Here is a 72,089-nt window from a genome sequence, read left to right as displayed (position 1 = left end):
TAATGTAATGTTTGAAATTGTTTTTTATTTTTAATTTTTTTTTGTTGGAACAGCGATTTTTTTCCCTTGGAAAAAAATCGCTGTTCAGACACTTCAACATTGTAAGCTTTCGCTTACATATGGTCGATTAATCACTGTTCACGTTTTTAAGCATTTGGTGATCTAATATAGACCCTAACAACCTCCTGCATGGCACCTCTGCCACACTTTGGCTATGGCTACAGTCAACAGGCAGTGAAGTTGCAGTAACCACATTACTCTGATCAAGTATTTCACTCTCCACTTGTCCAATATTTGATGGCTCACTCGAATGGGTTTGATTAGGCCTACTGGCTGTGTCCACTGGAATTACAAGGGATGGCTGAATGTCAGCCTCATTGTCAGATTCAACCTCTGCACCCCCTGGCTGTGACTGTTTCACCACTATCTTCATCAGAGTCTGCCGATACTCTGACATCAAGTGGTAAGTGTTCTACACTTCCACAGTCAGGATCACCCATGGTAATAAGCAGAAAACACAGGAAAGAAATTAATAGCTACACTACTACAGTTTAATATATGCTAACAACCAACACTGGTGCCACTATCAAAGACAGTACAGCAACACACAAACAGCTCTGATACCAACTTCACATGTATTGAAATAAAAATGTTTGGTTCACCATGTGCAGATGACTCCACATTTGCTAGGAAGGATGGTCCTGCAAGATTTTTCTGTTTTTCTTCTTTTTCAAATCTTTTTCAAATCAATATTGTATAGATAATTTGAGTACTTGTCATTTTATGTACTGTAAACTGTAGTCTGAATGTAACTGGAGCTTTTCTCCTCAGGTCTCCACTGAAAACGGGCCTTTGGTGCAGCTGGACCAACCCGGTTAACAAATGTTAATACATAAATAATGTTACTCAAAATTTAAGGACGTCGTCATCACAACAATAATAACACAAGGGGAATTTTTTTCTCCTTTATATGTCCATTAACAAGACATTTAACTGAAACTTGGATGGCACGTTCACCCTAAGCTCATGTGTAATGAAACAGAATGTGTTGTTAACTGTATCAATCTATGAATACCCCCCTTAAACCAACTTAACTATTGCTTTCAAATATTTTACTATACAAGTAATCATTAACAATTGACACATGTAAGCCTATCTGGAAGCTCCTGTTGGGACATTCTTGTCCTCCATGAAATCACATGCTGTTGGGCACTTTCCACTCTGCTCTTGGGATCCCTGACAGTGGACAGAAACTTTTCATTTGGTGTCAGTGGTGGCTCTGTAGCAGCCCCCCCCCCAGTAGCCAACTGTCCACAGGCCACTGCACCTGCTCTCCTCCAAGCTGAGTCAGTTGCCCTATAATGCAGCTGATCATATGCCCTGCTGTACCCTCCAACAATATTGATGTCATTCCTTATCTTGTTCCAGATTTGCATTCTTCCAGATATATCCCCATGTCCTCTCTCAAGCAGAAAGGCACCATGTTGTCGAAAGGCTTGTAAAATGATGTCATGCTCACAGTCACTGAAGGAAGGTTTGTGAGGACTGGGATGCTTGAGTGCCATAGTCCTAAGTGACATAAAGCACAAAAGGATACTACACATAAATATAACATAAATAAAAGTCCTGCATGGATATAATACATATTATTAGTTTTAAATGTTACCCACTAAACAAAAAAACTTCTGTTATTCAAATATAAAAAAGGGTTATGTAGTTGTAACATCTCACAGTCATAAACAAACCAAGGTTTGTTCCAAAACAAGGACCAACAATAGCAAAGCAAACCTCAGTGAAAACATTTTGTATTGTGGAAACACAGAAATGGAACTTGGCTCCTCCACTCCCAAAGCAGAAAACAAATGACATTTTGTACCAAACAAGGAATAACACAGTCAATTGATGTAAGCACTTTCAAATAAACTGTCCCAAAACCATGTGTACACATTTACAACAAGGAATAACACAATCAATTGATGTAAGCACTTTCAAATAAACTGTCCCAAAACCATGTGTACACATTTACTACAGAACATTTTTATGCAATTGTCAGTCACCTCTACCTGTGCTAAGCACTCCCCTAGTGGTGTCTATGGGTCATACTAGAAGGATAACACCCCCGTGCCACTGGCAAGTTAGAACATTTACATTTCACTGAGATAATAAAGAAGAGTGTAAAGAGAAACAGTTGTAACAGTAACACTTGTGATGAAAATGAATAAGGCTGTGTATCTGAGAAAGTAAAATGCTCTGAAAAAATCCCTATGCCATTAGTAAACTTCTTAGAAATGTGTACAGGTAAAAGATCCATTTGCTAATGTATCTCTCTCTCTCTGTGTATATATATATATATATATATATATATATATATATATATATATATATATATATATATATATATATATATATATATATATATATATATATATATATATATATATATATATATATATATATATATATATATATATATATATATATATATATATATATATATATATATATATATATATATATATATATATATAGATTCACTTTAGAATCTCTAAATACTACAGAATAACCAGAAGAACGTGAGCACTCCAAAGGACACCAACTTTATTCACAAACAGTTAAGTGCTTTCCTCTCCACTACAGAGACTTCCTCAGAAGAAAAATCACAACCTTACCCAACCAAGTTAAATATACCCATAAATTATTCAATTAAGCAACAATTAAAATACTTAAAGCAATATCAAACTTCCAATGTTAACATGATTCACCACATTGTTTTAAAATTTCTAAAAACAAGATTTAAACAAAATGTTACACTGTTTTATGTTAAAAATGTGTTTACATGAAATAACAAACCAAAACAAAAAAAATATTTAAAAACCTAGGTTCTCCAATGAACTAACCTGAAATTTGATCAAGTTTAAGAATGCTGGCAATACTAATGGTTTCATTGATGCCTGGAAATCTAGAGGCATCCATAAACAATTGCCATTTTAATTCCATTACATCCAAATGCACATCCAAAATACCCCCTTTTTCATCCTCATTGAGGTGTTGCAAGACCAAAAATTTAAAGCAATATGTGGTATGTTCGCTTATATGCCTATATAGTGCACTGGTTACCCTCCCATGCTTGATGTCACCTAAATGTTCTCCCATTCTAATTTTCAATTTCCAGCTAGTTTTACCTATGTAGAAAATGGGACATTTCTGACATTTAGCCATATAAATCGCCCTTTTACTATTACAATTGTAATGGCCCCCAATATGCAACCTATGTCCATTAATTTTCACATAATCCCTAGTTTCATATATGTGTGGACAAAAAGAACAAGCATTACATTTAAAATTACCCACTCTTCTATTTGTCTTGTGTGTAGATCTCACCCCCTCAAGAATGTTCTTAATATATTTATCTCTTCTAAAAATGTACTTGGGGTGTTTCCGAACTTTAGAACCTATACCTGCATCAATCACACTTCAAAATATCCCAGTGGTCATTTAACACCTCATTGATGGAATTAGCCATCCCATTATATGTTAGCACTAAAGACATATTAAAATCATCCTTTACTTTCCTACAACTATTATTTCTAACGAATCCAAAGCCCAAAATTGTTTTGTATACCCCATGCCTGCGCTTAAAAATAACCTCTTTAGTTAAATTTTCTATAAGCCAGACAGGATATCCCCTTTGCTTGAACATTTTGCAAATAAAATCCAACTCAATCAAAAAATCAACTTCTGAACTAACCATCCTAGCTGCCCTTATCAATTGGCCTTTTACCACCCCTTTTTTCTGATATTCAGGGTGGCAGCTCCTATAATCTAAATACGAATTCGAAAAAGTTTTTTTCTTATGTATTTTAGTTAAAAAAATTTTCCGGGCATAATCAATGGTTAAATCAACATCTAAGTAAATAATGTGCTCATTGTTGTATTCAAAGGTGAATTTAAAAAACTCTACAGTTCAGTTAATATACACTAAAAAAATTCATTAAGACTGTCCTCGGTCCCTTTCCAAATCAGGAATAAATCATCCAGGAATCTGGTGTAGTGTGTGTTATGGTCCTTGCACTGACTATTGAAGAAGTACTCCTGTTCCCAGTATGACATTATCAGATTGGCAAAAATGGGGGCACAAGCTGCCCCCATTACTACTCCTTTAACTTGCTTATAATATATCCCTTCAAACCATAGGTAATTGTTTAACACTAAATCCATTAAAACAATTATTTTGTTGATCTCATCTTGATCAAACATTTTGGTTTTATGAAGCTGTTGTTCCAACCAAATAATCCCTGTATCTTGGGGAATGACTGAAAACAAGTTTACTACATCAATAGTAACCAGAAAAACCTCATTTGTTAGATCAAAACCATTTAACTTGTTAATGAAATGCCAGGAATCCTTACTAATATAATCAAAGAAAGACAAAGCTTTTTGCATCAAGCCATCCAAGTACTTAGAAATAAAACGAGTTTTACTTCTTTTACCGTTCACTATGGGTCGAAATTTCATGTTAACCAAGCCTTTGTGTATCTTAGGAATGCCAAATATCTTTAGTACCCTAGGATACTCATTTTTGAGGTAATGGTACTCATCTTCATCAATCTGGCCCTGGAAGACCATGTCATCCAAAGCCAAATCGATCTTTCTGCATGCCACCATAATTTTGTTAAAAGAACTTTCATAGTATGAATCCTCCATTAATATATTACTCATGCCATCCAAATAATCACCTCTCTCCATGACCACCACCCCACTGCCCTTGTCAGACTTCATAAATCTAATGGTTAGGTCTTTGACTAAATGGAGCATGAGTTACTTTTCTTCTGTTAAATTTGAATAATCAACCTGTGTATTGTACCTATACCTTTTCCTTATTTCTTTTTCACAACTTTTTTCAAACAATTCCACCATTTTATTTAAAGGCGGATTAAAAATACTAGGCTTTTTACATTTTCCTTTTAATTGTCCCCCCATGTTTGTGTCATGCTCTAACCAAATTTTTAAGTTTAATTTTCTTGTGTATTTCTTTAAATCAATAAGGGATTCCACAAGATTTCCTTTTCTACAGGGGACAAATGAGAATCCTTTTACTAAAAAATCTGCATGCTCCACTTTAAATTCCATTTTTGAATAATTGTAAATTTTAAAATCCCCTTTGGTATTAATCACTATCTCGGGGCCCACCATGTTGAATTCAAGTTGTTTATCCAAACAGTCCACCAATATATTTAACATTTCGTCACCCTGATTGTTGGTGCTTTTAGTTAATGCCATATGATACCCACTTGTTTCATCGCCAGTTGCCAAACCGGGCTCGTTAAAAACATGTTCTATAACATTTAAATTGTTTCCAATGGCAATGTTGGACAAAACCCCCTGGCTAGTGTCAGAATAAACAGATAATTCCATAAGTGTGTTGTTAATCTCCTGACAACCACCCTTATGTTTTTCTTCACCAGCATTATGTCCAACCCCCCAACCCTCTATGTCAGGGTCCATTAGCATGGGACTGCCATCGCTCCCATTCTTACTCTCTAATTTTTCTTTCACAATGCCATAGGTATCACAATCAATTCTGTTACAACAATCAACAAAAGTCTCACACTCCATAACCCCCCTCTCAAAGGTAACATTGGGTAAATCACTGTACATTTAGACATTAGCATTTACTATTACATTTGTTTCAAAATTGTGTATGTCAGGATTTTTGGTCACTTCGTAACGAGTACATTCCCACCCATTTAATGGATAAATCAGCACACAATTCAACATGTCAAATTCTCTACCCATATTGTTTACGGTGTTATTAGCAGCAATATTCATATCAAAAACAGTACCTTCAAGTTTGACAAATTTCTCATTTATGTGACCAACTCCATCTGTGTTGAATCCTTTGTTGATGTCCACAGTTGGAGCCACATGCTTACCATTACCACCACTGCAACTCAAAAAAAAACAAAGGTGGTGGCACCGGATTTTTGCCGTGTTTTAGTAGTTTTTTGTCCTTGGGCCCTTAGGCCTTGCCCTCTGTGTCAACTCTTGTTGCTGACCCCTACCAGAATTTGAAAAAGAAGATGAAGAAGCATTCATTGCGCTTCCCTTATCTCCAAGGCGATCCAGTCGCCTTACTTCTTCTTGGGTAACTGCTGAATACGTACATTGCAATCTCCCCCGCTGGCGGTTAGATTCTTCACTCGTCACTTCCTCTTCGTTACCGGCATCCAGACTCCGCCCTTGCTGATCAAACCCTCTGGAAAAGGGATACACACGATCCTGGTGATATTCTTTTTAAATCTCTTTTTAACTTGTTCTCCTTTCGTGCATGAATTGTCTTACAAATGGAATTGATTTGAACATGAATGTTTTGATATAAAGGAAGATTTTTTCCATTGTTCCAAAACAAGGACCAGAAATAGCAAAGCAAACCTCAGTGAAAGCATTTGTGGAAACACAGAAATGAAACTTGGCTCCTCCACTCCCAAAGCAGAAAAAAATGGCATTTTGTACCAAACAAGGAATAACACAGTCAATTGATGTAAGCACTTTCAAATAAACTGTCCCAAAACCATGTGTGCACATTTACTACAGAACATTTTTATTCAATTGCCAGTCACCTCTACCTGTGCTAAGCACTCCCCTAGTGGTGTCTATGGATCATCCTAGCCCTAGTGGTGTCTATGGGTCATCCTAGAAGGATAACACCCCTGTGCCATTGGCAAGTTAGGACATTTACATTCCACTGCGATAATATAGAAGAGCGTAAAGAGAAACAGTTGTAACAGTAACACTTGTGATGAAAATGAATAAGGCTGTGTATCTGAGAAAGTAAAATGCTCTGAAAAAATGCCTATGCCATTAGTAAACTTCTAAGAAATGTGTACAGGTAAAAGATCCATTTGCTAATGTATCTCTCTCTGTGTATATATATACATATATATATATATATATATATATATATATATATATATATATATATATATATATATATATATATATATATATATATATATATATATATATATTCACTTTGTAAGGGTATTTGGTAGGGATTTTAGTGTGTGTGAGTGTGTGTGGTGGTGGGTTTTATGTGTTCATATGTTTAGTGCAACCTCAGAGTTAATATATATATATAAGTAGGGGGGTGCAGGGATGCTTGACCCACTGCTTATAGGTAAGGTAGGTGTATTTTTTGTTATGTTGTGTTTGTGTGTGCTGTTTTGTTTGTTGTAGTGTAGTTAGGAAGGTGTGTTTGTGCTTGTTTGTGTGGTGGTGTGTGTATGTGTATGATTGCAATTTTGAATTTCGCGGTTGTGGGCTGTCGTTTTTTTTTTTTAATTTTCAGCTTTATAGTCCCTTGACACTAAAATTCAGTATTTTAGTATTTCAAGATTATAAAGTGAATATATATATATATATATATATATATATATATATATATATATTTATAAAATATATATAATATTTATCTATATATATATATATATATATATATATATATATATATATATATATATATATATATATATTTATATATATATGTGTTTTCCTAGCTACATGTGAGAAACACCACTATATAATTGAAAAATGTAATCATACCTTATCAAAATCAGTATTCTTCTGTGCAGATAAATCCAAAATAATAGCAATCTTCTTATGTGTTATCAACATACACAACTGTCCTCACTTAGAGGTTCCCTAGCTACACTGTTACCTTTTTGTAGTGCAGGCTCAAGCCTTTGAGCATGGTGAAGATGGAAATGAGGTGTGAACTCATTAGAATTGCTGAATCCCAAATTCTTGGCTCTGTGTCGCAGGTGTAAACATAATGCAGGAACTCCTTTAGTGTTTGTTGCTAATGGATTACAGATGTTAATAATTATTGATAACAAGAAGTAAAACACAACAGCAATTCTAACCCCCTTACCTCCAGTGGATGTTGACCAGGTTACACTTACAAAGTGTAGAAGTAATTGTATAAAGGTTTTAAATGTAAGTGATTTGAACACATTTCTTAGTTTCTGTTCAGTAATATCCAAACTCCCCTGTCTTTGTTGAAAAATATACATTATTGCCATTTAATATTCTCATGCGGTTTTGGAACAATGATACAAAATGCCTTACCGACTACATGTCTCAGATTACTGCTCAGATAAGAAAAGAATGAACACAATATAAAGATAAGAACGACTTGCGTTACTGTAAACAGTAGTCATACATTGTTGTTTGATCACTTATTGAACTACATATGAAATTAACACATATGCAAACAACTCAGAAGTGTACATGTGTCATATGTCTTGTTAATACTGTGGATGATTTGGGACTTGCCTGTACCACAATGATTTTCATTCTTCCTGCAAAGCTGTTTCTGTGGCAAAGAGAGATAAGACACAATTACTGTGTTTTACAGGTTCATTGGTGTGGCAGTTCAAATCCAGACATGTGTAAAAATCATTCATTTGTACTAACATTTATTTTCTAATGTTGTTTATTTTATATATCTTCTAATACCACTATTTGCATGGTGTGCGACTTAGCACAAATACAGGAAATGGATAAATAGAATAAATGTTATGTAATGTACTTCTGTGATAAACAATACATAAACTGCATCTATGAATCATGTGTGCATAGCAGTTCTGTTAAACACAGTGATCCACACAGTATATACTATCTGTAGACTGCAGTTCAAGTCCTACATTTATCTTTTAATGCTAAAACCTAACAAACACTACTCAAAAAGATAAAACAAGGGTGCGCTTTTCTTGTCACATTTGTGTATCACTTAACTTCACACAAACCTAGACTAATGGCCCATGCACAAAGCAGACATAACAGACAGGATGCAGACATTCTCGATTTCAAAAGGATACACTGTTGCATCTTTTGTTTTCCACCACTCAAATCCACTAAGTGGCATTGTGCAGCAGTTAGCAACCTCTCCCAAGACTTACAGGTCTAGAACACCTACAAACAGAAAGCAGACAGCAGACAATTTCAAAATGGATGTATGGTATCATCTGTGGTTAGTCACTATGCAAATATGCTAGAAGTGAACAATAGACAATTTCAAACTGGATACATTGTATTGTCTGTGGTTAACCATTGCGTAAACATGCTAAGTGGTGTTGCATGGCAGTTAACACACACACTTAATGAATATGAAGACAACAGCCATTTCTTAACTGTTCCTGTGGCAACAAGTGTAAGACTGGGGCTGCAATACAGGTGAGCCTCAGTTCTAATCTAGCACACTCCCAATTTTATTAATGCTTATCCACTCAATTCTAAAAAACAAATGCAACAATTTCAAATATAATTGTGAATAACAATAAGTATGTATAGCAGTGGAGCTCATACGAATTATATGTGTAATGTATGGTATACTGAATATTATCTTTTTGTAATTATAAGTGTTTTCTCTGGTGTTATCAGGTCACAAACATACCTGGTTAAGCCCTCTGTCTGTAATGTGTTTAGATACATAGATAGATAGACAGATAGATAAGCAGTAGATAACATGACCATGTTCAACAAGCACTTCTTCTGAGACAAGGATGAGAAATCACCTGTATGGAAGAATATGTTTTATTTCTAATACATTGGCTTGAATTCCACATTGTACAAAAGTAATTTTATCAGTGTGAAAGCCACACCAAAAATGTGTCAGGTTATATAATTTATACCCCCAATGCATGTCCACAAACTTAAATCAAATAACAGGTACAGCAACATCCAAATCAAAAGTTAATGCCAATTGTCACATTACCCTTCTTAGTTCATAAACTGTTTTCCTCCTGTTTGGCACTGTTGATTTCTGCTTAATGTTGAGTAAACTCTGTTGGCATGGTTGTTTGCATTTGCACCGCAGCAGTAAACATGATAACATTCACTGGCAGGAAATCATTCTTAACTATTTCTGTTTTCCCTTTTCAGACATGTCTGGTAGTAGAAGAGAACATGCCCAATTTAGGGAGCACAGGTGGGGTGTTGAGGAGTCCAGAATCTTCAACGGACTCCTTGTAAAGTGCCACAGCCAAAGGCTCTTTCAGGGGGAGTATACAGGCTCCCCATACAAGGATAAGTCATAGAATAGTCTGGCCAAGGCTGTCTCCATTGCAGCTGACATTCCATGCAGTGGAAGACAGTGTAGCCATCACTATAATGATCTCAAATAATCTCCAGTCCTTGGAGTTTTACACATAATTGTAAAAAATGCTGTGCACAAGTGAAAAAATAAAACTAATTGAGTAATACAACACAATTATATATAAAATGTATGAAGGTGAAAACAAGGATGTGCTCTGTGTAGAACAATATCACCATTGGCAGAGACAACATACAAACATAAATAGTGGAATGGCCATAGCACGGTGACAAAAGAATGTACAAAAGAGTGCAACTCTACACACATCCTGGAAGTAGCACTGATGTTTCTGCAGCAAAAAGTGCTGGGTACAGAACCACAACCAGAGCACAGATACAGATGGATGGCAAATGCAGTGGTAGCAGAACTGTAAGGATGTATTTACATATGTCTGAATAGCTGTCCTTGGCACAGCACAAAACAAGGAAATGTCTTCTTCATATCTGCATTATAGTAATTAGCTGCATAGTATGATGCCATGATGAACATATGATTCAGCCAAAAGAATGTCAGAGAACTGTGAACATTAAAAATAATGGCAAAAATAAGACAAATGGACTAATGTCACTTAAAAGCTGTACTGATTAAAGTGCACTTACAAAAGGCAGGTATGCACCCATACACAGAATGCAATACGCAATACCAAGTGTTCTGCTATTGTTTCACCCTACTTCCTGTGTACTTTCATTTTCTCTACCCCTGCCCCCCTACACCACCTGTCCCTTTTCCCTCACTTGCATTTATTTTTATTTTTTCTAATTGTCCAATGTCTGTTGGTGCATTACTCCATTCTCCTTCCCTGAGATTTCTAATACTATGCTATGTCATCCACATGCCCTCGGCTTTACTTCTATACTGTTTTCTCTCAAGTGGCAGTGTCCTTTGGTAGTAATGTAATAACTGCTAACAAACTCCCCACCATAATTTTTTCCTCATTCATATTAATATTTCCCAATACCTACCTATCAATCACATCTATCATCTTACCTTACTCCTAACATTAATTTCTACTACCTGTAACTTCATCCTACCACACTCCTCCAGCCACATACTATCACCTATCCATACATCCTTTTATATCCCAAATATGCCAAATATGCCATGACTTCGCCTTCTATCACTAACATTTCTCATTATATTCAAACTCTTAACCAGGTTTCATAAGTCTCTCTATCACTGTTATTTACTCACACCTACCACAAAATGCTTAAAGAAGAATACAACATCAAATTTCTCTTATATCTACTACGGCATACTCAGCATTAATTACATTAGCATCCTGAAATACAAGCAAGCAACATGTGCTCCACCATTATCCAAAATTGTCTATAAACTCAAGCTAGCTACCTATCCAACCACCTGGACAAAAAAGCTTATAATTGCATCACCGAAAATTCATCATTAAACAATCCAAAAAACATCTGGAAATTATAAAATATTTTACGCAGCCCTGGGAAGTCAACCAAACCGAGCTCATTCTCATCCAATAACTCCAAAAAAATTACTCCACAGTTTAACTCACAAAACAAACTTCTTCTAATCCAGCCATTCCATTCCCATTCCAGTCACTGAAGTCACAACAGACCTTCACACGGAATATAGTGTTGGTCCACTCATCTCTTGTTATAGTGCTGACATCCACAATTGAAAATACATTAACAAACTTAAGTCACTAACCACTACCCCTGACTAAATTTGATCTGAATACCTCTATCTTGATTCTAAAAAATCACTCTCCAAGAAAAGTATGTCCCCACCTAATGGTGGAAAAATATCTTATATAATATCCCTCTATTAGTCAGCTCATCAGCTGAGTTCACAGACCATATACATATCATTTTCTCTCACACTTATCTAAAATCTTGTAAAGGTATACACACTAACAACTCATTCCCTCCAGTAGAGCTCTTTTGAGTGTGTACCTTTAACTCCCAGTGGGCGTGGCTTCAGCATTTAAAAAATAAAGTTTTCACCTTGTATTTTTAACAAATACCCATTGACAGAGAAGATATATCAATACAATTGTGTTTGGCATCATGTATGCTTCAAGATAAAATTTTCTGATACCTTGTTTGTAACATAGTTTTGGAATTATTAATGCAAATATGAACAGGCAATATTTGACGCCTAGAGACACAGTAGGAGGTAACTGTAGAAATGTCTGGAGACGTCACTCAGCTGTAATGAGTTAAAGTCCCAAAGAAGAAACACAGCACAGCAAATAAAAGCAAGCTGAACCAAACAAAAACATACAATACAGTAAGAAGAACCCAAGTCACCACAAGGAGAAAATATATATATTTCCAAGTCTGTATATACCAATACAGTGGTATATATATTGCAAAATAACAAACACAGTACACTTTCACCAAAGCTTCATCAGGTTTATAGAAATTAATCAATAATCTCAATTAAATACACAGTTATCACATGATACCAAGTAGGCAGATCCCATTGGTTAAACTTAATTGAAATGCATTAATAGCTACTAGACTACTTGGTCCACATTTAAAGTAATACATATGAATACAAGCAAATGTAAAAGTAAAACTAACAAAAACTGGATGACATAATACATAAAAATATAAAATATATAAAAATGACTATATAAGAATGTTATCTATACATAAATTAATAATAAAATATATCAATTTCAAAATTTATATCAATTTCCTGATCTTTAAAACTGTTTTCAGGCTCATTGCATCATTCAATCCTGGATACATACCAGCTCTTAAAGATAAAGGGCCGGATTCACGATGGCTTGCACGGAGTCTAAGAGTAGAGTAAGACTCCATGCAGTCATCATGTCCAATGAGCGATCCAGGAACAGCCTGTAGGGGCATGTAAGAGAGCTCCTAAAACGGCTCTTACACGGACAGGGCTGGGACATGCAAATCACCTCAATTGCAGGCGAAAGGCATGCAAATGAGGTAGATTTGCAATTCAGGAAACCCAAACCTGTCCGAGTAACAGCAGTGTTATTTGCAGAAATGTACTCAGTTGACAACTGAGTACCATTCTGCAAATAGCAAAACGGAGCCGTGACAGCTCCAAATAAAGGTTGCATCCAGTGCAGGAAGCATGCCAATGGCCAAATATACGGCCATTGGAAATGTTCCCTGATGCAAAATTAAAATAAAAATAATATTTTTTTCACTGATTTCCAATGTTTAAGCATAGTGCAGCACCGCACAAATGGGCTGTGCTCTAAAAAACAGAATACTACAAATTAAAACCCACAAATGTGGATTTTATTGAAAGTGGTAATGTACAATTCAAGGGAATGGCAGGCTGAAGTCAACATGGCCACCGAGTAGAGGTTGCTAAGGGGGAAAGCTCAGTCTAAGACATGTAACCAAGCATTAGTAGGCAATCCTATGTAAATGAGTGTTAGGATAGTGAATCACTATTTTACATAGCAAATGAGCACAGTCAGTGGAGTGTAGGAGTAGGATATGGGGAGTAACAGAGTAGAAGATAGGTGACATCACGAGGGGGGTATGTATGAAAGAAGTGAAGCTCATTGGAGCAGAGTGGCATGTGTCCGCTGTCATTTAGACATCATGGAAAGAGGTGTTTCAACAGGTAGGCCAGGAAAGCCAATAAATGGAAGGTGTATACCATGGATAGCACCAAAGTTTCTTGCTGAGCATGCATGCATTCGTGTGCGCGCCTGTAAACCCGAGTAAGACAGAGTGCGCCCGTGTAAGTGTGAGTGCGCACGTTTAAGCCAGATTAAGCATGTATAAGGCTGTTTAAAGAGTTGTAAGCGCGTTTGCACTGGTCGGCGCATGTTTTAACATGAATAAGCAAGTTTTAGTCGTTGTAAGCATGTGTGCACGCGTGTGAGCTGCTGTGAGCATGTTTGCAATTGTGTGCGTGGCACTGCCCCCCGAGGAAACAGAAAGAAAAAAGGAAGCACAACAAATAGTAGGAAGATACCAGGGAGTACTAGCAGATCTAGCACGTGAAAACAATCAGAATCAGGCAATTACACAGGCAGTACATTAGCCCAGCCCAGCCTAGCACTTAAAACTCTGCAAACAACAGCCCATTATGTTTCTCACAAGAGACACTGCAGTACGCTAATAGAAGTGAAAACTGAAAAAGCTTTACTGAGACAAAGAAATGTTAGGGGCTGCCATTGCTGTTATAAGGTGACATATGCAACATGCTGAGGGTGGTGACAATGGAAATGTTGCTGGACAACACACAGTGAGGAGATGGAGAATAGTGTACAGGCCCAGGGTAATCTACCAGGGGCTACATGAGCTGGAGATAGTGGAGCACTATAGAGTGGACAGAGACCTCCTGTAGCAAATTGTTGAGCTGTGCAGGCCACGACTCACACACAGAACCAACAGAGAGGAACCCATCCCAGTGGAAACCAAGGTATGTGTTGGCCTAAGAATATTAGCAACAGGTACCTTCCAGAGACCAACTGGTGATATGATGGGGATATCACAGGCATCAGCATCCAGGATACTACACCAGTTCCTGGCTGCCATGTCAGCACATGTCGGTGATCATGTATATTTCCCCACTTCCCGTGAGGTATTGGCCAGCAATATGCATCTCTTCCAGCAAATAGCGGAATAACCTGAGGCAGTGGGTGCAGTAGACTGCACACACATATGCATCAAAGCACCAGCCGGAGTGCGGGGTAGGGTCTACTTCAACCACAAGGGCTTCCACTCCATCAACTGCCAGGTCATGTGTGATGCCCAGGGCATAATACTGAATGTGTGTGCAGGCTGCCCTGGAAGCTACCATGATTCCCATATCTGGCATCTGACACAGGTGTACCAGACATTTGCAAATGGGGACATCCCACTTGATCACCTAGTGGGGAATGCTGGCTATGCACTGGAGCCGTGGCTGATGACACCCATCAGAAACGCACACACACCTGAACAGGAATGCCATAATGAGGCACACGCACAAACACGTCATGTAACACAGCATGTGTTTGGGCTGCTCAAGTCACTGTTCCGGTGCCTGGACACATCTGGTGGAGCCTTGCAGTACTCACCAACTACATGTACCCAAATTGTCATGGTATGTGCTATGCTACATAATATGATCCTGCGAAAACAGCTGCAGCAGGACCAGCATAGGCCTGGGCCAAACAGCCCCCCACCATTGCCAAGGCCATCACAGGCAGAGCGTGACTCGGAGGAGGAACAACCTGAGCCTGCCCCAGTAGGCAGAAGGAGGCGTACCCAGTATGCTTTGGCCTTGGCAAAGAGGCAACGCATAGCACATACACTGGCTCAGTAGGAACTCTGGAAATGATACCCCTCTCCAACTCGCACATAAAGTAAAAGGGATGCCTAAGTTGACACTACCTGCTTCCAAACATGTGCAGGGAGTGTAGTATGTGCATCCGACATAGGCAGCCCTGCAGCACCACCTAAGGCATGATTGCCATGTGTTAAGCAATATAAAGCAGTGCTAAACAGCAATTACCACCATGTAGTATATGCAAACAAAATCACACACACCAACTAGCACAACTGTGGTCAATGTTCAGTAATATTGGGCAACGTCCAGCAATGTTGGTGAATATTGAGCAATGTCAGACAAGCCTGGTCTAAGTAGGGCATAGCTGAACAAAAGCCAACATGCTCATATTTGCTTAACAGGCCCTTAACCAGTCTGGTATGCTCAGTATGAAAATATAAAGCAGTGATGCCCCTCGAACCCAGGATACTGTGCATTATAGCCAAAGTACTGAACCACTAAACCATGACTTATTGCAGTGGTCCACCTGTATGATGGAATGTCGATAAGTCTATGCAAAGTATTCCATGGAAACCCTGCAGGCACAGCATAATCCTTGTTGAGTTATGACACAAAGGTGAGTCCTGCAGTGAGAACAGAACCTGACTTCCAACACACACAGTATATAAATGTTACTATTGGTCATGTTGGCACACATCAGCAAATGTAGTGGACCTCAGATAGCAACATACTGAAGGGTCACACTGGGCATGCTCACACACTTGAATAAATGAGACAAATGTCAGGCTACAAAACATGGAATGTCAGAACTGGGCATGCTCACACACTTAGGCCATGTCTCAGTACAGCAGTGGGCCACGAATATCTGGCAGTTGCATGTGTTAACCCAGGAACCTGTCACTATACAGCAATCCACCCTGTGCACACAGTTATATGACAACAGACACATATATAATATAGTGGAACCCTGTCATAATCAAATATGTTCTGGAGATACTGAAGTTCTTCATGGAAACTGGTAAAGCAAAGATGATAAAGACCTGCAAACAGTATCAGCAATAAACATTGTACATCTTGAACATTAGCATAGGTTCAGAGGTCGATACTAGGCTATCTGCCCTAGGGCATGTACAAGCCTAGCCATAGTGTGTTTGGCATTCGCAACCCTGTCAGATTACTACACTATGTGAGTGCGAATAGTAGGTCACACAAGATAGCCCATGTACATTTATGCTAGTGTGCCTCTGTCTAGCAGGGACACAGAAGATATCCCAGGGGTAAATATACAATCACCCATACAGTCGTCAAGATGTCTCCAGCAGGTGGTCAGTGGGTGGCTCTCCCTATGTGAAACTGGGATTACATTCTGTAGTGAGTGGAGCCTCTGGGATAAGAATCTGTCCCTCCACAATGTCCTATTAGCATCTGTGCTGAGGTATATGTCCCTGCAGTGTGTAGCTCCAAGGGAGTTGGATATCCTGAGGTGGAACATGTCCAGTAATTCTGGTTTGGGTATAGCTGTAAACAACAGGCACACATCATATCTGAGTATGTGGTAAGCGACTGAGTAGAGCCGGAGTTACTGCATCTGAACTATGCAGGGCATCTGTGTGAGTCCCTAGATCTGCTTGGTGAAGACCGTCCGTGGCCAGTACAGTTGCTGCAGGTGTCAGGTAAGGTACACCCCAAATGTGGCACTGTAACCAAGCATGGATGTGATGAGTATAGGGGCACAATGACCTCACTCGATCTAGTTGTGAAACCATATGGGATAAGGTGGCACACATAGAAGGTGTGTCCAACCACTTTGGCAACGTGAATGTTAAAGGCGACAGTACGAACAAGTGATGTCTCCAAACCCCTAACAACTCCTACCATATGTAATGGAGTGCTACCTATGTGGTAATGTGTGGGCATGTTGTTACTCCCAAAGGGGATGACTATGCAACTAATGGCATTTAGCTGTAGGCCATGGCTCAGGCACCAGTCATCCATCTCTGTGAGACCCTGATTGAGTATGCATGTGGCAGCTGGAGAGTTGATCATGGTACCCAGTTTGCAGTCAAGTATAAACATGTTCAGCCATATTCCCCCTGTGATAGCCTGTACGTAAGACAAATATATACTGAACAAGAGAGATCCCAGGACCAAGCTGTGTGGGATGCCATGTGTAACTGGTGTATAGTCAGACATGTCACCTGCAATCCTGACCATGTGGGTGCTATCCCTAATCTAGGTATCAATCCATTGTGTGAGATATGTGTCCAAATTGACGTTGGTTAGCCTATGCATAATGGCCCAGTGGGTTATTGTGTTGAATGGTTTTGCAAGGTTCAGGTAGGCTGTGTGGATAGCCGTCCCTATGTCACTGGACCTGTTAGCCATTTAAAGAATACCTACAGGTTCAAGAGGCAAGATCTGCCCACAACAATGCTGAAATGAGTAGGACACAGTGTCTGTAGGCTCCCAATGTCTATGTGTAGGAGTCCTATGACAATATGCTCCATAGCTTTGCAGAACAGGCTACATAGGCTTATAGGGCAATAGTGTCTGTGGTCCGTTGTGGCACCAACTCTGTGGAGCGGGACCACAGTCGCAGTACGCCATTCCTTGGGTACATATCCTGTGGTAACTCTGATATTGAACAGTGATGTAATGTGAGTGTTGTGTTTGTCATGATGCTCGTGTAGGATGCAGGCTGGGACACCATCTGGTCACATTGATACTGTGATGTACACTGTGGGGAGGGCAGCACTCACCTGTTACTGCGTGATGTCAGGGAGGTTATACTCTGTTGGGATGGATAGTTGCTCCTTAGGGGGGATGGGTGGAAGACATCTGCACTGAACCTGTTTGCCAGGATGTAGGCAATGCCAGTGGGTTCAGGGTAGGTTTAGTCAGTATGCAGTAACTCACAGCATATCAGTGAGTGTCCACCCAGGTTCCTGACATAACTGAAGAAGGCAGTGTGATAGTCCGTGTCAGGGGCAATTGTCTGGTAGAAGCGGCACTTAGAAAAGTCCATGAGTGATTGTAGCTGTCTGCTAGTACAGATCACAGATGCCTTCCCAGTCTGGGATTGTGCTATATCATGTAGTAGCATCCTCCTGACGTTGTACAGCTTATTAATGGCTGGGGTCTACCAGACAGGTCACCTGCCATTGTAGTAGTGGGTCTTGTTGTTATTTGGGATAGCACAATCCATGCAGTCCACTAGGTGTCCATAGAATGTGTATGTAAAGGATGCAGCAGTGTGAGCCGTATATGCCACTGTCTCAGGATCTCTGAAGGATAACAGCTTGCTTCGGTGAAGTGAGATGTTGGCTCATGACAAGTTCACCAAGATTACCCAGGATGGGTGTGTGGAGGGTATATGTATGTCCTGTGAGATACATGTATGTTCTGACCTTACCAATGAGGGGTATATCACTGGTGTGGAACATAGAGTCCCCATGTTGGTGATGAGCAGGTCCAATATGTATTCCCCCTTGTGGCTGTGCTGACTGGTTCTGCCAAAGCATATGAGTCCACAAATTGTAGTGACTGTTGGGTGAGGTTGTCGGGGCTTGAGTAGTATCCCCAGTCAATATGTGTGTATATGAAGTCACACAATATAATGGTGTCTGTGGAGACCTTCATATTCTCCATAGTTCCCACAAAAGCCGAGTGTGGTCCCTGAGTTTGGGAGTGTGTTCTGTAGCAGGCAACAAACTGAAAGGCAGTATTGCACAATGGTAGTTATATATGTATGGTCTGTGATGCTTTGTGCAGTGCTACTAACCTGGAGGTGTGTGTATCTGTGATGTATATGGATACTTCCCCTAGTTGTGTTGTCTGTTCCAAGTCTTGTTGTCAGACAGCATGGTATGAAACATAACCTGGTAGTGCTGGTGTGCATAAGCGAGCCTGAACCAGGTGTCTGTCAGTGCACAGATATTGCTCTCCTCCATACTGAGGAGAGTCCTGAGTGGCCACAATATGAGGTTAACACAACTGTTGTTGAGCAGCATTACCCTTAGTTTCATTTAACCTGTAATGTCTATGGAGGTGGGTTTGTCTTCTGAGCCCTGCTTAAAAAAGGCACTCTGGTGGTAGCAAGAGCCTTAGCCAGTATACCAAAGTCCAAGGGTGACAGGTGCAAGCTGTCCATAGTGAAGCTACATGGCATGTTGAGGATGTCACCATACGCTGACAGACACTGTATCCCTTATGAATGAAACAAATGTGTTAGCCAACTGTTAAATGTGATATGTGTGTCCTTATACTGTGACATCATAATTGGTGGGTGTAGGATGCTAGACAAGGTCAGGGTCATACTGGCCTGGGCTACATGATCAGAGTGTACCTCCATGTATCATGTCATGGGGTCCAGGGAGTAACGTCTGAGGTTACACACACCAGCATGGACAATGATGGTGCCAGTCTTGTACTTGCTTTGGAGTGACCTGACTGCCTGTGTTATGCGGCAGATCCTGGCACCCAACAGACAGCCCAAAGTGACTATTCCCTTGTCAGGGCCGGTGAGTGGTACATCAGTGTGTCTGAACATAAGTGTCGCCTATTACAAGTGTATTAGGTGTGTTGTTTAGCCCGAAGGGCAGTGACTGTGTGGCACACTGACATTGTGAACTTAGTGATATGTGGGTATTGCAGTGGGGTAGCAGGTGTGTGTGTGTCTGCTTTGGAGGTCTCTGCTGCTTAGGTAGAGTACATTTACAGCATCCGAGTATTTCAATGTGTGCTAATGTGGTTTGAGTGCTGTTGCTAGAGGATATGTGAGACTGATATGTGGTGTGTGTGGTCACCTTCACCACCTGATAGACTGTGCCAGTCATGGGACGAGAGAGTTCAGCTCCCTGTATGTCTATATAGGTGCATCTCACACATATATCTGAGTTTGTCAGGAGGAGGAGAGGGTTGTCTGTGTACATGAGGCAGATGTGACATTGTGTCAATATCACAATATCCACCAGCTGGACTGAAGAGTACACACAAAACCGATCCCTGGACATGCCAGGATATTATCATGACATACTCTGTAGCCTGATCACAAAGGATCAGTAGGGTGTTAAGCATGTAAAAAGAGTATAACAGGGATTAGTGCTCATGTCCGTTAGTGTTTTGTAAAGAGGAGCTGAGGAGTCCAGACTGAATCATGACACCTCCTTCAGCTATGTCATAAATATCAATGTACACACATATATGTCCTGAGTGAGGGCCAACTGTACATGAGTGTCAATGCCGACATCATGACAGACAGGCCCATATGTACATACCCATCCCCCCTGACAATGGTCCACATCATCATTCCAGGAGATATCGCATGTAGCATGGATGAGCAGCTACCCCCACTTCTAAAAGCATGGCAGCAGGTGGGAGGATGGCATAATGGTTAAGGTGTTTACTTTACAGACACAAGGTGCAGGGTTTGATTCTCACATGGGGTAACGGGCTAGGCTTGAAATGGCTCACAAGGGCAGTTAGCCTAGTACTAATCTATGAACCTATGAACCTATGAATACATTGATTCCCAATATGTGTCATGCACAAACTACAGAACAAACAGATCATGCACCTGAACAGTCAGCTGAGCCGCACCCCCTACACAGGATGTGGAGCCGTTGAATGTGTCACAGCTACATATGGCACTCCCCACAAGTGTTGGTGCACAACACACCATGGGAAGTCATGTCCAGTACACCTATGAGGTCTGATCTGCAAGGTCATGGAGTCCATCATGGTTGCAGTCATAAACAGAGCTATTGGAAGCTGACACACACACAACCCTACCAACTGTGGTATGTTCATGTACAGATCATGGTTCCCAAACATGCTAGACTGTTTGCAAAGCAGCCACCCAGGACATACATCAATGAACACATCTACACGTGTGTCACAGACTTTGAATAGCCCTTTAGCAACATCCCAGACACATGTATTATCCACAAAATCAAGAAGCTGTGCATAAATATGTGTTGACATATGATGGAATGTCAATGTGTCCACAGATAGAACACACAAGGTAAGGATACTGAGGTCATGTTCAAACTGTTGACACCTGCTGACCCAAATGGACCATTCCTGGAATGGCATAAAACAAAGTGTACACACATCACCATGTCCAGTCTGATGATGTCACCATCCTATAAATACAGCAGGAGAAGGGGAACCAGCCAGTAAAGCAAATAGCCCGTGTTAATGCATTTCTTTCCAGTATCATAACATAGTTAGGTAGGGCTTTGAATCCTGCAAACTGTTTGTGTGTGTGTTGGGGGGGTGTATGTGTGTAGTTTCCTTTGAGAGGTGTTCCCTTTTTGGAGACTGGGAAAACTCAGTAAAGGAGGTACATTCCTCTTTGGAAAGTCTGATGATGTCACTATCCTACATATGCTGCAGGAGAAGGGAAACAAGCCAGTAAAGCAAATAACGTGCCGTGTTAGTGCATCTCTCTCTAGTATCATAACATAGTTAGGTAGGGGTTTGAATCCTGCAAACAGTGAGTGTGTGTGTGTGTGTGTGTGTGTGTGTGTATGTGTGCAATTGTTTTTGAAAGGAGTGTCCTTTTTGGAGACTGTGAAAACACACTAAAAGAGGTACATTCCTCTTTGGAAAGTCTGATGATGTCACCATCCTACACATACTGCAGGAGAAGGGAAACCAGCCAGTAAAGCAAATAGTGCGCCATGTTAGTGCGTCTCTCTTTAGTATCATAACATAGTTAGGTAAGGGTTTGAATCCAGCAAATGCTGACTGTGTGTGTGTGTGTCACTGTTGGTCAACAGGGTGTGGGTTTTGCTTTTACTTTGGTATGACATAGTATGATTACAACAGTAAGTGCATTGCAGACATCAGGTATCTGCGTGGCAAATATATATGTGTACATGTCCCCTCAATCAGTACATAGGTGTGAAGCATGCATACTACATGAATACATTTGTTTCCATTGACAGGTTGTGCTGCTGCTACTCAGATCGTAGGTCACATATGTTTGTATGTGATATGGCCGTCCACTGTCATGTTCTGTGGCCAAGGTAATCTGTGGCACACACACCCATGACAGTTACTTAAGAGTAGTATGAGTGAGGGTATATGCCTGGGGTATATGTCAGACATGGTCATACACAACAAAGTCTGCCAAGAATGGACAGTCGTTATAGGTGTACGACTGCCTTGTGGATATGCATTTAGGCCTCTAATGGCTTTGATACACCTTGGTACTCCACAACACCTATGGATATGTGGATACCAAGGGACACATGACATAACATGGGTCTGTATGTAAACAATGGTACCCGACATACATGTTGAGGGCTACCACCGGTGTGGTACTGACGGGATAGTATGTATAGTACATGAGGATGACTATGCCATAGTCGACTTACAGCTATACAGCATGTATCACACAACAGGTATCTGTATGATACCCTTATGTAGGATATGTGTCCCATCCAGGGAATGCATTGTAGGCCATTCCATGCATTCCCAGATTTGGATGGGCACATCCCTAGTGTGTCTACATGTACCTTAGGGGGCTATATGACACACAGGTGTGGTCACAGTAATGGGTGGTGGTCATCACCACTGGTTAGTGTTATAGTGTAGCACCGGAAGGATCCAATTGATACTGGGTTCCCTACTACTGTGTCATTTGTCAGGACATCATCCAATGATTGCTTATAGTCATGCTGTTGAGGTTTTGTATACTACCAGACTGCAAATCATTGACTGATATTAACAGTATCACCCGCAGCATAGTGTCAACCCATGTCATACACATGTCTACCCATGTTAGTACATAACTGTAGTAGAATGCATACTTGCCATTGAAAGATGCAATGGGATGTTAATAATGTGCACGACAGGGTATGCCACATGTCCCAATGGACAGGCCATGGTACTGCCACTACGGGAGCGGCTGTGAGCTGTGGGCCGTCCGCGACCACTGCCAGCTGTTGCTGTTGCTGGCATGCATCTGTGTTGACGTTGCAACCATCCTGCATTGTCCTGGCTTGAGGAAGACATGTTGTGCAGGGCATCTATTGTCTCCCCCCAACATCTATCAATGACCTCGGTGTATGTCCGGATGGCATCGGCAAGATCACAGATGCTGTCATTGATAGCGGTGTTATGTGCCCTCTGCACACTAAGTCCCTGCCTGGTGTACCATTCCATAAGTGCCTGAGCCTGCATTACAGCCCAGAACATAGTGGTCATCGTAAGACCTGTGAGGGCATGCCTGCCAGGTGCAATACGTCCAGTGGTGCTCCCCCTAGAACCCCTGGACCTCCGCCTATGTGGTACCGTTCTGGGTCTACGGCTATGTGAGGGGATGCACATGCCATGAGTACCACACTCTCCTGGTCAATGCCAACTGTATGCTGTCCCTCCCCTTTGGCCATTGGTGGTGAGGGATGTAATGGCAGTATGAGTGTGCGCATAAATGGGGTTGAACGCTGTGTACTGTCGATTGGTGGACCAACGACAGACCCTGTCAAATCTCCCTGTGCCAAAATACGTGCGTCATCATCACCACCGTGACAGTGGCAGTGGCTTCAGGTCACCTGCTGCTTTTGCCAAGCCCTACCTCAGCACCTGTGAGAGGAAGACAGGAAACACATGTTACTATCTGCACATGCACAGAGGAACACAGGAACACATGCACACTCCTCACTACAGCAGATACACACACACAACAGAAATCCAAATTATACTCAATACTGGTTGAAGGTGGGTGACAGTATCACAAGGCAAACTGTCACACACATGTGTCAGCATGCAGAATAAGTGTTGATCAAGTCCATGCAGTGTGAGTGTAGACAGCCATAGTTAATGACAGTGTACATGGCTGTGGTGCATGTGTGTACATGTTCAGTGATTGCCTACACCCTGGAACACAATGTGTACAAGGACACGACATATATGTGCAAGTATTATAAGCTCTGCAATGTCCTGTGCACCATCACACACAGGTATACATATGATAGCTGCGTGTGTTATCTGTGTGTCACATGGATTTCCATGTCTGATTGCAGTGTCTGTACCAGATAATTGTGGACACAGGTGTAGCACATGCATGCTATGTACACACATGGGATGAGTGGTGCTGGGATACCAATCCTGGACATGGCCATTGTAACAGTATGGGGTGTAGTACCATTAGCCATCATCATGCATCATGTGGTCACTCAAGGCCACTAAAGTGTGCTAGAACACCGCCTAGCATGCTGTACCTGAACCGCAGTGCCGTGGCTAAGTTCACAATTACACAGCCATGTTCAACAAGGGTGTGAGGTGTCCAATAGGGAGCATTGCCTAACATGACTGTGTTATGTGTTGAGGAGTGTTGCACAGCCCCATGCTAGGCCCCTACCCCTCAGGTATGGTATGTATGGTGTGTGGATGACATGTGGGATACTGAAGTGTGACCTGGCAGTGGGTGTCTGGTTACACTATGTGTAGCATGTTGAGGTGTACTGCGTATGACAAACGTGTTATGTTGTGTACATGTGTGTCAACTATGCCTATCCAATGTGCAGTACAGTGTTGCCACATTTGTGTCTGATGCTCTGTGCATTGCATGTGATTGAGGCAGCTACTGACATTACTGAGATGTTTCACGTCTCACAGCAAACATGCACAGCATGCATTTTGCATAGGTGTGTTATGTGTACATGGCCTACACCTCACCTATGACATGCACAGTTCAATACCAAGTTTAAAGTGTTAACACACTCACCAGCATGTAATGTCTGCCCTGCTGTCACACCAGAGAGACCTGCAAGAATATGACACAGTTTGTCAGTGGCCACAACTGTGGCATTGCTACTGTGAGTGTGCTAAACTACAGTAGAACAACAGGCATAGGTGTATAGATACTATTCAAATTATCAGTATTGCACACAATAGGCAGCACAACTGCTAAACACAGTACACATCTCACACATGCATAATCTAACAATACAGGTAACAGTAGTCTACAGCTAGGGCATGTTACCTGCATGCTCCATGTCACTATGCTGGGTGGCTCCGGCCTCCATGACGACATATGTGTGATGTTGTAGTAGGCCAGGAGCCACCACACTTAGCAGCAGTTCCTCCACTCTGGTGATGGGGGGATGTATGGCCACCCCACCACCTGTGGCAAGCTGTTGTCTGTGGATATCAGATGCATGCCGCCGGACATGTCTAACTAAATCACTGCAGTGATGGCGTACCTGCTCATATGTCCAGTTATGCATGCCTATGTCATTTACCCGACAAACAAGTTCTTGCCACAGTGCAGTACTCTCCTGCTGGTGCTGGCTGGTCCTTGAAAACAGCAGGGTATAGTGCTGAACCAGGCTGTGGTGGATTTCCTGTTCCTCTGCAGCTGTGTAGCAGGGGTTCCTGTGATGAGCCATAAGCCTGGAAGACAAGTAAACGATATGTGTGAGCAAGTCATGTGGGACACAACATTATACAGTACAGATATCAGTTAACTGCCATATATAGCATCTGTTCGTCTGTCAGAGGATACCCACATTCAATACCACATATCAGTGCTAAGCCCACAACTGGCTGACAGTGCCTGCCACATTCCATATGACACACCAGTATACACCAGTACCTGTTGCAATACATCTGAACCTGTGTCTCCCTCTTTCACTATATATATATATATATATATATATATATATATATATATATATATATATATATATATATAAATATTTATATATCACTATATATACATATCTATATATATCTGTATATATGGATATATATGTATATATATGTATATATACATATACATCTCTATATATATATATATGTACATATATATATATATCCATAGATATCCATATATATCTGTATATATCTATATATCTCTATATATATATATGTATATATATATATATATATATATATATATATATATATATATATATATATATATATATATATATATATATATATATATATATATATATATATATATATATATATATATATATATATATATACATATCTATATATATATATATATATATATATATATATATATATATATATATATATATATACATACACACACACACACACACACATATATATATATATATATATATGTACATATATATATATATATATATATATATATATATATATATATATATATATATATATATATATATATATATATATATATATATATATATATATATATATATACACACACATACTTGTAAACAGCCACTGCTGTACATATACATGCACATATATGCAGATATACTGCCCACCTTTCATGGTGGGAATATCAATTATGGAACAGTTGTGAGACATACAATTATGTAATAATATTGCACAGTGTTGTGCAGAATGCATTTCGCTGTCCTCAGGCCGTATAGCTGTAGCAGACCTCACTGGCTGTAACTCAGTCCCACAGCATTTAACCACCACATGACATATACCTGCACTGCTTGCTGTTTTCAATGCCACACACTACAACCTACATAGATATGTGCACATAGCAACCTTCAAATACATATATATGTCCAGCCTTCACTAACAGTTGCAGTATGTCCCTTGCCTTATGCACATCTGCATATACATATAGATACGGACTGCTACCACATAAGGAGTGTTCACAGAATGTAGAGTATCCTTAAGACACATCATTTGGATGCCAGCAAATACATCTGTGTTACATACCTTACCTTTCTATTTCTCACCTCAGTCTGTTGTACCTGTTGATGTTTTTTTTTATTATTTGTTTAGGTTGGTGTCTTCCACCACCTCTGTTTGTTTTATTTGTTGTTTTGGTTGTTTGGTGTCTCCAACCACCTCTGTTTTTTTTTTGTTTGGGTTGGTCTCTCCAACTGTTTGTCTGTCTGTCTGTCTGTCTCTCTCTCTCGCTCGCTCTCTCTCTCTCCAGTTGCTGCAATGATATTATTGCATGTGTGGACAGCAAGTACAGGCTGCTTTTGTAGGTATCTGCACATGTGCATGTGATGGCCTCGGCACCAATTGGTGCCCACCATTTAGTAATTGCATGCAGCCTGCTGTGTGGTAATTGCAGTTCTCACTGTGATTTCAGGACACTGCTATAAAATGATTGGTTAGGTGGGCGTAGGCCTTTCAGTTTTGCAAGGTGAGGACCATGCTTGTTTGCTGTGGACACTTGTGTCAGTCAGAAGGTTGGTATATGTCTCATATCTGCAGCTGGGTTGTAGCCAGTGAAATGCATGTTGTACTGAAACCTAACTGTTACTTCTTCAAGTACACTCTTCACAGTGTGTAAGTTGACTCACACCTCCTAATGCTAACACTGGATACATGGGAGTATGTACTTTCTTTTGGAATTAGGGAATTAACTGGCATACAACAGTAGTTATTGCAATGTATTCCTATGGCTTTTCTATTTTCCCTTTACATTCAGTCCTTGTAATGCATGTTATATTTCTTTATTGCAATGTATTCTTATGGCTTTCCTATTTTCTCTTTACATTCAGTCCTTGTAATGCATGTCATATTTCTTTATTGCAATGTATTCCTATGGCTTTCCTATTTTCCCTTTACATGCACTCCTTGTAATGCATGTTATATTTCTTTCAGCACCAAGTTATTGTATATCTGCTGTGGCTTAGTGGTACATCATGCAGACTGGTGAGTCCAAGGTGTGGGGTTTGAGACTGACAAGGGTATTTTATTTTGCTGCTGAACAATACAAGGGCCTTGTCATACAGAGTGTCAAAGGCACTTTTAAGCAGTTGTAAGCGAGTTGGTGCGGGTTTGCGCGATGCTTAGCGACGGTAAGTGACACTTAGCTTAGCTTATTGTATTTTAGCAATACTAAGCTAAGCTTAGCTTACTTTATGTTAGCAATAGTAAGCTAAACTTGGTGGAGCTTTTCATATCTTAGCAATGCTAAGCTAGGCGCACACATGCGCACACTGGTGCAAACCCGCTGACTACTGTTTACAAGTGCTCACTCCCGCTGACCCCCGCACTCATGTCTTTGACAGAAAAGTAAATGGGGAGATAGGACTGTGGTGATAAAGGGTGCTCAAAGTGGGGAAGACAGTAGGGAAACTAGCTTGGGATGTACACAATGGGTGTGGAGAAGGTCCATAGCTGCCCATTTCTTTACCAGCAACAGCTGTGCATATGCAATACATTAGGTGGGCTATTTGAAACCTTCCACCCCTGAGAGAGTGGTGAGGACATCTAAGTATGTTGTACTATCAATTATGAATATCAGGCACATGCACTGTTTGTGAACAGCTATACTGTCATTGGTACGTTACTCACATCTGAACAGTTTGTGGTTTGTGTTGGCATTAGCACAGTCTGCTCAGGACGACTGGACATATTTCTGTACTGTGTATGCCTACCTACACCCTTGGTGGTGCCTGACTACACGGGTATATATTACCTTTGGGTAGGGGTGCAGAACTGCAGTGTGCATTATTTATTATCGTGTGATGTTTATCTTGCTGAACATGCAGAGTTTCTGTGTACCTGTAAGTCTATGAAGGCTTGTAGTCTGAGTAGCTCCCACCTGTGGACATATCCAGATGGTAGACAGGGGTCAGCCTTGTATTCTTTGACTGTGCACCACAGCAGTCTTTTCTGCACCTGAACAATGGCATTGTCACAGGTGGTTGCTAGCAGTACATGGCTACATCTTTTGCTATTTCTGTGTTGTACTTCTACATAAGGGCATGCTTGTGGGATTCATTCTACAGCTATTTGCAGAGTGTGTAACAGCAGACAAGCTGATATGCCTGTGTGTTTCTGACTCTTCCAGGACTCAGATACTCTCATGTATATATTTGAACAGCCTCAGGGAAAGGTACATATAACTGGGATACACCTGTGATATAGTTCTGACATTTTTCAGTTCAGACTTTGGGTGATTCAGACCATTTCTATTACTACATCTTTTCTGACGTGCAAGCAGTGTCTACTCTCACTTATTGACATTTGTTATTAAGTGAGATTCAACACCTTTCTGCCTACTGTTAGTACATTTCACAGGGAGTCAGAGGGGCACAGCTAACTTTTGTTTACTAATCAGGGTCATCACTGTAGAACAGTCACTTTTGGGATGTCTGGCCTGTGACCTATGCTAATATGCCAGTGTGTATCCTGCTCTGATACTGTGTGGGGTTTGTAAGCTGCTACTGTAACCTTATTCTCTACTAGCATGGCTGATTCTCTTTTCACAGTCATGTCATGCAATTCAACAACACCTGCTGGTTAAGGCCCACAGAACAAGATTTGTGTTATGCCATTCCTATTTTCCCTTTACATTCACTCATGGTAATGCATGATAAATTGCTTTCAGCACTAAGTTATTGCATATCTGTTGTGGTTTAGTGGTAGTTCATGCAGACTGGTGAGTCCAAGGTCCCGGGTTTGAGACTGACAAGGGTATTTTTATTTTGCAGCTGAGCAATACAAGGGCCTTGTCATACAGAGTGACTAAGGCACTTTTAAGCAGTTGTAAGCGGGTTGGCGTGGGTTGGCGCGGGTTTGCGTGGTGCTTTGCGATGCTTAGCTAAGCACACAGAAGCTCACACTCGTGCACCCCTGCTAACTACTGCTTAAAATTGCTTACTCCCGCTAACCCCCATGCTAATTTCTTTTAAAGAAAAGAAAATGGGGAGATAGGAAAGTGGTGTAAAAAGGGTGCACAGAGAGGGACAGAGTAGGAAAACAAGCTTGGGATGTGCAGGAAGGGTGTAGGGAAGGCCCATAGCTGCCCATTTCTTTAACAGCAACAGCTGTGCATATGTTGAAAATTTGGAGTGAGTTTTGAGACCTTCCACCCCTGAGAGAGGGGTGAGGACAACATAGTTTGTTGCACTGCCAATTAGAATTATCGGTGTACATGTCCTTTGGACATGTGTGCAAAATGGGAAGCTATGTATGGGGCATAATTTTTTTTCGGGTACAGATTGCCCTTTTTTTTTTTTTTTTTCAGGTGAGAGTGGTAAGTGAGGTAGGGGAAATAGGTATATTTGGGGAGGTAGGATGGGGAGGTAAACAGACAAGACAAACAAGACACATACAGGGGCAGAATTTGACACATGGGGTGGGTGAATACAATTGATGGGGAAGGTTGTTTGGAAATTGCAAGCCCATGAGCCCACAGATGGTAACAGTGGAACTGAGATCCCCACCCATGGGCAATCACCACTGCACCTTCACAGCCCCTGGGGTGGCTGTGCTGGGGGCTGAGTAGGATGGGCAGGCTCACCCATGAGATACACCACTCTCACCTCAAGCTGGCGTAGGGGATCACCGACTGAACGCTGGATCTCCCTACGCACAACAGCCCGGACCCTTCGAAGTGTGACGGGTGGCCCTTCTCCGCCCACGCTTGCACGGGGGGGACGAGCCCCATCCCCTGCAGTGCTTGCACCCAAAGGTGGCACAGGACCAACGGAGGAGGGGAGTCTGGGCTGGGCACCAGAGCCACTGGTGCCAGGTGCACTTGCCAACTGAGGAGGGACAGGTGGGTCTGCTGGGACCGGCCTTCCCATACGTTCTGTGATTTGGTGTGGTTCATTACAACATAAACAACAGCATTCCAGATTAGTTGTAACAGCATGCAGTAATATTCCCATTAACCCGACACACCACATTTCCAACAGTTGAACAGCAAACATAACACATGCATATATTGAACAACAGTGGTTATTCCAACCGCATGCAGGGATGATTGGTAGCAACAGGCCACCATGAACATGGTGTTTGAACAGGGCACATGCATCAACATGAGTGCAAATATTTATGGAATAACAGGACATATATCCTGACAAATATTTAAGATTACACATACCCATTGAGGTGCAGAATTGCATGGTTTATGCACAAACAGTAGGGTGTAGAAAAAACCTCCATTAACATCTTATAAACACTTTTACTCTACACTACATTCCTAGTGACTGCAGGTGTATATTCCCTACATGTATTATTACACTTGCCACCATGCATTAGGTTGTGTAATGGGTTTGGCTAGTTCAATCTATACTTGACCTATATCTCACATACTAACTGTCCAGGATGCAGATGTTACTGCTACATATTTCATGGTTGCATTTATATTCCTTTATCTGCATATCTGGATGTTTTCACATGACATTTTTACTTCTAATTGTACAGATCCCTGCATTTATTGAAGCACACTTACATTTCTGGGGAACATATTCGCATGCTACTCATGTGCCAGATTTACTTATGCATGCCAGCCAGTAACTGAGTGTTGAGGACTGTATATTTACTTCACAGCTACTAGCACTTCCATCACCCACTTTAGATGGGACTGCAGAACTCTGGGTTGCCAGCACTTTCTAACACATTACTGTTTGTATAATGCAAGGGTACAACAACATTTCATACTAAGTGAAACAGACACACTCTGGGTTTTAGACCTTTATTAATGACATTACACACTTTTCCACAGGCTCACTCCTTTATTTGTTTTAACGGTATATATGACAGACATGTTCACGACATATTATACCTTTATTAATAGGTTAGCACACTCTTTTTTCAGGCTCACTCACATATTATTTTATATGACAGTGCCTGCTGAGATATTATTCCAGACATTTGTTGCCTTTCTTAATGGGTTACTACACTCTTTTTCTGCCTCTCTAACGTTTGTATCTGACAGTACATGCAGAGGACTTATTCAGTCCATTTTATGGCTGTATTATTGGACTACAACACTTTCTTTCATGCTCTCTCCCATATTTTATATAACAATACATGCAGAATAAACACTAACCTGCCTGGTGGCGCAGCCTTAACAGCCTATCTTCATAGGCTTGCTGATTCGTAACACGGCCACCTGCAGCTGTAAAGTAAATGAAGGGATATTGAGACATTCCTATCCATTATACATACTCCATTTGAAATCCTTACATACTGCATTCCATGGCTACATACTCAATTGTGGAGCATCCCGCATCCCACAGGCCTCCTGTATCCACTGGTTCAGGTGGTCCTCCTTTCGTCTCTTCAGGTCTGCATGGTGGTGATGGACCTGCTCACCAGTCCGGGGAATGCCTGTGGCACTGGTGAGGTCACGAGCTAACCGGTTCCAAGCCTCTGCCTTGTACTCCATCCCTTGGAACTGGCCCTGCAGGAGTCTTGCCTCGTGACGGTGGACTAGGAGCCAAACCATATATTTGGACTCCTCGGTGCCCCATCTCTGTGCTCTGAAGCACAGTCCCTCTCCAACACCAGACATTCTGACCACAGATGTGAGCTACAATCAGTTATGGCGTGTATTCCCACCTGTGGGGCTTAAATATGCCGCATTTCCCACACTTTTTGTGATTGCCATTTTGTAAAATTCTCGGCTGACTACAGACCTGCTTAGTAATGGTTAAACTACCATTCCTAGGTTTATGTATATTAATAGTGGCTGTTTCCCTTATGTTGTCATGGCTTAGTGGTTCTGTACTTTGATTATGATGCAAAGGGTCCTGGGTTCAAACCTTGTCATTCTTTTATTTTAATACTGTCTAGACAGGCTAGGGAGTGTGGCTGCATTTAAGCAACTTAGCGCTACGTTGATCCCCTGTGCCCTACGGTGCCCTGGTTGGCGCTGAATAAAGCATTTTTAAATGTTGGGCAACTCTATTGTGCTAGGTGAAGCACTATTATACTATGGGCAACTGTTTAACTGGGTGAAGCACTAGTAAACTATGGGCAACTCTGTTTAGCTGGATAAAGCGCTATTAAACTATGGGCACCTCTGTTTAGATGGGTATAGCACTATTAAACTATGGGCACCTGTGTTTAGCTGTGTAAAACGTTGCTTAACGGCAGGCTATTATATATCTGGGTCTTTTAAAAATATATATTTTGTTCGCTGATACATTGGCCATGTCACTGCTTTTAATAAAATTTTAATTATATTTGTCTGGTATTATTTCAAATACTAATTTAAAACATAAATAAAAAGGGGAGTGGTGGGACTCTAACCGTAAATGCCTTCTCTTTGTGCATATGCTCTACCATTACGCTATTGCTATTTGGATTAATTTGCATAAGTAGTTCTTATATGCTCTTCATGCTCTTCAATGTCACAATTGCTAACTGTGGTTAATCAATGGGCACACCCACGCAAACAAGTGCAAATACGGGCAGCTATATCGTGGATTAAAAAAAATTAATTTTTTTCCATTTTATAACTCTGATGGGGGTTTACAGTGTCAGGGAGTGTGGTGTTGGGTGCAAGTACATTTGAGCGGACTCGCTCTTGTTTGTTGACATTATGCTTTTTAAAACCTTGCAGGAGCATGGACTTTTAGACTGCTTGGCAGTCGGACACACCCCCTGCTTGCCTACTCAGTCTGTGTATGAGTTACGGATGAGTCAGCATGCCCTCATGAATATTCATGGCACACTGACATCATACTGTTCTACTGCAGCCTCCGAGTAAGACATATTAAGTCTTACATGGAGTTTTCGTGAATCCGGCTCAAAATCTACTCATATTCTACACATTCTGTTGTAGTACCTATATCACTATCTCTTCTGCTTTTAAGAATTAACACAAGTGTCATAAATTTTCAGGCATGTACTGGGTCCACTCCAGTTATATATGGGTCTATATCATTTGACCAAAAAACCTTTTGTATGTATACCTTTTTGTCAAACCCTAATTGTCAAAAGCTTCCTTTGCTGAATGGACATTTTAGTGAATTTTTCCTAGTAGAAAAAAGTTTGGCCAGACTAACAAATGCCAAAAATGTCCCAAAATGTAAAACCACTACAGCGGGAAACAGGGCAAATTCCTAATAATGGCCAAACTTTTTTTTCCGCTAGGAAAAAATTTGAAAAACGGCCATTCGATGGAGCAAGCTTTCCATAATTAGGGTTCGACAAATAAGTGTTCACACTCAAGGTTTTTCACTCAAATGACGTAGATCTGCTATATACCTATATAAGAGTCTATATTACTTTATCAAAATCTCAGTTTAGTGAGTCCCTGTTCATTGAACCCAGTTGAGTGAAAGCTCACTTCAACAAAAGTTTGTTTCAGCGAACTTTCACACTGGGAAAGAAACTAGTCAGCCTTCATAAGGAATATGCCCCAAGGCACAGTCAGGGGGTGCAGAAGTTGAATTTGACACAGAGGTTGATATACAGCCATCCTGTCCATTTTTTTTCAGACATTGCTAGTAGGCCTACACCTACTCAATCCACTGAGCCCACAAATGTTGGACAGGAGGAGGGCGAGGACATTGATCAGAGAAGTGTGGCCACTGCAGCTTGTGTGGCCACTGCAGCTTCAGTGCCTGTTGAGTCCAGCTGCAGCCAAAGTGTAGGTGAGGTGTCACACAGGAGGATTGATAGGGGTTTTCATAGGGGGCCTGCTGTCCCTCCTCCACCTGGTGCAGGTATCAATTCCCTTGCCACTCAATGTATGTTTAGGGCCATCATGGAGGCACAGGCACATTCCCATAGGTGCTCCAGACAAATCCTCAGGGTTGTGGATGTGGCGCAGTCTGACAGGCATCACTGCCTCCACCATTTTGCTAATTCACTGGATCAGTTGAATGACAGATTGGAAAAAGGGGTGTCTGTGATGGACCAAGGGGTCACGGAACGTCTAATCGGAGAAGAACAGCATCCTTGTGGGTGTAGATCAGCCACATCATCTGCTATCAGCCAACATGGGCATACCCTATCATGCTCCAGTAGTGGCTGTACTTCCACTGCTACATACGTGAGGGTGCTATCCACACCCAGACATGGTAGGCCATGGGGTCATGGGCCTGATTTTCCCCATAAAGGGAGCTCATACAGCAGACATGAGTAGCATTCAAATAGCAGCACTGCATCTGATCTTGGGTGTGGAGGTGCCAATGCAACTCCTGGCAGAGTCAGTTATTGTGGTTGGGGATGACAACAATGACCTGCCACCTCTACCATGCATGGCTCACAACTTTCCAGCAGAAAAAGATGTATACCTAGCACAGAGCTTGCTTGTGTTCATGCAGACACTTACCAGTTTCACCTGGATGACCCCTACAGACACGCACACAACAGTCTCACTGGTCATTTGTTGGTTTATCCCAATGCCTGCCTTCTCCTTCTTACTCTCACACACTTACTGACCTTTTGTGACAGTCTAGGCTTTCTGCCCCCCCCCAAGGCAACACCCTGTGCAAATGATGATAACTCTGCCATCTGCCTGTTTTCTATCTTTTGGATTCAGGGATACAAAAGCTGTGTCTGATGCGCGGGTGTATAGCTAACTTAGTGCTTAGTATATCAACATTTGTGTTGTTGAACTGCTCCTTGTACCTTTGACTTATTTTGGCCTTGGAAAATTAGACATTTGAGAAGCATCAAAATGTAATAACTGTATAGTGAATGTTCTTGTAAGGGTTGTGATGTCAGGAAATGCAATGTGTATCGTTACTTTCTAGCTTCTTTCTGTAATGACCCCCCCCCCAATCACCCTGTGCAAATGATGTCAACTATACCATATCCCTGTTTTCTATCTTTTGGATTCAGGGATAAAAAATATGTCATGCTCGGGTGTATAGCTAAATTAATACTTAGCGTATCTGCGTCTGTGTTGTTGAACTGATAATTGTACCCTTGACTTATATTGGCCTTGGAAAGTTAGACAGCTGATAGCATAACATTTTCACAACTATATAGTGAATGCTCTTGTAAGGATTGTGAAGTCAGAAACTGCAGTGTGTATCATTACTTTCTAATTTCTTTCTGTAATGACATCCAGACAACACCCTGTGCAAGTGATAATAATTGTGCCATATCCCAGTTTTCTATCTTTTGGATGCAGGGATACAAAATCTTTGTCTGATGCTCAGGGTACATAGCTAACTTAGTGCTTAGTACATCTGCATTTGTGTTGTTAAACTGCTCATTGTACCTTTGACTTATATTGACCTTGGAAAATTAGACAGTCGATAGCATCAAAATTTCACAACTGTATAGTGAATGTTCTTGTAAGGGTTGTGAAGTCAGAAATTGCAATGTGTATCATTATTTTCAAACCTTTTTCTTTAATTATTTTCCAGGACATATGTATGGTGCATATCATAAGTCATGTCATCGTGTTCAGATGTTAGTATTGTATAACAGCACTGTAGTCAAACCTTATCAGAACAGTAATACAATATAATGCTCTCCTTTGCATGTACATCAACAGATAAATGCAGCAGCTGGAGAGACCATAAGGCTTTCTCAGCAAACTAACACAGGGCCTACAAATCTTGGCATGATCTATGTGGATAGATTACAAGCCATGTCACTGCACTCTGTCTTGCATAGGATAAGGTGACATCTGCCTGGCCTCCAGGCTAGTGTTTGACCATGCCCTGGTGGGATGACTGCATATCCAATAAGCTAATATAGCTGATGACATCAGCAGTGTCTGTTGAGAATATGTTAATAACAGTGTTTCACATGCTGTGGTAAAGGACTCTCTGTAATGTCAAGCAAGAGCACACATACAAAGGTGACTACAGTAAGACTAGAGCCCCTACCTATCTAAGTAACACAGACTACAGAACACAGTACTTAACACAAGGGTCACAGCACAAATCTGAATTTTGCAAGACTGCAGCTGAACTTAATAGTACATGACATCAGCAGGACATGTGCGAGACAAGATGTTGGCAGGCCTTTTTAGGTTCATAGCTTCATAAATTCATACAAGGCTACTACCATAATGGCCCTAGATTCAGAGGTTCGTAGGAAGTTACTAGGCTAATGGGCCTAGCGTGTTTTCAAGCCTAGTAAAGTTATACCATTGTTCCCTTATAGACCAAGATATGTAGTCCATACTTGTGAATTCATGATCAGCATTGGTTGCCCCTGTCTAAGAGTGATATAGGTGAAACCCCTGTGGTAAATTTACAATTTCCATTCCAATTGTCCAAGTTAAGGTTAAATCAAGTGATTGAGGAGCACAGTATCACAAGAATTGAGTGTCTGTTTCATAGCAGTGGCAATCTCTGACAGACATATCTGTATCTCCAGCATGTCCTGTTGATGTCACAGGATAGGTTAAGGTCCCTATAGCAAAGCAGTCTTGTCCCATTTAATTTGCAGAGGTGCAGCATTTCCATTAAGGCATGGTTCGAGAGTGGTCTGTAGGCCAGGCACAAGTCACCTCTCAGCAATCTATATGATACAGTGAACAGTGTATCTATATGATACAGAGAACAGTGAAAGGGCCTTCAGTCTGTCTATGTAGGTCATGTGTTGAAGTCTCTAAATTTTCTTGGTGAGAAACCTCTTAGGTCTCTCCAGCTGCTGTAGGTCTGGTGAGGAACATGCAAAAGGAAGCATTGTACTCTTTTACTGGTCTGATGAGAGACAAGTACAGTAAACTGATAACATCTTTAGTCTTGGATGTCATGCCCTTACTTATGAGGTGTGCAGCATAAAAGGCCTTCCTTACCACAGTGGGCACAAAATGATCAAAGCTGATATTACTATCAACATGCATTCTTAAATCTCTCACCATTGGTTTAGGGGGGTATTATTTATAGTGTAATTTGCATGGACCTCTCCTTTGGTGAAAGGGATAATAGTATTTTTTTTGGTTAAGTTTAAGTCTGTGGATATGGCAACAATTGTTTATGTATGTAAGCCTATTTTGTAGTATGTTGACATTGCTTGGGGACTCAGTGATTGCACAAAGTTTGCACTTGTCAGCAAACTTGGTGAGCCACAGGCCATCTGTTATTGCCTGAATTTCTGAGAAATAGATTCCAAACAGTAGAAGGCCCAGCACGGAACCTTGTGGAACAATAGTGGTAACAGGTCTGTTGGTAGAGGTAGAACCCCCAGCTATGACTGCATGCATTCTGTCGGTGAGCCAAGTGGCTGCCTATCTAATGATGTATGGGTTATTCTCCAGTTGGGCGAGTTTCTCAATAATGCTTGAGTGGGGGATTGTACCAAAGCCCTTGGCTAAGTCCAGGTAGGCAGTATGTAAGAATTTGCCTTCATCCAGATTTTGTTGACAGTCTGGAAGAATTCCACTAGATTTAACAGGCATGAGCTGCCCATAACAAACTTGGGTCAAGAGACTGAAGGTCACCAATGTCCTTGTTGATAAGGTCCAACATGATTCTCTAAATGGCCTTACAGATATGCCTGGTCAGTGTTATGGGTCTATAGTTCCCCGGCTCGATTGTTGGACCCCCCTCCATGCAAAGGGATTACAGTTGCTGTTTCCTATTCTGTGAGGAAAAAGACAATACTTGGACTGTGGTTGAAGAGAGTACCCAGTGGTTCCACTAACTCTTGGTTTACACCATTTAGTAAGCAGCCTGGGGTAATATCTAGTCCCAAACAGGGTGTGTTTTTGGCCTTGGCAAATGTAGATATGACATGTTCTTTTGAGATAATAGGTAGAGAATTGGTGAGAGGTATGCTTTAGTGTATGATTGCTGAAGACAGGGGTGCAAAATTTATACCAACCCTGTTTGCTAACATGGTGATGTCTTCAGGTTCAATATAACAGGTACTGTCAACTATAAATATGGTGCAAAGCTAGGCCTTCCATTTTAAATTACAGACATAGCTAAAGAATGACTTTTTTTCATCTGTAGTTATGGATGCTAATTTACTTTCATAATTATCTTTAGAGGACTTTACAAGATGTCTCATTTGCTTGTTCAAGCTTGGTTGAGTGTTCTTCTGCTAAGACTGTTCCCTCTAATTCCTGGATATTAGTTTATTTCTCTTATTGTATAATCTACTTATGCTAGATGTCCACAAGGGCAGCTTCTTTTTCATGAGCAAGTTTGGATCTGTTCTAGTATGGCTAAGTCTATACACTTGTAAAGGTGTGCATACACCACGTAAAAAAATCCCAATCCATCCGAGCTACACGCTCTAGGGACCTAAACCTTGTCACCACAATAAACAGAACATGCTGGAAGGATAGGGTCCTGTCCCAGAGACTTCCCATACTCTGGAACAAACTACCTATCAAACAAAGCTCCTCATTAGCACTCTTCAAGAAAAATCTTGATGATTGGATGAGAGATAGGAAATTCACCCCAGGGATCACGTCTGTGGCTCTGCTTGACAGGGGCACAGGAAAATAATTTTCTTGGGTGGCAAAAGCCAGGGTACCATTTGGCTAGGCTTATATAGGCCATAGGGCCAAGAGCCTAGTACCAATCTATGAACCTATGAACCTATACATGGCATTTGTGTACACCTCCATATACAATATGAGCCTTTACTGTCATTGGTGGCAAGAGATTTGAAACTATTTAAAAAACAAAAAAACACAGCCAGCACCACATGGAAGGGACAAAAAGATTTTATTAAAAGTCGTACCACAGACAACAGACAGATTTCGGCCCAAATGCCTTTAACAATGTATCATATTAACTGCAGTGAAACACTATATATATATATATATATATATATATATATATATATATATATATATATATATATATATGAAAACAATGAATTAAATACATAATTAACCAATCTAGCTAAATTCACAAATGATCATTCAAATAAGATGGAAATAATCCACCCAGTCTCACAATTCATGATTTCTCCTTTTTATTAAGACTATAATGCCATCCTGATTTGTTTATGGGGTGTCTTGAACAAATGATCATCTATGATAGCAGTCACAATGTATTTCTTGATGAAATAGATATTTGGAGACATTTTTTGGATGACTGCTGGATGGTGTGGAAATCTGATGCAGCACACGTACAAGAGTTTGTTCAATATTTGAAAGAAAATAAATGGGACATCAGTTTCACAGTGAATTTTGATATGAATTCCGTTTCATTTTTGGATGTTAATTTATACAGAGAGCATGATGGTACATTGGCTAGTTTTGTATTTGGAAAACCTTTTCATTCAAATACATTGCTGCATGCTTCCAGCTGTCATCCAAAGCATATTAGAAACATCCCCAATCTCAATTTATGAGGATCCATCGTATCTGCTCTACCAAGGAAGATTATGCACATTATGACCAGGACTTAATAACACGTTTCACTGCACGTGGTTATTCTTCAGCACAGCTGGTTAAAACTATGCAGAAAAGCTTCCTTCCTAGGGGTGATTTGGTTACATATAGTAAACGTGTCAATGAGGACAGGAATCAAAATATTGGTTTACAACAAGCTATGGCAGGAACACCCACTATTTTATGGATTTAGTGCAGCAGCACTGGGACATTCTATTGGCAGATGACAGACTGAATGACTTGTTGAGTGATAGATGTTTATTTTCTTTTCATAGAGGCAAAACTTTGGGTAGTCATTTCAGTCATTATAAATGTAATATATCATCAGCCAATTTGTCTCAGGTTACATTGGATGGTGTTAGGGTAGTGGGCTGTTTTCCTTTTGGCCATTGTTATTTTTGTAAATATATCAACCAAACCAGCAGAAATACACCACATATTTTCAATATCAATACTTTTACCAATTGCAGCAGTGATTGGGTTATTCATCTTGCAGTTTGCACTTGTTCAGCATTCTACATAGGTCAGACCTCTAGACCCATGAGGCAACGTATATCTGAATATGTCAAAACATCAGAAATAAACATTCAACAAATGCTTTATATAAACACACTCAACCACACTTCTGCTAAATTTCAATTTATTGTAATAGATAAAATTCTGGGGAACAGGAGTTGTAAGACTGGAAGGCATAGCAGTCTTAATAAAAAGGGGAAGTCAGGGATTGTGGGACTGTGTGGATTATTTACACCTGGTTTGAATGATCATTTGTGAATTTAGTGCTGATTGGTTAATTATGCATTTATTTATTTATTTATTTTACATTTGTTGACCGGGCTAGTCTAACTGAACATATGTCCATTTTCAGTAGAGGCCCGGGGAAGTAAGCTCAGAGGAAACAAACAAAATCACATATGCAAAAATGTATACAATGAACATTGCAGGTGCAGTGCAGAGAATAATCAAAGAGGTCACTCGTTCATAACATAGTGCAAAATATACAGATACAATTAGTACAATACAAAATGTAGTTGCAATACATCATAAAGAAAAATTATACAATATATTCATATACAAGTAGTCATAAAGAAAAAGTAGGAGCTGAAATTATACAATATATTAGTAAAAGTAGTATCCTTAATGAGATTCTGAAGATGTAAGTAATAGTATAGAAGGACAAGGTAAATTATTAAGAAAAGGAACTTGATTACTGAGAAGAGGAGGGTAGGTTGAACCAAGTAAGAGCTAGTTGATCAGTCAGGTTTAGTACAGGGGCACAACCAGTGTGTTCTGAGGAAAAGTTTGATTTTGGTTTTAAAGAGTGATATAGAGGGAAGAGAGGAAAGTTTGTTAGGAAGAATGTTCCAGGATTTTCCAACAGTATTAGAGAAAAGAGAGTCCCCAGCCCTGTTGTTTGATTTACAAATATTTACAAGAAGTTTATGCGATGATCGTAAGGTCTTTAGATTGTTATGGTGGGTAATGAGGGTAGATAGTATAGGGGTATTGGTAGGTTGGTAAAGGGTTTTATGGGCAATGGCCAGTTGGTGGAATTTAAGCTAATTTTGTAATTCAAGCCATCCTAGCTGATTTAAATTAAAACAGTGGTGGGTTCTGAAAGGGTTACCTGTAGCAAATCTGGCTATGTTATTGTAGGAGTTTTCCATTTTATTAAGGTTGTTTTTAGAAAGATTAGTATATATGGTTGAGGCACAGAGGAGAGTAGAAATTAGATGGGTGTGAGCAATAGTTATTCTAGCTGCAGGAGAGAGGAAGGGTTTGATCCTGTAGAGAGACCCTAGTTTTCTATTAACAGATTTTAGAGTATTGTTAATATGGGTGTCGAAGTTAAGGTTGTTATCTATGGTGATACCTAGGAGTTTGGTAGTTGGATCTGGGGATATGAGAGTACCATTATTGGATGTTACTGTGAAGTCTATTGGGTGGGACATACAAGTAGGAGTAAAAAGGAGGAGTTTAGTTTTTTGAGGTTCAGAAGGAGACAGCTCTGTGTAAACCATTGTTCAACTGTGTTAAACACATTTTGGGTAAGGGAGTGAAGTTCAGATATAGATGTGGCTGAGCATATCAGTATGGAATCATCTGCATATTGTATGCATGTAGCTTTGGGGATTGCTAGGTGAAGGTCGTTGATAAATATAGAAAACAGGAGAGGTCCTAATATGGACCCTTAAGGAACACCAATGCTAATGGACAGATGGGTAGATAGAATGTTATGCCAAAGTACAACCTGTTGTCTATTATCTAAATAGGACTGGAACCATTTTATAGCTAGTGCATCTAGTGACAGAGATTTGAGGATATTTATAAGTATCTGGTGATTTACCATATCAAATGCCTTAGACAGATCTATAAACAGTGCAGAGGAAAGCATATTGAGGTTATGTTTTTTGTTAATACAGTCAGTAAAGGAAAGGAGGGCAGTAGTAGTGCTGTGGGAAGGTCTGAAACCATGTTGAGAGTTTGAAGGTCAGTTATTTTGGATTAGATGGTCTAGCAATTGTCTGTGGATGCATTTTTCCATGATCTTTGCTAAGGGAGAAAGTAGGGCTATGGGACAGTAATTGGAGAGTTCAGTCGAGTTCCCACCCTTGTGAAGGGGGATAATATGGGATACTTTCCAGATTTTAGGGATGTGTCCTTCACTGATGGTTCTATTGATGAGAATGGAAATGGGATAGGTGATGGATTTGGCTGCCTTTTGTAGATATTCAGCGGGTAGTTGGTCTGCTGAAGGAGTGCATGGTTTCAGTTTTTGGATAAGGGTAAGAATATATGTTGTTGGGACTGGTTGGCAGAGAAATGGAGGGGATGGGTTAGAGTTAGAGTTGGATATAGTTAAGTTCTGAGTAGATAACTGACTGGCAAGAGTTTGAATGGCCTCAGTGAAAAAGGTATTAGAGGCAATAGCAGTCTGCTTGGGATTCCCCTGGTCTGTGTCTTGTGGGTTTGGTGTGATGGATTGACCTGGGTGTAATAATTGATTAATACTCGCCCAGAACTTTTGTGGTTTATTATGGTTAGTCTGCTGGAATTGTAGGTAGTAGTTTCTTTTGTCAGACAGTATAGCTTTTTTAGTTTCATTTCTCAGCTGTCTGAAGTTTTGTTGGTCTACTGGGTTTTTAGTTAAATGAGATTTATTCCAGTATTTATTTCTGAGATGGATTTTTTGCCTGTTTTTTTTTTTTTTGAAAGCCATGGGGCAGATTTAGTTCTCATTCTAATAGAGCAGGTTGATGCATGGTGGTCTAGCATGGCTAGGAAGTTAGAATTAAAGTAATTAACAGCTTCCTCCAGTGTGAGCTATTTTAAGGGAGACCAGTTACATGCTTAGTTCTCTCTGGAAGAGATCGGTGTTGAAGTTTTTATTGGTTCTAATTGTACTAGATGTGGTTGGATTAGGTAGATTGGATTTAAGCCTGATGATGTAGGTTAGTGAGTGGTCACTTACATTATCAGGGAGGGTTCCAGCTTCATATGTCTGGGGATGATTATTTATGAGAATCCAATCTAAGGTACTTTCTTTCTTATTAGGCTTGTTCATCCTGGTAGGGGAGGTAATGGTTTGAGAAAAACTATAAAGGTTAATATGGCTGGAAGGGTGGCTACTGCTACAACACTTCCAATCAATGTTAAAATCACCTAGGATTATGGTTTCTTGAGGTAAATTTTGGGATAACCAACAAAGGATATTTTCTATGGTGGCAATGTTATTAACAGGAAGAAGATAGATATAGATAATATAGATGGATTTGAATGTGTTAAGTTGAAGCTTGGTAATAAGAATTTCAGCATTGGAGTTTTGAGGTGGTTTATAGTTGTAGGCAGTAATCTGTAACCCAGATTTAAATAGGATAGCTACACCACCACCCTTTTTGGTTGCACAGTCAAGTCGCAAAATATTATAACTGGATGGGATGACTTCATTGTCTTTAGTTACAGGTTTTAACCAAGTTTTTGTTAAACAAAGAATGTCAAAGGATTAGACTTCCAAGAGAGCACGGAGTTGTGCAACTTTGTTATTAATGCTACGTATGTTGAGGTGAGCTACTAAGAGTGAGTTAGGTGGTTTGGTAAGGGAATAGATAGTAGAGGGATTGGGATTGAGGAGTTGAGTGGTAGTAGCAGTTGTTGGGCCTGGGTTTGGGTGAATGTCTCCATCTTTTAAAGAGAAGAGTAGTGTTTGAAGTCTAGTATTTGGGAATTTACTATATAGAGGTAGAGATTTTCTGGGATTGGGAGATTCATATCTAATGTGGGCTATCCTATGGTACTTTGCTAGTAGATAGCTGGGTGTAGATGTTATGTTAACATGGTTAGTGAAAACAGGTAGAGAAGGAGAGGTAGATAGCTTATTGAGGTAGAGAAGGTGTGGATATAATGGGTGTTCATAGGAGGTTAGCAGGTAAGATAAAGTTAGAGGTGGTAGAAGTGTAAGTATGAGTAACCTCTGTAAGAGGGCTGGGGTGGGTAGTTTATACATCTGGAAGGGTAAGTTGTTAGGTTGCTGTTATAGGGTTGGAGGTATACTAGGTGTGGAAAGGAATAGGTGGAGGGTGTGATGGTAGAGATAGGGAGTGGTTAGTGAAAGGAGGGAATTGGAGTTAAGTGGCCAATGGTGAAGTGTTTGTGTTTGGTGGAAGAAGGAAGGGGTGTGGTTTGATGGTATAAGAGTAGGACTCCTGGGGGTGGGTGAGATTTGGGGGTAGGGTAGAGGAGTGGAGTGAGCCCGCAGGGCAAATGGAGCGGGTAGAGACAAGTGAAGGAGAAGCTAGAGAAAAAAACTATCAGCAATGCTAGTAACTGAGGGAAAGTTAGGCAAGTCAGGAGTGGGAAAATCAGAGATAAAACAGAAGTCTATGAGAAAAAAAACAGGTGGGTGTAGACAGTTGTAGTAAAGTGTAAGTGAGAAAATAAGAGCAGGTTTAGGACTTAAGAGATGTAGTATAATTACAAAAGAAATACAGCAGGATAAGCAGGAGATAAAGGATGGGATAAGGGTGCCACCTAGTGGGCAGATCTAGTATTGAAGCTAAGTATGTTAGAACTAGGGAAGGAGTGATAGCTAGTAAAGGGGGTTATTATAAAGTAGAAGAGGTTTGTTGGATACAGGGTAGATAGGAGGGTAAAGGCAGCTGGCTGTTCAGGTGCATAGTGTACTTTAGAACCTCTGACACAATAGTAGACGGTAGTCAGCTTTACAAGCAGGACTTAGACAACCACATACTTTCTTGCTTCCTTGAGAGAGGGTGCAGGGAAAATAAGGCTGTTATAGATGAGACCGCAAGTATTTCGATAGGGTCCTTTGTCACCAGGTAGGTAGGTTGTTAGAGACTATATCAGGAACAGCGCAATGGGGAGCAGGGTACTTTAGGGAGAAAGACAGACAAACGTAGAGGAGAGAAAAAAAGAGTTCGCTCATAGCAGGTAGTTATGACAATTAAACAAACAAAAAAGCTTTACATGAAGACACAATTAATAAAGTAGCTTATGTTCATGCCCTTATTTTTGAAATAAGATATTGGAATCACTTTTAAGCTGGTAGTACTGTGACATTATAAAGTAGTCTAAACTATCATTTAGAGAAACTCTGAATCAGGTTTACTGAAATTGGGAACAAGCAAAAACAAAACATAAGCTTCTAATATCCAAATATAAACTATACCAGCAAAAAAAAAACATAACTGAAAGGTACCTTAGAGAGAAATTACTGTACTACTCTATGCAGAGACAGTGAGTTTACAGTGTTGAATACAACACTGAAAAAATAAAAATAATACTAATCACTTACTAGAGATGCTACACCTGGGGGGATTTCAGCTGCAAAAAGTAGAGCAAATATGCTATCCAGGGTTTTTAAAACCTTTGGTGTGTTGTACATGAACAATCACTTGGGGGGTGGGGGAAGGGAGGGAAACCTTCAATTGGAATTTAAAGTAGCAGGGGATAATCCAAGGGACTCTGCTAAACCTAGCTAATTATCAAGGCCAGCCAAGGAAATAAGGTAAACATACAGGCACCATAGTTCAGGGACTGGAAAGTTTCTCCAAGAAAAATGATGTGTAGGAATACATGACAGGTAGAAGTTGTATGCTGCTTACTAGTCTGCAATGGCAGATTTTATTCTCTTTTATATTTGTATTCCCCTTTGCTCATTGTTTGCTGCACACAATGTAGCTAAAGATAAAAGCAGCTGGAGACTTTGCACCTCTGTTTGGTGTTTAGTGAAGAACAAGTATTGAGGAGGAGGGACTGAAGGCTATGACTATTGAGAGGGGATAAATACCTTCACATATAACAAATTATCAACAGTGAAATGGATGAAAGGGGTGGGGGTGGGCTAAGAGGAAGAATGTTTGCAGCTATTGCCCCTGGGGTATGCACTCTAGCTGACTGTAACAGATTTTAACAAGGCATAACAGTAGTTACAAAAGCTGGCACCTACACTACACAAGCAGCAACAACAAGGTTCCTGGAGTTAAACCAGGGGCTGCAGTCTATTTTTGGATGATTGCTGGTTAGAGTTTTCTTTGCTTTTAGCTGGAGTGAGAGGATTCTTTCCTCACACATGTAGGGGGGGGGGGACCCAAAGCGATCAAGTCCTCAGTGGCTACTACACAAGTGGCAACAACGAGGTTCCTAGAGTTAAACCAGGGGCTGCAGTCTATTTTTGGATGATTGCTTGTTAGAGTTTTCTTTGCTTTTAGCTGGAGTGAGAGGATTCCTTGCTCACACAAGTGTGTGTGTGTGTGTGTGTGGGGGGGGGCAAAGCGATCAGGTCCTCAGTGGCTTAGAGATGCTACACCATAATTGGTTGTTTATATATATATATATATATATATATATATATATATATATATATATATATATATATACATATACATATATATATATATAGTGGTTGATTGCAGTTAATATGATACAATGATAAAGGTCTTTGGGCCGAAACTGGTCTGTTAACTGTGGTGCGACCTTATTAAACTTTTTGCCCCTTCCATGTGGTGCTGGCTGTGTTTTTCTTTTTTTTTTTTTTTATTGCCTTTTGAGCCTTTGCACCTGCCGTCCGTGCAGATTTGCAGTTGTTTTAAACTATTTATGACATCACTTAGGAACCTATAGTTTGCTTTGGAGAAACTTTTCAGTCTTTTGGATCCAGAGGGGGGGATCAGGTACAATTGTTACATTGAACATGACTAATTTATTGTCAGACCTTAAAAGGGAGGGTATTACACATGGGGTGGTGAAGCGATCTCCCATGTTAAGTACTAGGTGAAGGGCATTCTAGCCCCTTGTGGGGGTATAGACTAACTGTTCCAGAGCATTTCTTTTTATAAAGTACAGGAACCTTAGGATGAACCTGTTTGAGCTCCTATATGTATCCCAGTCAATGGAAAGATAGCTAAAGTCACCCATTCCTAGGATGATTAGCTATATTATGAGTGACTCAAGTAGGTCCAGGAAGGCACTCTGTGGATTTCATTGGTCATATTGGTGGACCAGTAGCTAACAGTGACCTGGAAGGGTAGTGGGTCTTTCCTACAGTTAGTTGGATTTGGAGTAACTTTAGGGAGTTGTACTGCTTAACTAGTCTTGAGGTGTACTTGTCTTTTATGAAGATGGATTCACCTCCTCTTTTTGTTTCATATTCATTTTGCGGCCTAAATGTGTGGAAGGCATTATAGCCTTTCATGACAGGAGTACTCTCTGCAGCCCTAAACCATGTCTCTGTGATTGCAGAAACACTGACATCTTCCCACATAAGTAGCACTTACATTGAGTGTTGTTTCTGATTTACACTCCTAGCATTAAGCAGCATAACCTTGAGTTTGTCTTTTGAGGATATTTTTACATCAGATATTTTGGTTTTATGACATTGGCTAAACAAGGTACTATGGGGAAGGCAAGTACCTTGCCCAATAACAGAAAGACAAGAGGTGACAGATGAAGACCGTCCCTGGCAAAGCAGTTTGGTCTGTCAACCATATCATCCTAGGCTGAGAAATACTGGATCCCCCAAGACTGACACCAGTAGCTAAGCCAGTTGTTGAAGGCAATATTTTTTTTGTTTGAATTGAGTCATTATACTGGGTGAAGGTAGAATGCTGCTTAGTGTATCAGGCATACCTGTCTGGGACGCATAATCTGAGAACTCAAGCCATATGTCTCTTTATATAGGCCAGTGAGGTATATCTCAAGTCATTTACTCCAACATGGAGTACGACAGAGTTGTAACTATACTTGTTCTTGACAGACTTGAGAGTGTGCATGACTTTGCAGATCCTGGCACCTGACAGGCAGCTGACCATGACTTTCTACTTGTACAACCTGGTGAGGGGGCCATCTTTGTGTCTCACAATGGATTTGCCTATGACCAAGACATTGATTTTTTGGGTGATTTTCCTTAAAGGATTAATGGGTGACACACTGATATGTTTGTTTTTATTTGTAGTGGGCTCCATTGGAATGTAATGTGTGAAGAAGGTTTGCATTTCTGAGGTCTCTGCTCTTTTGGTAAGCTTCTAATGAGTATCATTGTTTGTGGATTATGTCTTGTGCATTGGTTTATTGAAGTGGTGAAGTGTGTGTCTGCTGACAACCTGTTTGATATCTGGTTTGATGTTACCTGAGAGAGAAAGCATTTATTCTAGCTCATTGTATACTTGCATCTTTCAAATATTGCATTTGTAAGTTTTACAAGTATGTGGGTGTCAGTACACATGAGGCAGTAGAAGTCTAGCTGTGTAGAAAACACAAATATCTTTATTAAGCATATTTAGGTTGGTGTTGTTAGCAGAGCGATTTTGTGAGCAGCAATAACTGAGCCTGTCTATGAGGGACATAGGTGCCACCCCAGAGGTGACTTTACAATCACTCAACCAGTAGTGAAGCTTGCGCTTGAACATGTTCATTAAGGATCACTGCTTCACATGCAGTGGGACCTATTACAGAAGCACATGAGTCACTGGGAATATATCTGTCTCCCCAGCATGTTCTGTTTATGTCACAGGTTGAGAACCCTTGGCCAAGTTATTCCTGTCCCATTTGACTTGCAGATGTCCTGCATTTCCAGTAGAGCAAGATCTGAGACTTTTCTATAGGTCAGTCATGGGTCACCTCTCAGCAGCTTGCAGGAAAATGAGTACAGTGACAGGTCTTGTAGCCTTTCCATGTATGTGATGTTTGGAGAACCTGCATTCTTACAGTCACAAACATTAATTTTTTTCTCCAGTTGCTGTAGTTGTCTGGTGAGGTACAGAGAGAAGGGAGCCTTGTACTCAATTAGTGGTCTGCTTAGGGTGCAGTACAATAGAGCTATAACCTCCCTTGTGTTGGATGTGATGCCCATATTTATGGTGTGCACATTGCAGAATGTGTGTCTCAACACTATGGACCCATAGCAATGAAAGTGTAGACTGCTATAAACATGTGTTCACAAGTCTCACAACACTGTGTTTGAGCTAAGAAGGGTGCTATGTATATCATAATTAGCAGGGCTACTTCATTGTCAAAGAGGACAGTGAGGCATTGTTTGCTGCAAGGTTTATTCTGTGAGTTTGGCACCAGTCATTTGTCTCCGTCAGCCCCTTCTGTAATATGTTACCATCATTGGGGGAATCTATATGAGTGCATCCGATTAACAGTCATCTGTAAACATGGTAAATCACAGGCCATCTATCATTTCCTGAACTTCAGGGAAGCATATCCCATACATATGAGGGCCCAGCACAGATCCTTGGGGTATTTCATTGGTAAGTGGCTAGTGGGGGATGCAGTCCCCAACTTTGACAGTGCGTGTTCTGTTGGTGAGCTGGTTGGCTATCCAGTTAGTACTGTATGGCCTAATTCCCAGATGGGGCATTTTCACTATGAGACATGAATGTGGGATATTGTCAAAGGCCTTGGATAACTGAACATAGATGGTATGTCCTATCTGTCATCCAGGACTTCAGGATCAGTATCAAAGAAGTCCACAAAGTTCATTAGGCAAGATCTAGCCTTGACAGACACAACATGGGTGAACTCAAGTGTGTTGAATGTCACCTATGTCCCTGTTGATAAGGTCCATGCCAATCTCTTCCCTGACCTTGCAGATAAGACTTGCTAGGCTTATGGGTCAATAGTTGTACTTCTGCATGCTAACAGTTGATGTCCTTTGCATATGATACATTTGATATTACCTTCTGTAGTGTAGATGATGTGTGGGAAAAGTACTGAGACACCAGCATTGTAGGTTTGCAGGTAGCAAAGTGTATACACATGCGAGATACACCTGTTTGCTTAGCAGTGTACAAACATGAGCCACATTGCTAAAGTCTGACACTTGGTAGTGAGTCTATGAAAAGGAGCTGGTACTTAACTGAGTCTGTGTCAGCAGATGTTAATGCACTGATACTTTCCTTTTTTTTGAGGGACAGATGGTACTAGGTTTGAATCTTTTACCGTCTCTCTCTTTTTTTTTTAAATTTGCCAGTGTTTGCATGATGAACCGCTTAGAGCAAACACAGGAGACAGAGAAAAATGAATGGCAGGTTTGGCTGTACTTATTCTATTGCCATGAAGCACAGCAGTGCTCAAACTGGCCCACCCAGGAAGCAGATAAGACCCAGACAGACAAAACTAAAAACTGGATGCATTCAATTAATACTACTTGGCATTGCACAAATCTGCTAAGTGATAACAACGAGACCTTAAGAATGAATAGAAAGATATGGAATTTCAAGTAACTAATCCTGTGGCAGCAGGTGTAAGTGTAGTAGGGTAGGACGACAAATGGTCCAGGGTTTTAGTATAGTGTGTGCAACTTTTGTTTTACTGCTGGGACATTGTATTTTATAACTATGACCTGAAACATGAACAACTACCATTTCAACTTCCATGTGGCAGCAGGTGTTAGTGTAAGACTGCCATGCGCATGATCCTGAGTTCAAATACAGCATGTTCCATGCACTTTTACTGTTGTTTCACTTCCCATTATAGTCACTCTTGTAAATCAGTGTGCATATTGAACCTAGTTAGCCACTGTAGCTAGATAGCATGTGCACAAAAGTTACTGAGCACGTGGAAGATCAGTAATATTTTGTGTAGTCAGTGTGTATGTAAGGTTGAATGGAGATTCATATGTAAGTGGCAAATCAGTCAGTAAGCTTATGAAGTTCGAAGTATATGTTACAGTTACAGTTCCTGATTTGCTTATGTATAATAAATGACTTGAATGCAGTCAGTGTCTCATTTGAATACATGAGGCAAGCTACATGGTGTCAGAAGTAGGATCCAAACTTGAAACAGCTCGCAAACCATGAGGCATGCAGATAGAAGTGGAGTAGCATAGAGGAGCGAACACGCATACAAGTCAGCGCTTATTCGAAGGTACTTAAATTCGCTTTAAATTATATTCAGTCACCAAACATGTGGCACAGCATTCAAAATAATTTCTGAGATATTCAAAATGTGTTAAATAGCAACATAATGATTAAAGTGTTTGTAATAATCTCTGAAGTGTTTAAAATGTTTGGAAACGCTAAAAGGTCCAAATTTTTTCGCAATGTATGACTTTTTCTCGGTAACTAAGATTTTTTGAAGTGTCCGAAGTGTCCAGAGTGTTTGAAATATTTGTAGTGTTAAAATAAAGCATTTTTGGACAGATTGTTGTGGACCTGAGTGTAATTACAAGTACCACGTCTATAGCCAATGTTTAAAATAAATTTGTTTTTATGGCAGAGGGATTTCACAGACCTAAACCTCTGGTATTTGACAATAATATTGGAGAGAACTGGTGAGTTTTTGAGCAAGAATATGATATTTGCAGACAGGCTGCTTTTTTTGATAAACACATGTACAAAAGCATTTATACTTCTCAATTTAACTGGCTCAGAGGCCATTGAGTGAAAACGTTCATTTGTGTATGCACCTGCTGTGTATGCAGGAGAGGGAGAGAACTACCATATTGTGATACAGGCTGAAACTCAGGAAGACTCTGAGTGCTTAAAGAGTACATTTAGAGAAATGTGTAACCCTCAAATGAATATTACAATAGAAAGGCACAGATTTTATACAAGAAATCAAAAGCCTGGTTAAAGTGCTGCAGCATACATTATCAACTTAAGAAACAGAGCTAAAACATGCAGATTTGATGATCTAAGAGATGAGTTGATAAAAGGCTGTCTTGTATGTGGTGTTGATAGTGAGGCAGTGAGAGAGATTTTGCTTCAAGATAGTGAATTAACATTGAGCAAAGCCACTGAGATTCATCAAATACATGAGATTACAGAAAAGCCTACGAATTTGCTCACAAATGAGAAAACTATGTTGCAGTTATCTGCTAGTGCGAATGTTGATAGTGTGCAACAGAAAGTTAACATGAAAAAGAAATATAAACTGAAGAGCAGTGCTACACCTAACCTCATTGTTAACTGTCACAATTGTAGAGGCAGTCATGAACCTAAATGGGAAAAGTGTTTAACTTTTAGTCAGTAATGTCACAAATGTAAAAAGTGGAATCATTTCAAAAGGCTTTGCAAGTCTAAACTGCTGCAGACGTATATTAAAAGAGAATATCTGAAGAAGCAAGTAAATCAGATAGGGACTGTAGCAAACACTGAGAGCTGTGAGAAACTTTCTGTGTTGATGGTGTCTCTGTGATCAATGAAACAGTTAATACAGTAGACTATCAGTTGTTGACAAAGAGTGCAATCATTTGTACTGTGCAATAATTTGTACTGTATGAATTCATGGGAAACCTGTAGATCTTAAAGCAGACACTGGATCTAAGTGCAACGTTATATGAGCACAGGGTTGGGAGGGTGGCCTAATGGTTAAGGTGTTTGCCTTACAAACACAAGGTGCAGAGTTTGAGTCTCTCAAGGGATAATTGGCTAGGCTTAAAATGGCTCACAAGGGCAGTTAGCTTAGTATGAACCTATGAAGCAATGTTTGCTAAAGTAAAAGCTGGTGAGAAACCTGATTCAGCAAAGTGTGCAAAACTAGTTACTTCCTGTGGAAAAAAGATTCAAACTGATGGCACAGTATTTCTTCAAGCACCCACATCATGCAATGCTTACAGTAGAAGAGGTAGCTGGTCTCATACAAAATTCCACAGTTTTTTTCTGTCATAGATGCAAAAAGCTCTTTTTGGCAAATTTCACTGGATTGCAAATCTTCATTATTAACTGAATTCACTACACCATTTGGTAGATATACATTTTTGAGAATGTCATTTGGAATCATTTCTGCCAGTGAAGTCTTTCAACGTGCCATGGAACAATTTGTTTCTGGTTATCCATGTGATATTATAGTAGACAACATTATTGTTGGAGGCAATGGTGAGATGAACATGATAGAAATCTAAGGAAAGTTATAGACCATGCAGGTGAAGTAAATCTCAAACTGAATCCTCAGAAATGTAAATTCAAACTGAAAAAAGTTACTTATGCTGGATATTTGTTTACCAGTTCTGGCTTTCAACAAGATCCATCTAAGCAATCAGCAGTTCTTGAAATGCCAATTCCAGAGAATGTCACATCTTTACACTGGTTTCTAGGTATGGTCAACTATTTAGGAAAGTTCATCCCAGACTTGAATGAGCTCTCTGCATCATTACATGAGTTGACATGCAAAACTGTAAACTGGACTTGGATGGAACAACACCAAAGAACATTTGATATTCTGAGAGGAAAATTGCCATTCCCCACCACTGAGGTATTATGGTGTTCACAAACCTGTAACAATTTCTTGTGATGCTTCAAGGTATGGCCTTGGAGTGGCATGTCTTCTAGAAGGCTTCCCAGTAGCCTGTGTGTCAAGAACTTTAACGCAAACAGTGAAGCATTATGCACAAACAGAGAAAGAGATTTGGCAGTAGTGTTTGTATGTTCAAAGTTCAGTGATTATATTTATGGCAGACCTATCCAAATACAGACTGATCACCAACCAGTAGTGACAATTTTGAAAAAGCCAGTGCATAACACCCCAACATAATTGTAACGCATGATGTTAAAATTGCAAAAGTACAATTTCAATATTGTTTACAAAAAGGGCAAATATTTGTACCTTTCTGATGCCTTGTCACACACACCCAAATGACAGAGCAGCATGAAAATGTAACAGCAGACTTTGAAGTCATGAAAGTCAGACATTTTTTTAGGATCTCACCTTGATGAACTAAGAGATCAAACAGCTTCAGACCCAGTTCTTCAGAAGCTAAAAAACGTTATCACTCAAGGATAGCCAACATGATAAACCAGTTTACCACTTGACATTGAGCAGTATTTTTCTTACAGAGAAGAACTCATGATGGAAGATGGAATCATCAAGATGGAAGATGGAATCATCATGATGGAAGATGGAATCATCATGAAAGGTCCAAAAGTGATAACTCCTATAGCATTATAACAGGAATATTTCAAACTTTTGCATTATGGTCACCAAAGTACTTACTTAACTAAAAGAAGGGCAAGAGGCATTGTATTTTGGCCTTCTATGTCCAAAGATACAGAGTGGGAAACTCTAGAACATTCAATTTGCACAGCACCAAACTGCATCAGCAGAAAGAACCACTTCACCTACATCAGATTCCTAAATTACCATAGTCGACAGTTGCCACAGATATTTTTGAATGGAACGGCCATCATTACTTAGTGTCAATAGACACTTACTTGTTCAAATTGGTTTGAAATTGACCTACTTCCTAACTTGATGTCCAGTACAGACATTACAAAATTGAAGAGACATTTTTCTGTCCATGGTAGTCCACACAAAGTCATTTCTGACAATGCTGCACAGTTTACAAGTCAGCAGTTTAAGAAATGTGCTGAGACATGGGACTTTGTTCATATTACTAGTAGTCCTGAGTATCCTCAGGCTAATGGATTAGCTGAGCATGCAGTCTAGAGTGCAAAATATTTATTGTAGAAATCCAAGAGAGATGTTACCAGTATTTTCCTTAACTTACTCAATCTCAAAAACATTCCTTGAGACAACTTATTTGGTTCACCTGCTCAGAGATTGTAGTCCAGACATCCTAGAACAACTCTTCCAATCAGTAAACAATTGTTAGTACCAAATGCAAAGAACAAAAGAAAGGTTAAAACTCAACTTTTGAGAAAACGTTAGCCACACTATGATAAGTCCAGTAAATCCCTTAGACCATAAGACAAGGAGAAGTTGTGAGAATGCAAACATCTAAAGGATAAGACCAAATGGGAATTGTCAAGAACATTTGTGAAGAACCGAGATCTTACATCATACAATCTGAAGGAATGGATTTCAGAAGGAATTGAAGACATATATTACCAGTCTCCAAACCAGTAATGCAGCAGATTGCCTGTGCCAATGACTCTATTTCTGAGAGTTACTCTACACCTGTTCGAATTCCAGAGCACATCTTACTTTCTTCAGTGATGCAATTCCCAAAGTTCCAGTTGTGAAGGAATTCCCAGAGACTGTCCCTGTTGCAAAATGCAGTCAAAATTTTTATGTGACCAGCTAGAGTAGAATTTCCAGATCCAATCTGAAATACACAGTGGCATGGACTTGATTTCAAATTTGTTGTTGAAAAGTTGATGTGATATCTAGCTTGCAAAACTTCTTGTTCTCCTATCGTATGTCAAACAAATTAAAGAGGGCCTGACATAAACAAATAACTGGTGTCAGAGCCGTGGTATAAACCTCAATACCAAGAAATGCATAGTGGTATTTTTCAGTAAGTTGGCTACACCTCGAAACTACCCCACAGATAATACACTAGGAACAGGTGAGCAGTAGTCAGAAATTTGGGAACACCTGTTTATAGAAATCTGGCCTTTGACCATCATGTGTCTATGGCAGTAAAACAATATTTCTGTGTTGCACAACTTCCAAGCAAGGGTATGTCATCTAGGTCTAAGGTTGTCATCGACCCACTGTATTTTGTCCATATCAAACCAGTCACTGAGCACAATGATGCCCATCTGAGCAATGGGATCCAGATGGAGAGATGACAAAATCAACTAGCAAAGGAGAGTGGTACTGATGGAATTGAATTCATCCTGAAGTCTTGGTGAGTACCTTCATGAGGTGGACCCTGTTTTTGCAAAATCTCACCAAGACGACACTGATATATAGACTGCATTTTATATAGCATTTATCATTGACAGAAGTAGGTTAAAATATAAAAAGACAGCTGGGTGCACAAATCCCAGGATAAAAAAGTGCCCAATCCTGGTAGGCACATTGGTGCCAGGACTGGAAAAAAATGATGATGTAAAATTCTCAAGACACAGAAACATTCCTACAATGGAGTTAGGCCAGGTTCAGGGGGCCGATGCCCCATCTGTTATAGAAGGAACTAGTATTCCACAAAAAACAAATAAGCTGACAGGCCAAAAAACAACTGTAAAGGTAATAGAGTGGACTATATATGATAAGAAAGAAATTATGTATTGATATTCTTATGCAAGAAGCTGGGAATTTCCAGATAGAAGATATTCAAAAAGATTAAAAGAGAAATTGGAAGAAATAAAACTGCTTACTCAGATAACGATCTGAAAACACTTCTGGAAGTAGTCAAAATGTTGTCAGTTGATATAAGAATGTAATTTTATCTTGATAAATGTGCAAAAGTAACATTTAAAGCAGGACATCTATAGTACAAAGGAATTATAAGTCTGGGGCAGGAGTATGATATAAAGGAACTTGCGCAAGAGGGAGTGTATAAACATTTGGGAACTGATGAAGTATCGACAATAAAACATGAAGAAATGTGAACAAACCTTAGTAAAGAATATTTTAGAAGACTAAAATTAATACTGAAGACAACCCTGGCATCTAGGAACAAAGGCCAGGCTTTAAACTGATTTGCTCTTCCTGTTCTTACTTACAGGTTTGGGGTGAGTGACTGGCACCAATAGGCACTGGATCAGTTGGACAGGAAAACTAGAAAAACACTTCACACTTATCAAATGATGTGTAAAAATCAGTGTATACCAAGACTGTATACTGCTCATTCTGAAGGAGGTATGAGCATCCTTGAAAATGACTAAATGCATAGCTCTCCAGTTGTAGAACTGCGTACTTAGGTTCATAGGAGGTTACTAAACTTATGGCCCTAGCCATGTTATACCCATGTTCCCTAAATCGACCTTAGTTAGATGGCCATTATTCACAGACTGAGTTTATTATCAGCAGTAACTGCTCCTGTCCATGAGGGACATAGGTTTCACCCTTGGGGTGAATTTACAGTATCCCATCTAATTGTCTAGGTTATGCTTAAAATAGGGGCTTTGAGAAGCCCTGTTTTATGTGAATCGGGAGTTTATTCCAGAGGAGTGGCAATTTTTGGGAGCTACATCTGTCTCTCCAGCATGTTCTGTTAATGTCACAGGCTAGGTTCAAATCCCTGGAGCGAATGACTCTTGTCCTATTTGATTTGCAGATATGCAGCATTTCCATTAGGGTAGGGTCACAGACTGCTCTGTAGGCCAAGTACAAATCACCTCTCAGCAACCTATAGAATGCAGAGTACAGTGACAGGGCTTTCAGTCAATGTCGATCATGTTTTGGATGCTCTATATTTTTTTGGTGAGAAACCTCAGTGGACTCTCCAGCTGCTGCAGGTGTCTGCTGAGCCAAATGCAAAAGGAAGTGTTCTTTTCTGTTGGTGGTCTGATGAGGGTCAAGTACAGAGGAGTTATAACATCCTTATTCTTGGATGGGATGCCCTCACTTATGAGATGTGCAACACAGGAGGTTTTCCTTACCACTGTGGACACATAGTGATCGAAGTTTAGATTGCTATCAACCTGTGTTCCCAAATCTTACACCGCTGCTTTTGAGCTTATGGGGGTGCGTTAAATATTGTGATTTGCAAGGACTTCCTCTTTGCTAAAGGGAATATTTTAGTCTGTGGCTTTTGCACCAATTATTTGTCTGTGTTAGCCCTTTTTGTAATATGTTAACATCATTTGGGGACTCAGTAATTATGCCCAGTTTGTAATTATCAGCAAATTCAGTAAGCCACAGGCCATCTACTTTTCCTGGACTTCCATGAAATAGATTCCAAACAGTAGAGGGCCCAGCACAGATCCTTGTGGTATGCCACTGGTAACTAGCCTACTAGTAGAGGTGGAATCCCCAAATTTGACAGCATTCATTCTGTTGGTGAGCCAATTGGCTACCCATCTAGGCACATATGACTTAGTCCTGAGCTGGGATAGTTTCTCAATGATACCTGAGTGGAGGATTGTGTCAAAAATCTTGGCTAAGTCAAAATAGGCAGTCTCTACTGCTTTCCCTTCATCCACGGTCTTCAGGATGTTCTCAAAGAAGTCCACCAGGTTTAATAAGCATGATCTACCATAAAGGAAGCCAAACTGGGTCAGGACAAGAGTTTGAAGGATGCATATGTTCTTATTGATAAGGTCCATGATGATTCTTTCCATGGACTTGCAGATAAGGCTGGTTAGTCTTATGGGTCTACAGTTCCCAATGCTGGTTGATGGACCCACTTTGTGCAAGGGGAATACTGTTGCTGTTCTCCACTCTGCTGGAACAAAGCTAGTGCTCAGGCTGAAGTCAAAGAGAGTGCCAAAGGATTCCACTAGGTCTTGTTTTAGATTATTTAGTAAACACCCTGGAATGTTATTTGGTCCCATAGTGGCCATGTGTTTGGCCTTGGAAAGCATGGATATGACCTGCCCTTTAGAGAGATTAGGTAGAGGACTGTTTTCAGGTATGCTATGGAATATGGCTGTTGGGGACAGAAGGGTGATGTTGGTGCCAAATCTGACAGCTAAGATGTTGGCAGTTTCCTTATGTTCAAAATGAGAGGCACAGTCCGCTATAAGTTTGGCACATAGTTGGACATTCCCTTTGATATTTTGGATGTAGCTAAATAATGCCTTATATTTATCCTTAGCTAGGGATGCTAATTTAGCTTCATAACTAGCTTTAGAGGACTTTACAAGATATCTGATTTGCTTGTTCAAGCTGTTTAGGGTATTCTTTTTTTGCTGAGTAAGTTTCCCCTTGTCAAAGAGTGCCAAATAAGTTCCACTAGGACTTGTTTTAGATTATTTAGTAAGCATCCTGGAATGTTATCTGGTCCCATAGTGGCCATATCTTTGGCCTTGGAAAGCATGGATATAACGTGCTCTTGGAGATAGTAGGTAGAGGACTGTTGTCAGGTATGCTATTGAGTATGGCTGTTGGGAACAGAGGGGTGAAGTTTGTGCCAAATCTGACAGCAAGCAGGTTGGTAGTTTCCTTATGTTCAGAATGAGAGGTGCAGTCCACTATAGGTTTGGCACATAGTTGGACATTCCCTGTGAGATTATGGACATAGCTAAAGAATGCCTAATGATTATACTTAGCGAGAGATGCTAATTTAGCTTTATAACTAACTTTAGAGGACTTTACAAGATATCTCATTTGCTTGTTCAAGCTGTTTAGGATAGCCTTCTTTTGCTGAGTATGTTTCCCCTTGTTCTTGGACATCAGTTTCTTCCTTTTGTTATATAACCTATTTATACCTGAGGTCCACCAGAGTGGCATGCTTTTTTCAGGAGGACCTGGTGTTGATCTGGTCAGGTACAGCCAAGTCTATACAGTTGTTTAGGTGATTATACAGGACATTTGTGTACTCCTCTGCATAAGATTAATTGCTGGCTATGTTGGGGGGGGTGAAACTTTTTATACCATTGCCTAGTAGGCTGTAGATTGCTTTGCAGAAAATTTTCAGTTTTTTTTGCTCCTGTAGAGGTGTCAGGTCTGATCATTACTTCAAATGAAAGAGATTTATGGTCTGACCTTACCAGGGAGGTCAACACATAGGGGGTAGTGCAATGACCCCCCCCTCCATGTTGGTGATCACTAACTTTCAGACATTTGAGCTCTTTGTTGGAGTGCAGACTAGCTGTTCCAGGGCATTTGTATTGACAAAGTCCAGGAACCTCAGTGTAAGCATGTTTGTGCTTATGTATATCAATTAATTGATGGAAGGATATTGGAAAGCTGCCATGAACAAAGTGCTTGACTGTATAGTGAATGACTCTAGTAAGTCCATGTAGGTGGTTTGCTCCATTTTGTTCATGGTGGGGATCTGTACTTAGCAATGATAAGATTGGGTGTTTTATCTATAGTTAGTTGGACCTGGAGTAAGTCAAAAGAGTTAAATTGTTTAATAAGTATTGAGGTGTATTTGGCTTTAATGGAGATAGATAAATCTCCACCTTTGGTTCTTTCACACTCATTTTAAGGTCTGAATGTGTGGAAGGTATCACAGCCTGTGTGAGTGATGTGATGGATCCTGGCACCTGACAGACAGCTGACTGTGACCTTCTCCTTGTCCAGCCTGGTGAGGGGGACATCTGTGTTTCTTGCTATGGAGTCGCCTATGACAAGGACATTTGGTTTTGTGGTGTTTTACCTCACATGCTTATTTTCTCAGACACTGGTGTGTGTGTGAGATGTTATGTGTAGTTGATTCTATTTGCTTAACAGTATGTGCAGGTGGTTTGTGCTTGTGAGTTCTCTGATCATTTGATAGGCTTCTATTGAGTATCTCCACATACATGGGTTTATGTGTTGTGACCTTCGTGTGTGTGTGTGTGTGTGTGTGTGTGTGTGTGTGTGTGTGTGTGTGTGTGTGTGTGTGTGTGTGTGTGTGTGTGTGTGTGTGTGTGTGTGTGTGTGTGTGTGTGTGTGTGTGTGTGTGTGTGTGTGTACGCATACGCTGATGTCCCATTTGTTGTATGATTCCAAATTCATAGTGTAATTACATCTCTCACATATTGTATTTGGTTTTTTAGGAGTAAGTGGCTGTCAGTATATATGAGGCAATTATTGCATTGCCTCAGGATGTCCATGTCAATCAGACTGGCTGAATAAATGGTTGGAAACTGAATGTCCATTATGGCAGGTTTTTACCATAACTACTACAGGGGAGTGGGCTAGTTTCACATGATTTTGCTATAAGATTAACAAAGGGGCTTATTCTATTGAAGACTTGGGGTGAAGACTATGGCAATGCTTCTCAGTGTGCAACTGAGTTTCCTACAATGCAGCAGAAAAACAGGAGGGTTCATTAAAAGATATCTAGGAGAAAAATGTCTTTTACGGTGTTTGAATCTATACAGTGTACTGTTGCACAATGCACAGCTATGTGCAAATGCGAAGTTTAAATACAGATGAAATTAAACACTTTTAAGCTAAACTACCAATGGGAAAGCACACAATGATGTTTCTTCCAGTAAACTCCAACTCATATGAAGCTCAGACTACACACTTCTGCCACAAGGGTACAGACAGGGCCCTTCTTATGTAGGATGACTGGAATAGTTCTTAAGTGGAACAATATTGTCTAGATTTAGCAGATCTGAATCTAGTCTATGTAATGTACTAGCTACTGAAGACAACAGAACAGCTGTTTTAAAGTGCAGACAAATACAGTAAAAATCAGCAAAATGAGGCAGCAAAATAAATAAATACAGTCAGCAAAGTGCAAGGAAAATTCAAAAAGTACTTATTTTTTAATTTTAGCAGAAGATGCTTTGGATTTGAGCAGAATCTCTCCAGACCTCTGGCAAAAGCTGCCAAACAACTCACTTAGATGACCTGCAGTGGCAATAACCTCTGCATAAAATGGCAGCTCTTTGAGGAGCTGTGAACAGTGGGAAACTATGGAGAGTATTTCCTGTACAGGATTTTAAACTGGAGAGGTTTGCTGATATACAGTGCATGAGAACCTCATTTGCACAATGCTTTTATACCAACAGGATGAAAGACTTTTACACAGTTAATCCCTCAGGCCAATCAGACTTCCACAATCAGTTTTCAATTTGGATAGGTTGAATTCAGCTCTGCTCCAACCAGAGTGTAAAAGAACCTTCTTAATGTAAAACAAACTGGTTTTGAGCTCAAGTGTAGTAACAGATGCTTTACAACAAAAGGTAGAATTCCTGCACTATCAGGAATCTTTAGAAATAAGTTTACTAACATTGAGAAATGCTCAACAAAATACAGAGAAAAGTGTACAATATAAGAGAACAACACCAAAAATAATTTGAAAAAACTTAGAAATATTTTGGCAGACTCAGGAGAATTTTGGCAAACTCATAACAGCTTTTGCCATACCAGAGGAGGTTAGGAAATATCAGAATACCGTTAAAACAACCTAAGAGCAGTGCAGTAATGAACAGGTGGCATTTCTTTAACAAGTGCAGGCTGAAAAACAGTGATGATTTCAACAAAATAAATAAATGCAGCACAGAAGTGCTAAATATCACTGAGACAGCTAGAGGAAGTATAAAAAAAATACTTATATCAGTTTACAGGTTCAGATTGTTTTAGAAGCAATTATGGTTTTAAAAGAAAATATTTGCTAAGCTCATCAGATCCAGACATAGTGAAAGTTTTGAAACATGAAGAGACAAGTGTAAGATGATTTCCCTGCTTAGTTTAGCAGAAGCACATTGGTGTCAAGTGACAATAGAAACCAAACCAGAGGCAGAAAACAAATCAGGCAGCAATTCACTGTGCCAAAAAAGAAAAAAAAAAACAATGAAAGAAGCAATATAAGGAGAAGGATCATATCAAAAGACAAGAAATGAGGAAAGGTCATAAATGTAGTTGCAAGTACAGAAAACTCCTGGAACAACCTCATGTCGTTCAGCAAATGATGCCAGAATGGTTAAGGGCATGTGAATTTAAATAAAAGATGAAAGGTTAATATTGGAAGCCCAGGATAGTGAACTACAAACACGGTTTACAAAGTCCATTGAGCATGTTGGAGAAACAGACAATGCAGGTTCTGCTAAACAGAACTGAAAACAGTCAAACCTCTTGTGGATGGGTAGGATACACTAATGGCAGAAGGCCTGCATACTGAAAGGTATAATAATTTAGCAAGACTGCTGCATTGGGATTCTGCAAACAAAACAATATTGAAGTAGCTGAGAAGCACTGGAAATAGGAAACATAAAGCATTATAGAGAACAATTATGTTTATATCACTTGGGATCACCCATTACCAACAGTTTAAAAAACAGGTGACAGAAAAACATATTTAATAATTCATGAAAAGAAGACAAAAGTAGCATTGATCATTGAATTACTACACCGAGGGATTACAGTATTTTATGTACAGAGAGACACAAAGTCATAAAATACCAGAATTTGCTGGCAGAATTGAAGGCAATGTGAAAGAAGGATACCCAGATAGATCCAGAAGTAACAGGAGCAATGAGTCTCATAAAAAAGAATTTACAGTCTTATTTACATGTAACTCCATATGTATTGCAGACAAAGTCATTTCTGGAACACTGCAGGTGATGGGAAGAGCACTCTTGGCTAGAATAAAGATTGAAACAATACTAATTTCACAAACTTTAATCATGCTTTGACTTAAGAATGGGGGTCCATTTCCATCATAGTATTAGAAACCCAAAAGAGTTGGAGAAATTAAACCAGTACAATGACTCCTTTTGTATGGGCCTGAAGAGGTACATGCAAGAACTGGAATGTCAACAGGGATTTTTCACAAAAAGAATACAGGATGTAAACAAAATGTCATACATGGAATACCTCAAAGCTTTACCCTTATATTCTGCCTCCTACAGACTACTAAGGGGTCACCTATGCCTGGTTTAAAAGGCATCCTTGTATCTAAATGTTATGGTCCTGCTACACATCCATAAAACAAAAAGCATCAGAATTGTGCAATCTAGAGACCTGAACGTTGTCTACAACATAAAGAGGAAATGTTAGAGGGGACAGGTATGTATCTCAGAAACTACTTCTTCTTTGAAAGAGGATTCCTATCCACGTAAAGCAGATTTCTTCCCATGCCTACATCAAGCATAACATGGACTAGTGCATGTGGAATCAGAAATTTACCCTTGGACTTGCTGTTATGTGTCTGATTGTCCACTCATGTCCAAGCTGACATATATCCCTTAAAATCTCCTTAGGATACCAGTTCTGCCTGATGTATTTGGGAAGCATGATTAGGACTGAATAGGTCCTGGGGTATTAGCCTAATACACCCCTAAGAACCTATGAACTAATACTTCTCCTTTGCTTAGATTGCCTGAAACCTTTGTTTATTTGGCAATTGGACACAAATTATACTTTCTGTGATTTTTCTGAAACAGATATGATTAATGATAAATCACTACAAAATAAATTCACCACACATATTTTAAAACTTTCTGTTTTTTTCTGTTCATATATTGGCTGATTAAAAATCATTAAACTTGTTTAGTACTACAAAATGATGTAAAGGAAACTGATCTTGAATGTTAAATCTTGCTATAATAATCAGTTCATGAGTTTATTGAAGTTAGAACATTTCTTCTCACATCAACAGGAACGATGTCAGCAAGAATATTACACCAGAGAATACCAGATTTGTGACTTACCCAATTCGTCAGATATGGAACAGGTTACCATCAGTCTGTGGATATCTAGAGTACTATGGCAGTTGTGGAGCAGGTATTATGGAATGGGTTAACAGAACACACAGGAGTACTGGAAGTACTGTTTCAGTTGTCGAACAGGTGTTACAGAACAGGTTACCAAAACACTCAGGGCTATCAGACGTACTGCTCCCTTTAAACAAACTTAAAATTCTTGGCTGGTTCACAAGGAACTTATGCCACTTATGTGTGCACTAAGGTCCTAAAGGCTTGTCTACTTAGAACCTAATTATTTTGCTATAGATGTATGTAGTCCTGGTTCAGAATGTGAAAGCAGTTGTCATTTCTAGGTCATGCATGTCTATGCTACCTGAAATCTAGTGAACATTCAATAAAGCCCCCTACTAAAGTATACTTGGGGGATGCCAGTTGTTTGATATTAAGAAAGCTTTCAAAAGGTGTACTTAATTAAGAATAACAGTTTGTTACAGCAGTCCTCAATGATGATGTCCTATGGATGCACTTGCCATAGTGGTTGTTTATCCAAATAAAGTTACATCTGCTCATTCAAGGGACTTGAAGGAATAAAAAAACATTCATTAAGGTGCAAGTTATGAGAATTCAAATCACATAAAATGCTGTAGAAATTCTTAGGAAGCATTAAGGTAAATGAATTCTGGAACAAATTATTTGATGGTGTTAAGAAATTACCTTCTAATTACAACAAACAGGTATTATTTGTTTCCCCTGCAGAACCTAGAAAGTACAGCTTTTTTATGGGCATGAATAAAAATCACAGCATTAAATTAGTGACTCAAAGAAAATGGATAGCAAACTATTGAAGGGAGCCATAATCATGGGCATCCTGAAACCTAATGCTAATACAGTGTGATTTAGGAGATGTCGCTAGTTGTAACATAATACATTCGGCATTAAGTAAGACAAACTATAGATTAGTGCTGGCCTTTATGATCACTAGCCATGAATACTTCATCAGCTGTGCCAAAGTGTCACATTGGACTTTTACTATTCTCCTACTTTTGACAGGTTTCTGAGGTTGCGATTCAGAACCACCAGGCGTTTGTCAGTTTGAATGGTTACTAATCAAATAGCAGTATTTGCTGCCATCATCAGTGAGCAAATTAACTTGTTCTGTTTGGTCTGTTCATGTACAGAGTAGTCCTATACACGAGGAATACTTGTTCTGTACATTATTGCCTCAAAAATTGTGTGATGGGTAAAAAACTATCTGAACTGTCTAATAATGACTACCTCCTCATCAATTGATGCATATTTACAAAGTGTACACAAAGTGTGAACAATATCTTAGCAGATATAGAAATACTATAATGCCAAAGATATGGTCAGATATTTATTATGTGTCAAGTCAAAAGTTTTATCTCTCCACCTACTTTGCCATCAGATAAGGTAATTTATTACCTTTGCATTGAAAAATCTTTGTCTAACTGTCCCAATAAGGGGAAAACAAGTCAATACATGAAGTCTGTTCCTTCAAGCCCTTAGTAACAGCATGTATCATCACAACACCACAGGCTATACAGATGCTTTTATTTTAATGCAACATTACATGTTATGAAAATATGTACAGACTGCATCAGAGGAAAAGCTGGTTCTGCTCTACAGAGGCAGGAAGTTCAGTAATGTTCTATTAAACTCAGCAAGTTAATAAACTAGCACTTTAGCCGACCTTGATAATAAAGAACAATTAAGGCTAACACATTAAAATATAAGGAAGGCAAGAGGAAACAATGACATATCCTGTGTAGACTGTCTCAGTGACTCACTCCTTTTTTGTCAAAGATGAAACAGCTGCTCTTTGTTTTAAATAGTATCTCCTATTTTGTCATGTCAAAAGGAAATTGTATGATCCTTTTAGCTTACTAATACATGGCTATACATTCATTTCCTTGTTGTAATCTCTGACTTGTAATGTTTGAGAAACATGACATCTAAAACTGCGTTAGCAAACTGTTTCATTCATATATGCTTATTTTCTGGTCATTAGTACAGAAAACACTATTGCATATATTTCCTCTCATTTGTTATACTTGCAATAAAACTTCAGAATCATTTAATAAATGATTAATGAAAGGCTGACGCTTCAGTTTAGCAGCTGAGCTCTATATTCACAAAATTATCAGAAAACACATATCTGTAAAAAGAACACTGCAGCGAGTTGCCATTGCATTCCAGAATTTGCTGTCTTTTCACGTGGGTATATTTAGGGTGGGGGTCAGATGTGGCAGACTACAATGGGTTCATGATTCATTATGGGTGGTGTCAACAGGGATATCCTAATAGGTGTTGAAAACTAGTGCAGGCATGAAACAAATTTTATCATTCTTAACCAATGCAGCTATGAGCAACAGTTTCCAGGGTTACTTAGACTCTGATTTGTAAAATTGCCTGTGGGTCTGTCTGTATTGCTAAGACTCACTTCAGACACCTTGTGTAATATATCAACTACTAATGTAGTTTTTCAGAAACTGCTTGCTATGGGTTGTCATTAATTGTTCTGTTGATTCTACTTTAAAACAGTGACATCCTGAAAGCTGACGTTCCAAAAAAATTACCTACAATCCAAAAAGGTAAAAACACCTTTTTTTCCTGTTTTTTTTTTTTTTTTTTGCAGGGGCAAGCCCACCAAACTTGTGTATACAGACTCCATAGTCCTATCATCTCAGAAAAGGCATAAGTATCACTAAACAAGTGAACTATTGCAAGCACATAATGATTTCCAATGGGAAAAAACATTTGACATTAAGCCGTTCATCTTTTTTTTCTGTGGACCACTGACAGTCAAGCAATTTCACCTCAAGTATGTGTAGGGAAGTCAGTTCTGTTTTACTGAACTTTCAGGCAAATTCTGTGTTTGTATAGCAAAACATATAGGTATACTGGGTTGGCAAATAAACCAGCTAAACAAGCTGTCTGTGGTGATAACATTTATTAGACCTGCATGCCTTGTACAAACGTAATTATTAGAAGTTGAGTCTTTAGGAACTTCTTTTTTGGTACTGGTGAGAAGTTAAACTATTAATTGTTTATGTGATGTATATAAAGAAAAAAATATAAAAATGGGTTATGACAGACCTGGGAGTGAAAAGTAGTCTGTGTTATGACACTTATCAACATGACCTTCACTTCAGTGTAATGGCTATTGCATTATTGACATGGGTCTGACTCCCACACACACACACACATATATATATATATATATATATATATATATATATATATATATATATATGTTCTGCATCACACTCAGCTGACCATGAAACTGCCCACTATTCTTAATTTGTATGTGAAAAAATAAATACTTATTAATGGCTATTAATATTCTTTCAAATGCACAAATACATAAGAACACACACACACACACACACACACACACACACACACACACACACTATTCTGGAATTATGGTTAATGTGCTATCTTTGACTGCATCATTTGCAGTCCAATAACCAATGCAAGCTGCTTACACTGTTTAAATTATTATTTTGCTCATGTCAGTACAAAAACTGTACATTTGGTGTTTCAATTAAACATTTGGCAAAATGGAAAATGTATCTCTATTTTTTAATTTCTCTAAGACTTTTGGGTTTCTATCACCATGACGGGAATGGACCCCATTCCTAAGTCCAAGAACAATTAATGTTCATGAAATTAGTATTGTTTCAATCTTTGATGTTAGCCAGAAGTGCACTTCAGAGCACCTGCAATGTGCCCAGTAATGATGCCTTCTGCAATTCGTATGGAGTTAAATATATCGGTAATATATCTAAGCACGATTGTAAATTCTGTTTTATAAGACCCGTAGCTCCTACTACTATAGGAACTGTCTGGGTATAATTCTTCCACATTGCTCTCATTTCTGCCTGCAAATCATAGTATTTTATGACTTTGTGTCTCTCTGTACATAAGTCACTGGATGTAGTAATTTCAATGATCAATGCTACTTTTTTTTTATGGACTACTATATTTATTTATTTTTTCATCTATTTTTGAACTGTTGGTAATAAGTGATCCCATGTAATATAAACTTCATCATTTTCTATAATGCTTTGTGGCTCATGTTTCCAGTGTTTTCAGATACTTCAATATTATAATGTTTACACAATTCCAAATGCAACAGTCTTGCCACAGTATTATGCCTTTCAGTGTACAGTCCTTCTGCCATTAGTATATCACAACCAGCAACAAGATGTGCAACTATTTCTAATTCTGTTTTACAAAACCTTATTTTTTTCTGTTTCTCCCACATATTCAATGGACTTTGTAAACTAACGTGTATGTGGTCCACTGTCTTGGGCTGTCAATATTAGCCTTTTGTCTTTCGGTTTAAATTCACCTCTCCTTAACCATTCCTACATTTGATCCTGATCAACATAAGGTTGTTCCAAGAGTTTTTCTATACTTGCAACTATAGTTATGCATTTTCCACATTTCTTGCCTTCTCATCTGATCCTTCATCTTATACTCTTTCTTTTGTTTTTTTTTTGGCACATTCAGTTGCTGCTTGATTTTATCTACTTCTGGCTTGATTTCCATTCCTGCTTGATGCCGATATGCTTCTGCTAAACTAAGCAGGGAAGTCATCTTAGACTTATTCTCCTCATGTTTCGAAACTTTCACTACATTTGTGTCTTGTGAGTTCAGTAGATATGTATGCAGTTCTACAACTGCAGATCTATACATGTAATCAATTTTGAGGAGCCCTATACCTCTTTCAAAATGGGGAATATATCATCTTGGTATGCACTGAGTTTTATAAATCATTTGATGAGCATGAAGCATCCTTTTTCTTTTCTCTTCCAACCTATCCAGCACCTTTTGGGGCAAGTGAATCACTCCAAAACTGTAATTTAGGACAGGAAGAGTAAATTGGTTTATAACTTGGACTTTGTTCCTAGATGTCAATGCTGTTTTCAGTATTAATTTTAGTCTTCTAAAATATTACTTGCTAAGTTTCATTCACATTTGTTCATGTTTTATTGTTGATCTTTCATCAATCCTCAAATATTTGTACACTCCCTCTTGTTCAAGTTCTTTTATATCACATTCCTGTCTGAAACTGATGTTTTCCTGGTGCTGCAGCTTCCCTGCTTTAAAGGTTGCTTTTGCATATTTATAAAGACGAAATGACATTCTTATAGCAACTAAAAAGTTTTGCCTACTTGCAGTTGTGCTTTCATTTCCTCATCTGATGAACTATATAGTTTTAAATCAGCCACAAAAAGAAGATAAGTATTTGTTGTTTTCTTGGAGCCAAATATAGCCATGACCTAATCTGTTAAGTAGACAGATTAATGGGTTAATGGCAAGACAAAAGGGCAGTGGTGATAAAGAGTCACCCTGGAATATACCACTTTGAATTTTTCTCTCTGGAATAATTGTTCTTTATCAGTGTAGGGTTTTTTATACATTTTGAGGAATCTTTTATTCATAAATGTGAGATGCCATCAAATATTTTTATGTAGTCGATCCATGCCATACTCGGATTTGTCTCCTTTTCATAGCTCTCTATTATGTCTCTGTTTAATAACAAATCATCCTTTTGTTCCATATGACTTTCTCTTATTACCCTTTCGATCTATTGCCATGATTGAGTTTTCTTCTAAGTGACTATAAACTTTGTCGGCATCAATTCCAATGTATAGTTTATATGTTGTTGGAAGGCAAGTTATTGATCTATAAGATTTTTAGGATAGCTTGAAGGTTCACTCTTATGTAGGAGAATTGTTTTTCCTGTCATTAACCAGGTTGCTGTCTGTTCCAGGTGCTCCTACAAATAGTTCTTACGGCTAAATCTTCATATAAAACTGTCAATACTTCCAACCAGAAGTTAGGTACTGCATCTGAATCTAGTGTTTTCCAGTTAGGAACTTTTCTTAAATTAGTTTCAATCTCTCTGACCAGTACTTTATCCCATTTCATATCTTGTACATTTGAACTTCTTATTCTTTCTTTTACTTCTTTTATCCATTTAGCATCTTTGTTATGTTCCATATGATTTTCATAGATATTTCTCCAAAATGTATCTATTGCTTCTTTTTTGGTGGAGTTTCAATTCCTTTTGCCTTGTTTCACAGTTCTGTATAAAATATTTTTGGTTCATCAATAAATTGCTTATTTTGTACTTTTCCTTTATATTTATCTGCCTATTTTCTAAGTTTTTCTGCCTCTGCTGAGATTTTTAGTTTATTATTTGCAATAGTGCAAAATAGATCCAGATCTGTTCTGATAATGCACATTGTTTTTATCTCGCCTATCTTTCTGAGTATTTTTGTCGATCTGTTCCCTCTTCTATACTTCTCTAACAGGGACACCTCCTGTCTTAATTTATAGTTTTCTCTATTCAATACTTCCATGGTGGCATGTGATTTCGCCCCTTCCTTTCCCTTACGGACATGTGTTATTTTTTGTAAGATTTTATCTGTTATTATAATTTAGCTGCATAGAAATATATCCTATTTACTTCTGTTATATTGCACAAATATTTATAAACAGTCCTAATTACTGTGTTCATTTGTTTTATCAGACGTCTAGCTTTTTGTGTTTTATTGACTTTCTGTGATCTATTTCTTATCAATCTTAATATGTCTGTCCATCTCTATTAAATCAAGTGACTCTTTTCTTTGATTATTTTCTTCTAAACTGAGAGCACATTCTTTGTTCCCCATTTCTTGCAGGCATTCTATAGAAAGTTCCAGAGCATATTCCTGTGCCATATTCTCTTCAGTTTCATCCTGTATCATCAGTTGCTCTTTCATTTGGTAACTCACTGGCCTATCACTCTACAACACTGACTGTGTCAGAGTTGCCACAGTTTCCTGTTCCTTACCTTGCTGTGCAACTGCAACTGAACTTTTGTACTGGTTTCCTATGGAAGGCTCCAAAGTATCTTCATATAGCAACTGATCAGATGTTTCCTGCTCCACTGGTTTCTCCTTAAGCTGGGGATCCATTTCTCTATCCTGCTGTGATGTTATCAAAGTATGTCTACTGTTTAGGATTCCTGAATGCTGTTAATAATATTTTATTTTGTTCAGGCAATGTGAAATATTCCTTATATCTTTAAGCCTTATAGCAATGTATGAGCTGTGAAATCTGCATATTTCCTGTGTAGCTTACAGTGGAAATATCTTAAGAAAAAGCAATCTAATATTTTATAACTAAAATTCGAACACTGTGTTATCTTTACTTTTGTTTTTACCTGTTAAGATATGGCACTGCATGGTCATCCTTCAGC

This window comes from Protopterus annectens, chromosome 1.part2 (assembly GCF_019279795.1).
Source record: "Protopterus annectens isolate FY-2018-M chromosome 1.part2, PAN1.0, whole genome shotgun sequence".
In the NCBI taxonomy this organism is placed as follows: domain Eukaryota; kingdom Metazoa; phylum Chordata; order Ceratodontiformes; family Protopteridae; genus Protopterus; species Protopterus annectens.
The sequence above is the reverse complement of the archived record's forward strand: the minus strand, read 5'-3'. Positions refer to the sequence as shown.